This window comes from Physella acuta, unplaced genomic scaffold, assembly GCF_028476545.2.
Source record: "Physella acuta isolate Inbredline_101_S28 unplaced genomic scaffold, ASM2847654v3 ptg000991l, whole genome shotgun sequence".
NCBI classification, from domain to species: Eukaryota; Metazoa; Mollusca; class Gastropoda; family Physidae; genus Physella; species Physella acuta.
Window position 1 is genome coordinate 162715 of NW_026732508.1, and position 72089 is coordinate 234803.

Below are 72089 nucleotides of genomic sequence, written 5' to 3' on the forward strand. Positions count from 1 at the left end.
TATATGTGGGTGTAAGCGTGCCTTCAATATGTATATCTGGGTGTAAGCGTGCCTTCAATATGTATATGTGGGTGTAAGCGTGCCTTCAATATGTATATGTGGGTGTAAGCGTGCCTTCAATATGTATATGTGGGTGTAAGCGTCCCTTCAATATGTATATGCGGGTGTATGCGTCCCTTTAAGACAAGAAAGCACCCAAAAAATACTCAAATATAAAAACCTATAATTTTTTTTCTGCTGTTATGTATTACAATAAAACATCACTTACTATAACACCCGTGACATACTATACACCCCTGACATACCATAAAATCCATGACATTCAAAAAATCCCTGATTTATCATAAAATCTCTATCATACAATAAAAACCCTGACATGCAATAATATCCCTGATTTACCATAAATACCTGACATACCATAAATCTCTGACTTACCATAAATCACTGACTTACCATAAATCACTGCCTTACCATAAAATTACCTGACTTAACATAAATCCCTGACTTAACATAAAATACCTGACTAGCCGTAAACTTACCTTACTTGACGTTTAACACCTCTACTTTAGCACCAAAATATTTTACTTTCTCTCTGTGCAATAGATTACTAACACAAGACCTCAGCAGTTGAAAGTGTAACGAATCTTCCTGTGACGACTGATTATGTTAAACACTGTGTAGGTTTATTTTGAAAAAAAAACGGAAAACACAAGTCAACGTCTGATAAGAAAGTTACTAGAAGTAATAAGCTAACGTCAATAATTAATTAACCGAAAGAATTTTAGTAATTTATTTTAAACCCTTGGATCAATAGTATGTGTTGTTTGTTTTAATATTTCTTTTATTTGTGCGTGTGTGCGTGCGTGTGTTTAGCGTGCGTGTATATGTGTGTGCGAGTGCGGTTTTTAAATACTCCATTATTATGGGTAGGGGAAAGGGGGGAATCGGCTTACACAATTTTAATAAGATATAAATAGAAATTATGTCTGCCAAGATTGGCTGTGTAGCTTCCCATCTCCGACATATGTGTGATACTCCTGTCTCGACTTTGTCATAAGTATTGTTTATGATGCAAAATAGATATATCGACTTAATAAAAGTATAGGCTACATACATACACCTACTAGCGTAGTGAGTGATAGATTGCAAAAAAAAACTATTTAATAACATGTTTTATATAACTATGCACTAATCTGTAATAAAGGTATTTAATAGATAATATCGCGACCTAAGCTTTTCTTCACAGCTATTTAAATAGTGTATTACTATGTTACTTTGTATTTAAAGAAAATCATTTCTTTTCTACAACGTAGTGCATAATCATATTAAAGCTTGTTTTGGTTTTTTTTAAGTTTTCTTTTACTAAATTTTACAAGCTTTTATTTAACTTCCTTCCTCTGTCTGTCGTGATTTTGTGCGTCTTCTTTTCGTCTAAAAATAAAAAGGTATTCAATACATAATATAGCGATCAACGCTTTTCTTTTTAGTTAATTGAATAGTAGTTCATTGTTATATGTAATATTTTAATGAAAATCATTTATTTTCTCTTTTTTAGTGCATAATTATATAAAAGCTTGTTATTAAAACGTTTTTTGTGCATTTTTTCAATACTTTAAAAAAATTTACACAGTAGAATAGCATGGTTAAAAACAATTGTGCACTAATTAAATACACAAACGTGTTTATAATTTTGAGGAAAATATTACGTTTTATTGGGAAATTTAATTAATTCTTAAAAATTAATTAAGAATCCAATGAAGTAAAAGGTATTGTCACATTGCATTGTCATCGGATCTTGCCCCAAGCCCCCAGTTTGAAAGAAATTGGTAGAAGTGGTCGAAATTTCGCTTGCCAGTTTCAGTCTATGACGGACGAAGCAGTAAGCACGCCAGACAGGGAAAGCAATTTAAATAAAAGCTTGTTAAAAATTTCACTGTGGATGCAAATTTCAGCACTAGAAAGTTGTATTTGCACCATTTTGCACTAAAGTAGATCACTATTTTATTCCAAGCAACAACAGATGAAATGTAAGTGTTTACTAGTGAAGTTGGATTATAAAACTGTACTTAGCTCGTTCAGTTATTCAGCTTTAAATTAATTAAATTAAGTCCGTGTCCCTTTCAATATTTAAACTTTTATTTTATTATGTTTGTTTTAATTAAATAAAAAAATATTTAGTTGTGAGCTTACTTAAAAAACCGGAAGAAGATCAAAATGTGAAAAAAAATCTTATTTTCTCTCGCTTAGGCTTCCCGATTAAATATATGAAACAGTGGCGTAGGTAAGGGGGTAGGGGGGGGGGGTTTAACCCCCCCCCCCCCCATGGACACTTCTGTAAAAAAAATTGTACGGTCATAATACCGCTGTTACTTATTTAAATCTATTTTTGAATCAGTATATATGTAAAATTGTATATGTATGTTTAGAACAGTCATCTATAAACTGACGCTATGTTTACTCTGATTTGGTTATCCCCCCCCCCACCTCACCAACTAAAACGGGACAGGCTATTGTGTAGAGCGACATTAATGTCACACCTAGGTATAAGATAGGTAGGATAATTGACCTAAAGTGACCGGACAGTGGTGAAGAAGTTGACCCCCACCCACCCCCAACTGATCTGTTAGGTACATTTGGGGAACCGCGTAATGATGTACCAAAGTACCATGCTGCCAGAATCATAGCTTTTGAAACATAAAACTCTTTGAACATTGTTTTTGCAATTACCAGTAAAAAGGTGTGTGAGCAATACAGGGATCTAACCCATACCTTACCATTATGTTAAAAATGATCTTTAAAGAACACAAATAGCAGTAGCTAATTAAAAAATGTATGATCTTAACTGCAAGACTAATATTTTAGTTATGTTCCAAATGTTTTTCTTTTGTATTGAAAAGCATGGTTTTATACCAGATCTGATTTCTAAAACTTTCATTATGCTATAATACTTTATAATGACAGTATATTTTGATTTTAAACAACGATAATGACACCGTTCAATAAAAATGTTGAGACGATACTCAAATGCTTCGCTTTTACGAAAATTGTTAGTAATATATATGCTAGTAATATAATTATATATATATATATATATATATATATATATATATATATATATATATATATATATATATATATATGTATATATATATATATATATATATATATATATATATATATATATATGTATATATATATATATATATATATATATATACATTGTTTTCTATGTAGGGTGTGTATATAGTGTATTTCTTTTGTATCAGCAGCTGTCTCCCGTGTAAGACCAGACTTAAAACCTCTCTAAGATGGGCGCCAGAAACGTCCACGATCTGACGCTCTGGTGCGTGTATTTCGTCGCCTTCCTCCTCGTCTGCCTCTCCATCAGCATCGACGGCTGGTTCCGCTACCCCAGCCCCTTCGGCGCCTCCCTGGACGTGCTGAAGCGGAACCGAGGCAGCCTCCACACCATCATCTGGATCTTCCTCCTCCTGTCTCTCGTGCTCTCCGTCTTGTGCTTCGTCATCCAGGGCGTGGTCTTCTTCCTGGACTACACCGGGAAAACCGTGAAGGCGCAGAAGTACCTGCCGTTTGTGACGATGGGTCTTGCCATCACCGGAGGGATCCTGGCCGTCTTCGTGGGGATCTTGTTCCTCGTGGACGTGCACGCGCTGCAGAGCCTGAACCCCACGGTCGACACCCTGAGCCCCGGGTGTTCGTTGTTTCTCGTCATCTTCGGTGGTATCTTGTTGATGGTGTCCGCCTGTCTACACTTTCAAGTCAACAAACTGAACGCCGTAGGACCCTAGTTCGACTAAACTCAACTCTGTAGGACCCTAGTTCGACTAAACTCAACTCTGTAGGACCCTAGTTTAACTAAACTCAACTCTGTAGGACCCTAGTTTAACTAAACTCAACTCTGTAGGACCCTAGTTCAACTAAATTCACCTCTGTAGGATACTAGTTCAACCAAACTCAGCTCTGTAGGACCCTAGTTCAAACAAACGCAGCTCCGTAGGACCCTCGTTCAACAAATAAAATTACGTAGGACCTTAGTTCAACAAATATACATACGTTGGGCCCTAGTTCAAACAAACTCAACACCATAGGACTCCAGTTCAACAAACGTATCTCCATACGACCCCAGTTCAACCCAGTTCAACTTCATAGGAACGTAGTTTAACCTTACTCAACTCCATAAGACCCTAATTCTACTCCGTACGACTCTACTTCATCCAAGGTCAACTTCATAGGACCCTAGTTCAACAAACTTATCTCCTTAGTGCAAGTCCTTAGGACCCTAGTTCAACCAAACTTGACTTCATAGAAGCCTAATTCAAGCAAGTTCAACTCCTTAGGACTGTAGTACCAACCACACACCCAACACGGACTAGACTTCATTACTTACATATTCTCCAACAGAGTTTCAAACTTTCTGTTACCGAAACCCCGACCTAAACTATAACCCAAATACACTGCCCCTCACTAAAAATCTAGAGTTGACACTAATCTTGTTTTATCCATAACACTAACCTATCAACCATACAGGCAAAAAAACGACACAAATCCAATATAACATTACCCTATCAGCTATTATAGAAGTACCCACAACTGTGATGTATCCTCGTTAAAACATCTACATTTTTTGTGACTATAATTCATCATCATAATTATATACCTATCATTTTATTCATCTTTGGTTAAATCGCACATCTTTTATTAACTATAAAGATATTGTATACTAGAATATGTTGTTGCATAAACATGTGCAAATGTGTAAAAATGAATCAGAAATGTTACTGTTGTATGCAAGATAAGAACTATGTGTTTCATCGATAAGAACGATTAAGGTTTAAGCTTCTATCATTTGCACTATTTTAATAAACATCACAACAACAACAAAACAAGTGATGGCTTACTGCTTCATTTTCTGTTTATAATTTATTACATCGATAATTTTTGAACACTTAATTTAATCTTGTGATTTCTTTCAATTTAATTTAATTCTTTGCTGTTTTTTCTTTTGTTTTATGGAGTTATGGAGGTTTATTTGGGGTGGTTATTTTTATTTTATTTTTGTTGAGTAAAACGTCGTCATTTTGTGTGATGTGTAGCTAAATCACAAGCATTCTGATGTTTTGAGTAGGAACAATGAACAAAACAGACTGAGACAAAATCAGGCGCAATATTCAGTAGCTTTCCTAGGCGTCGCCCCCCCCCCCCTTCCCCCCCCCCCCCCCCCCCCCCCCCATACACATACAAACACTCAATATCTCCAACTCCTCATAATTTTTGCAACATTTTTTACCAGCACTCTACCATACACAACATTACATGACATTCCCATTTACTACCGCCTTTTTTGTACCCCCCCCCCCCCCCACACACACACTGACACACACGTACATAAACATACACACTAAACACAACGTTGGTATTTCAAAACTAATTTTTTTTGTTAAATATTAATGAGAATCACCATGCAATAAATTATTTTAAAATGATAAAACACCCCTACCCCTTCAATGTGCATAATATGTGAACACCCACATTGTTGGAAGGGTAACAAATTAATTAAATAAAAATACAATCAATATTCATCACTTTATACAGGTATACAACTCGTGTTTAACAAATACATTTTTGTACCCTGAATTACCTCCCTGGAAACTCTAAAAAAAAGCTGTAGGCCTATTTGATTAAGTGAACTATAAATTTTAAAAAATACAACTAATAGCTAGTTGTAAAGTGTATAAATTTACTTAAAGTACATAAATGTATTTATACACTTTACTTTGACTTAAAAAGTGTGTGTAGTATAAAATAACAGTGTAGAAATAAAATTTAGTTCAGCTTTAAAACACCCTCCTGAACCAGGCGAGATAACTCTAATGCCACGGCTTTCTTAGCAACAGTCCTACACGTCTCGTTCCGTGGCGTCTTTAGCAACCTATCGCGGCTAAGTGTGTAGCGATATGTGCTCGTTGACGACACGCGAAGTTTTGTTGTGAGAAAAGTTGTGCCGTCTGTCGGAGGGGGTGCTTCGGTTGATTTCAGTGCTGTTGTTAATTAAAAGTGTATTTTTTTCATTTACCGTAAGACTTTATGAAATACTGGTAGGTTTAATTTTTTTTTAATGAATGATTGTGGGTTTGTTATGTAATTATTAAATGCTAGGTACTTTTTCAAGATATAGGCCATATTACATATATTATATGATAAAAATATAAGTCAACTATATACATTACTTTACTATATGATCTATGCCTAGTGAATTTCTAATGTAGCCTATAGCGATATCTGTGTTTCTTTCGGACTTTTTTTCTCCAGGTGGGGGGGGGGGGGCGACTTGATATTTTTGCAAGAGGGGAGGGCGGACTAAATTTTCTGGGGGGGGGGGAGTCAGACACTGGTAAAAGTATATATTTACTATATAAATTCCATTTCGTTCGGTAGGCGGTAGACTTTCTTCACCCCCCCCCCCCCCCGCCCCCTGGAATAAACTCTGTTCCCTATATCCCTAGCTTAACACTACAACACTAGCAGCATATCCTAACCCAGTGCATTAAAGTATCAAAGTATTGTTGAGATTAGTGGGGCTGTTCTATGCGAAGTTTAGTGTATGGCTAATCTTTCTAACTCCCCTTTGCTTAACCTATAAAGTCAGAGTTTTTTTAACCAAAGCTGTCTACTTGCCAATATACCTGACAGGGATAAAAAAAAATGCATATGTGGTAATAGACTTGATAAGGTTTCTGCAGCATTTATAATGTGATAAGTCATGTCTGCTCTCCAACAAAACGAATGGATATAAACGTACAGGCTTCTACTTACTGTTGCATATTCTTTAATGCTTGACTTGGGTGGAGGGTAGGAATGGATATAAAGGGGGGGGGCACATTGTTGAAACGTATTGATGGTGGGAGTGGTTACAGATTGGGGGGGGGGGGGGGGGGGGGAAGTGAAATAAGGAAATGAGGAATTAGATGGAGAATGTGGTCAGCACTATGCACAAACCACCTTTACTTTCCCTAACGTGAGTTGTGTAACCTACACATCAGAGCTGGGTGAACTTAGAAAGATACACGAACTTGATTCCGGATTCGAACTCGAGACTTTCGGTTTGCATTCGTATGTTTACCATTTGACCATACCGTCCCTTCTGTGTGTGAATGTGCCTGTGTTAATGAATTTTATTATTCACACACACACGCACACACACACAGACACACACACATATATATATATATATATATATATATATATATATATATATATATATATATATATATATATATATATATATATATATATATATATATATATATGTTTATATATATATATATATATATATATATATATATATATATATATATATATATATATATATATATATATATATATATATATATATATATATATCTGTTATTCCTTTATATATATACACACACTCATATATATATATATATATATATATATATATATATATATATATATATATATATATATATATATATATATATATATATATATATATATATATATATATATATATATATATATATATATATACCTGTTATTCCTGAACTGTGATAGACAAGCCATGGCTGACCAGGATCAAAAAAAGAAAGACACTACACCCGCAGACCAGGAAGAAGACCAACAAAAAGAAGAAACTTCCAAAGAACCGAAAGACGAAGACGGCAAAAAACAAAACAAAAAATCTCAGAACTCGAAAAAAAGTCAAGACAAAAAGAAAAAATCCCAGTCGGCCGTGATCCGGGGTCGGGAAAACAAAATCTACCGCACCCCTGTGACCCCTGAACCCCCAGAACTGCTCCTGAAGGAGAAGTCCTTCGTGTTGGACTGTAAGGCGACCAGCAGCATCTCGCAGGACTACAGCCGGGTCAACCCCAAGCTGGGCCCCGTCATCCCGCCCTACAACTCGCAGAGGGACAAGCACGTGGGAAACTACTTCCGGTTTTACGGCATTAACAAAGTCCTTAACAAAACTGGCCAGGTAATTTTGTCATTGTTACAACTAAACTTTTTACTTTTTTCAAGTTAGAAATTCAACACCGTCTTAAATTTGCTATTCATTTTTGGTCCATTGATATATTAGGGGTCTGTCATAAAATCACGCAACCTACTTTTTTTTTACCTCTAATTCTTATCACATAATTTGACAGAAAATAGGCAGCCCCCACCCCCTCCACACATACGCACACATACACATCTAAAATGACGTCATAAAGCCACCCCAACCCTTCTCCCTAATCTTTTAGACAAACGTCTTATGAAACTGATGTTTATTCGTCAAGTTTGCTCTTAAACAAATCAAAACATGTGCTATGTCACAAAAGTCCTTATTTGATCCCCCTCTACCCACTACCAACCCCAACTCCACCCCCACCCCCCAAAGAATATCCACTTAGTAGCTTTCGTTTAGGAAAGTAAAATTAGTACTCGAAGGTCCTTTAAGACATAAATACTTAACAAAGTGGTTTAAAGACACTTGCTTCATCCTCCACTCTCTCTCTCCTCTTCTTCTCTATCTTTACTCCCCTCCCTCCCTCCCTCTCTCTCTCTCTCTCTCTCCCTCTTCCTCCCCCAACCCCCCTCTCCCTCGTCCTCTCTCGAATACATTCATTACCGACTTAAACAATGCTCATTATCCAGGATAACAATAACGAGCACTTTTAACATGCATGTCGCCGGCCGTTAGACCCGTGGCTTACAGCAAGGCCATTCCTCCCCCTCCCCCACCCAGTGCATGGCACCACCTGGTTTAGCCACGAGGGGCGGTGGCAACATTCTTTTCTTTCTCAACGGATTCTCTGTGTTCTGTTTTTCTTATTTTGTTTTTCCTGGGCATTTTTGTTCTGCTCTTCGCCCGCTTACATGCTTGTTGATATGATTGTGTGGTTTACCCAGACTAGGTGATAATTCACAACAATTTTTATATATATATATATATATATATATATATATATATATATATATATATATATATATATATATATATATATATATATATATATATATATATATATATATGTTCAACTAAATAGAAATGATATAGACAAAAGCATACTCAAAGTTCTCTAAAAACTAAGTTAGAAATGCAATCAATAAAAGGAAATAACTAAAAATTAATTCATCAGTGACGGATGGGATATCAATAATTATTTGCATTCATGACGCTGCAGTTATGTAATAGGTCTAATGGCAACTTTTAAAGAAATAAACAATGCTGAATATTGATTCTGATTGGGTTAGGGTTAGAGCTTAAATACTTTGGATTAAATGTGGATTAAATGGGAAATCTTTGATATATCTGAAATGAGTACACAGTGATATATATATATATATATATATATATATATATATATATATATATATATATATATATATATATATATATATATATATATAATGTACAAATGTCTGACTACTGTGAAAAAAAAAAGTCTATTTCTCATTGCCTATCCCTAAAACTCTGAACACAATAGATCAGATACCTGACAGGGAATAGATCGAACCTCAATCATGTGATCACAAACAATCAAATCATGTATGGGCTGTTCGATACAATGTTTAGCCGTGTATTCGGGCTAGTGACGCCATTGTTGTCGTCTGACAATTAAGTGACGTCATGGTATCGTCTGGTTCCCTGGCTGCTAGCGTGCAGTAGGATCAGGCATGAATAAACGTTTAAACATTTAAAACATTTTTTTTTTAATCGATCCGCGTACTTGCCGGCTTAGCTCGTATTTCAGTGCCGGCATAAGCGGTATTGTGGGACACCGCGGAGCTCTTAAAAACGCAATCAAAAGGCAATCTTTGCGGAGGCAGTGGGATAAAAGAAACTTGAGAAATAAGACTTTATAGAGAGCTGAGAAACAAGACTTTATAGAGACCTAAGAAACAAGACCTTATAGAAACCTAAGAAACAAGACCTTATAGAGACCTAAGAAACAAGACCTTATAGAGACCTAAGAAACCAGACCTTATAGAGACGTGAGAAATAAGACCTTATAGAGACTTAAGAAACAAGACTTTATAGAGACCTGAGAAACAAGACTTTATAGAGACCTAAGAAACAAGACTTTATAGAGACCTGAGAAACAAGACCTTAAAGAGAACTGAAAAACAAGCCCTTATAGAGAACTGAGAAACAAGACTTTATAGAGACCTAAGAAACAAGACCTTATAGAGACGTGAGAAACAAGACCTTTTAGAGACCTAAGAAACAAGACCTTATAGAGACGTGAGAAACAAGACTTTATAGAGACCTAAGAAACAAGACCTTATAGAGACCTGAGAAACAAGACTTTATAGAGACGTGAGAAACAAGACCTAATAGAGACCTGAGAAACAAGACCTTATAGAGCCCTAAGAAACAAGACTTTATAGAGACCTGAGAAACAAGACCTTAAAGAGAACTGAAAAACAAGCCCTTATAGAGAACTGAGAAACAAGACTTTATAGAGACCTAAGAAACAAGACCTTATAGAGACGTGAGAAACAAGACCTTTTAGAGACCTAAGAAACAAGACCTTATAGAGACGTGAGAAACAAGACTTTATAGAGACCTAAGAAACAAGACCTTATAGAGACCTGAGAAACAAGACTTTATAAAGACGTGAGAAACAAGACCTAATAGAGACCTGAGAAACAAGACCTTATAGAGACCTAAGAAACAAGACTTTATAGAGACCTAAGAAACAAGACTTTATAGAGACCTGAGAAACAAGCCCTTATAGAGAACTGAGAAACAAGACTTTATAGAGACCTGAGAAACAAGACCTTATAGAGACGTGAGAAACAAGACCTTTTAGAGACCTAAGAAACAAGACCTTATAGAGACGTGAGAAACAAGACTTTATAGAGACCTAAGAAACAAGACCTTATAGAGACCTGAGAAACAAGACTTTATAGAGACGTGAGAAACAAGACCTAATAGAGACCTGAGAAACAAGACCTTATAGAGACCTAAGAAACAAGACTTTATAGAGACCTAAGAAACAAGACTTTATAGAGACCTGAGAAACAAGACTTTATAGAGACCTGAGAAACAAGCCCTTATAGAGACGTGAGAAACAAGACCTAATAGAGACCTGAGAAACAAGCCCTTATAGAGACCTAAGAAACAAGACCTTATAGAGACCTAAGAAACAAGACCTTATAGAGACCTGAGAAACAAGACTTTATAGAGACGTAAGAAACAAGACCTAATAGAGACCTGAGAAACAAGACCTTATAGAGCCCTAAGAAACAAGACTTTATAGAGACCTGAGAAACAAGACCTTAAAGAGAACTGAAAAACAAGCCCTTATAGAGAACTGAGAAACAAGACTTTATAGAGACCTAAGAAACAAGACCTTATAGAGACGTGAGAAACAAGACCTTTTAGAGACCTAAGAAACAAGACCTTATAGAGACGTGAGAAACAAGACTTTATAGAGACCTAAGAAACAAGACCTTATAGAGACCTGAGAAACAAGACTTTATAAAGACGTGAGAAACAAGACCTAATAGAGACCTGAGAAACAAGACTTTATAGAGACCTAAGAAACAAGACTTTATAGAGACCTGAGAAACAAGCCCTTATAGAGAACTGAGAAACAAGACTTTATAGAGACCTGAGAAACAAGACCTTATAGAGACGTGAGAAACAAGACCTTTTAGAGACCTAAGAAACAAGACCTTATAGAGACGTGAGAAACAAGACTTTATAGAGACCTAAGAAACAAGACCTTATAGAGACCTGAGAAACAAGACTTTATAGAGACGTGAGAAACAAGACCTAATAGAGACCTGAGAAACAAGACCTTATAGAGACCTAAGAAACAAGACTTTATAGAGACCTAAGAAACAAGACTTTATAGAGACCTGAGAAACAAGACTTTATAGAGACCTGAGAAACAAGACTTTATAGAGACCTAAGAAACAAGACTTTACAGAGACCTAAGAAACAAGACTTTATAGAGACCTAAGAAACAAGACCTTATAGAGACGTGAGAAACAAGACCTTTTAGAGACCTAAGAAACAAGACCTTATAGAGACGTGAGAAACAAGACCTTATAGAGACCTAAGAAACAAGACTTTATAGAGACCTGAGAAACAAGACCTTATAAAGACCTGAGTAACAAGACCTTATACCCGAGACATCAAGCGAAATCAGGGACCTTAAGTATAACAGTTAAGATCTCTTATCAAAAGCTACAGACCCTAGACGTCTAGCCTAAGACTAATCTAGTGTCTCTATCTAATTGCCTCTACCCTAATACCTCTTGTCCAAGGTCTACAAGCAAAGACATCCTATCCAAGACATAGATCATATCTTTTACCCAAGATATTAAATCCAAGACCTAGCCCAATTTACTAATTTCCTTTGGGAAGGGAGGGGGTGGCTTTGACTTTTTTAAAAATATACTTGATACATCTTTATAAACTGTATATTTTTTCTATTTCGTCGCGGGGGAGGGGGGGGGGTCTGGAGCGTACAATACTGTCCTACTTTAACACCAACGCCCGACAAAACATTAGTATCCTACATTTAAGTCATACATGTCATTAAGCTCAGCAGATCACGAGCATGAAGATTTCCTACAGAACCTAACACGTCAGAAAAATACTTTTTTTTTACCTTGACGTCCAAGACAAACTCACTTTACAAAACAAAAATTTTATTTTTCTTACTTTTATTTTTCTTACTTTTATTTTTCTTACTTTTTTTAAAGCAACTCAAAACAATGATTACCCCCTCTCCACCAAACTCCAGCAGTCTAAAATCTAAGCCTTACATTTTCTTTAACTGCCTGAACTAGGACATAAAACAGGATCAATACATCGATTGTCTGAGTTCTGATATCATTTGTATATGCACATAGCCAGCCATATCTTTCATAACCCAGTGGCCTTTGTCCAACACCCTCATCACGTGACTCAGTCGTCGTATTGATTTGTCGAGTTCCAGACGTCTATACCCGACTTTCCCGCGCGCCAATAAACTGTTGAATAAAGACGTTCTATACACCTGGTCTCAGTATATTTACCTGTGACTAAACACTTTTCTTACCATGTTTTTCTTGCCGTGGAATCAGGTTGCATAATCCTTGGGTTACAAGTGGATTAAGTTTCTTTAGAAATTAATTCACTTTTCTTAATCCAGTGTAAAGCCGCTTATTAAAGTTAAAGGGTTTCTTTTTTAACTGTGGGAATTATATTGAGTTTTTTAATTGTTTTTTAAAACAACACCATTTGAAAGATTTCGTTTCATCGGCTAATATATTCAAAACTATGAAAATAAACGATTTTTTTTTTTTAAATATAGGATATTTTAAATAATGAATAAAGAAGACTTTTCAAGGTTGCATCTGCAATTAGGAGCAGGCCTCAATTAGGACTGTCCTCAATTTCTCTAATTTTTTAACTGACTTAATTAAATAATGAATATAAATACGAGTGGGTCAAAACTCTTGCAATGGAAGAACGGAATTCGCTGCTTTTCTGTAGAGCCCTATATGGCACATGTAGGAGAAAAATGGCAAGAGAAGTAGAGTTCGCCTGTTTCAGTGACATCGACATATGAACTGATAGTGGAATAAGCAATATGCCAGCCGCCGCGACGTAACGTGAGTCAGGTCCTCTTTAGCGCTGTAAGGATTCGATGACGTTCTATTGACAATACGCGGGATTCGAACTCAAGACTTTCGGGTTAGTAGTCATATTTTCCAACATTCGACCACGCCGTCCCATAGCAGATGTGTGAGGTAAAGAAAACGGTTTGAATTGCGAATTGTTTGTGTGTTGCTGTTTTAACCCAAAAAAATTGGTAGTTTTTAAACGCGTTAGTAGGGCATTAGCAGGTGTTTTAACGTCAAGGAGTAGCGTTTTCAAACTAGTAGGCGCAGACTAAATGTTGACACCTTCAAAAAATGTTTTTAAATATACAACATACAGATGTAAATATTTATATAACATGCAACTAATTGTTATTAAAGTCTGTTATATAATAGAACATTATTGAGTATAGACAGTGGTTCTAAACAGTGTTAAGATATATTTGTTACTTCCCATTTAGAAACCAGAAGACAAACCAAGGGACATTATCAAAAACTTTGTTACCAAAAGCTGTTAAAATAAAAAAGAATTCAAAGCATTTTATAACGTTATATGTTATTTTTCAAAATACATACATAAATTCTTTCAATTATTTTAAATTCAAAGTTTTTTTTTTAAATAAACGTTTAATTTTATAAAATACTTAACTTGTATACAGTAAACATTTAGTTTTCTTGATATTTATTTTCTTATTACTCTGTTCTTAACGCAATGTAATTTGATCAGCCACTCTCGTTCAATTTGGTAACTACTTTGTATCAGGAAATTTCACTCATCATACCCTCCCCGCCCCCCGCCCCTAAACCTCATGATCCCAATATCAAATTTCCCCTCAAAACTGCATCCCCTCGTCCCCATGACCCCCACCCCTGTGATGAAATACTATGTTTAATATTGAAAATGATGTATTATCCAAATACATCTCTAACAACATTAATGTAACTCCCACCCCTCAACCCCCATGTCCCCACTTTGTGTCGCATCATTTATCATTTGCCATTCATTTTCCTATTGCTGCTTTTTGTGTATTGTTTTATTTATAAGGCTTACAAACATTGTAAAGCCATCATTTGTTACTATATTACTATTATCATATATGTAAGGTACTTTGGTCCACAACGAACAAAATGACCCCAATGACCCGTTCTCCTTTTGTATTCATTTTATTATCACCACATTAACACTTACAGTTGTTTTGTCAACTTTACTAACTCTTTTATGTGAACACCAATTTTTTTACCTATAAAACTGAACTGTATCCCCAAACCTCGTGATAGCAACACGCCTACACACCCCTAACCTGTCGGTACTAAACATCCAAACAAACATAAACACCGACTTGAACATACCAACCTTTCACCCTCCCACTAAATCGCTCACACAGCAATCTGTTCGTCAAACCTTCCCCCCCCCCCCCCCCACCCACACACACTATAAATGGTAACACCTCAGCAGTCAGATAACACAGCACATAATTTGACGCTTGGCTTGCCTTTAAAACACACCCTCTCCACGCCTCGTCAGACACATCTACCCACTCCCCCCTCTCCCCCTCTATCCACTTACCCTCAGACATGAAAACCCCACTTTCCCTTTAGCTGTTCCAACGACCCCACCACCCACCCAACATCAATTTCGAATATCTATTCATCTACTTATTTAAAGTTCTAAATCTTGTTTCTTTCCCCTCATTTTTCACACAGCAACCTTTTGAAAACTCAATGCGACCAGTACATAAATAAACACTCTTTTAACTAGTCAACTTAATTTGTTTCCCTACATAGAAAATGCTCCACTGTCCCATTGACATTCTCTGAACAATATCCTTTCCACTCCCCACCTAGACTTCTGACACTTTTATTTGACCTTCACCCCTTTTATTGTCATCCTTGGTATTTTTTAGCGCAATTTCCATTCTGGAGAATTGCGTTTATTAACCCGTCATTTCTGGATGTATGAATGAATGGATGGATGGATGGATGGATGGATGTGTGTCCGCAGCTTTAAGTCGTATCTCCTCCTCAACGAAGCAATATCGATGACTAGTTCCAAAAGCAATTATGTTATGCAAGTTACGAGGATGAACATAGGCCATAAAAATTCCGGGTTTCTTTCATGGATTTCCCGGAAAAGCCAAAAAACCTCGAAAAAAAGCAGTTTTTGGCCCATATCTCGGCAACCAGACCACTTAGCGACTTGAAACATGTACCAATCGATTCCTGCCATAATTTAGAACAATATTGCCGAAGAAAGTTTTCAAAAATATCCTTTCGTTCGGTCACAATTTTTTTTTTTGAATTAATTAAAATTTGGACCGAATTAGTAGGCATTTTATGCAACCACACCACACGCGTCATCACGTTCAATAGCTGCGCCATCACGTTCAATGGCTGCGACGTCAAGTTCGGTAGCTGGGCGCGCAATGGTTTTTAGTCATGTTACTCTATTGTAAATAAAACATGTAAAATACTGAAAAAAAAAATTAATAAAAAACGTTTTAATAACTAACCAATGGTTTTACTAACCCTGCTCTTGATTTACGCTACGACAGAGCTATTTTTAGATAACACAAGGAAATTGCGCTAAAATTGTCACTAGACTTTTTTTAATTACTTGTTTTTATATCATATACATGACATCATGTAAATATTCATTATGTAGATGTTCAAAACCTTTCGTTTTCATTTGAAACTATGTAAAAAAAATGTGATGTTGATGTACTTGTTTTAATTGCAAATAAAAGTATTATTATTTTAAAAAAAAAAAAAAAAAAACTTCACTCTTCAACGTCATTTCGTCCACCTCAATTACTCGACCACGACACAACTTCACTCTTTTCGAAAACCAGAATGAACAATAATTCAAAGCAACCCACTTCAAACGATATCTCAACACAAGGATCCCCAACTCAACTATTCTCTCCAAGCTCCACTCCATCGAACAACTCTACTATCAACGACAATACACGAGACTCGCCCTTTCACCAACGCACCATACCTCATCGATTCAACTCTATCATCAACGCCACGACACTAAACTCATCCCTTCATCAACGGAACACCCCTCACTGATACTCTCGAACTACATTTACCAACCAAGAATCAACCACAACCTAATCAAGTTAGTTATACGCGCAAGAACAAAGGCCAAGAACTCCGAGAAGCGATCATGTATTGTCCTGTACTCTATATGTAAAGAAACCGGAAATGAAAAACAAGAAATCAGAAGAACATGGGAAAATTAAATCAAGAAACATGGAAAAATGGAACCAAGAAAACAGAAGGAAATTCAAGAAAATTACATTGTACATTTTTCACTTTATGCAATGCTATGTATTGTATCTGTTTTATCATGTTCATGCAACCTATCCACACAGCTAGCTCCTGGCTCTACATGAGTGAACTGTGTGGAAGGAAGACTATTAAACAAAACAAAACAAAAAAAAAACTCACATACTGTACAGACTGTAAACAAATGCTACAAAAAGCCCATTTATTCGTATGGTTCGATTATAAACCCCTTCGCTTTATTCCCGCTGTAATCTTTGTGGTTTTCGAAATGTTTTTGATGTAATTATATTTGTTTCATTATTGAAAATAGAAGTAATTTAAAAAACTAGGACTGACTATATACGAGAGAGAGAGAGAGTGAGAGAGAGACAGTATATACCACTAGACTGTATTTAACGAGTAATAAAGGGCCACAGCTCAGTTTATAACGTTAGTGACCACTACACAGTATATAACGTTACAGTCACCACTACAGAATATAGATAATATATAACATAACGATAGAGCGACCACTACACAGTATTGTGGCCTTAATGGTATTAATAATAACGGGCCGACCCGCACGCCGCTATTTAGTTTTAATCACAATTTTTTTAATGTGTTATAATCGATATTTTAACCATTGTATTTCTGCGTTATGATCGATATTTTAACCACTGTTGTCGTCTGTTGTTATGTCATCTGTTGTTATGATCAATATTTTAATCATTGTTTTCATGCGTTATGATCAATATTTTAATCATTGTTTTCATGCGTTATGATCAATATTTTAATCATTGTTTTCATGCGTTATGATCAATATTTTAATCATTGTTTTCATGCGTTATGATCGATATTTTAACCACTATTTTTATGTGTTATAATCGATATTGTAACCTCTGTTTTCATTTGTTGCTACGATCGATATTTTAACCATTGTATTTATGCGTTATGATCGATATTTTAACCACTATTTTTATGAGTTATAATCGATATTGTAACCTCTGCTTTCATTTGTTGTTATGATCAATATTTTAACCATTATACGTTTTGATAGATATTTTAATCATTGTTTTCTGTGATTCCCCGCTTGCAGATCGGCAAAAACGCCTCGTCTATCGAAGGCCCAGTCGTTGACCGGTTCCACGAGAGAGGGGCGGGCTACTCCTACCTGTCCCTCAGGAACGAGTTTGGTGCAGGTAAGGGAACTTGTTCTTGTGACCCGGGGGTCAATTTGAAGGGAGGGAACTCACGAGTGATAAACAGGTTACAGCCCGTATTGCCGAAAATTGAAATGTCGAAATTAATAGACAGCCCGTATTGCCGAAAATGGAAATGTCGAAATTAATAGACAGCCCGTATTGCCGAAAATTGAAATGTCGAAATTAATAGACAGCCCGTATTGCCGAAAATGGAAATGTCGAAATTAATAGACAGCCCGTATTGCCGAAAATGGAAATGTCGAAATTAATAGACAGCCAGTATTGCCGAAAATAGAAATGTCGAAATTAATAGACAGCCAGTATTGCCGAATTTTTTTTTAATCAATATTAGATAGGCCTATATTTTAAATATTTTATTTAATGTTAGAAACGTATACATAAATATTATTATTATATTACTTAATTTTAAAAATAAGTGTTTAAATTATTTAGGCAGTATGGGTCAGTTTAAAACTTCAGCGATTCTATTTCGGCAGTTTGGGCCTATCCACAAAGTCTTACTTTCATAGAAGACTGGGATGAAGTGTTTCTTTCAGAGTTTTTTTCTTCGGGATGCAGTTGAAACCTTCGAAGGAGGAAGCGGACAAAAAAAATTGTGTGTTTGGGGGGGGGGGGGGACACAAGTAACCCATATTATATAGATTTTCTATATAAATTCTAATTTAGTTCGGGGTGACCCCCTCCCTCCCCATAAAGAAATGTCTGAAATAAACTCTGCCGGGGTGGAAACGCACTTTTCGTACAAAATAAAGGTGCTTGTTTATACACTGCACAAAAGTGCGTGTGTACTTGTGTAGTGAAAGAAGGACAATTAATTAATTAACATTAATTAACTTTCTTCCCCTACCGTCCTTGTAAAGTCGCAGTCGTCAGCTACTAGGGTCAAGTCTAAATTAATTAAAACGATTAAGAAGGTCAAAGGTGAATACATGAATAAACACAGAAAACGTTACCACGACACGAAGATTTTAACAGTGGGATCTGTTGACCGTTTTAGTCAACAATGTTGCCAGACATACACGGCAGGGGCGTAGCGAGGGGGGGGGGGGGGCGGGGGGTGCGGACCGCACCGGGTGACACCATTTAGGGGGGTGACACCAAGGCAAAAAATAGCAAAATATATAGAGAAAAACTCGAGGGGGGGGGGGGGTGCAAATCGAAAGTTTGAGGGGGGGAGGGGTGCAAATCGAAAGTTTGAGGGAGGCTGCAAATCAAAAGTTTGAAAGTTTGTCCCTGGGAAGGGTCTCTATGCCTCTGGGGGGGGGGGGGGGGGTGACACAATTAAGTGCCGCACCGGGTGACACCCGACCTCGCTACGCCACTGATATGTTACGGTCAAAGCCCGAAGTCGGCCAATGCTAGGATTGGCCGGCCAATCCGCGCATTGGCCAATATCGCCTCCCATAGGTCGGTCAAAGTCCGAAACTTTGCTTGATTTCGGCCTTTGGCCGGCCAATCCGCAGACTGGCCATGGTGGACCAGCCAATGTCTTAATTAGAAGATCATCTGGTTAGGGACGACCGGCCAAAGTCCGGATTAGAAGATCATGAGCAGATTTTGTTTTTTTTTAATGCCGTAAGGATCATGAAATTAAGTCTTTATTGATTATTAATTAAAGTAAATGACAGAAATATTCTTTTTTTTTATTGTACTATAGTCTCAATCTATCAATATTATCATTTGTTACAACAAGTTGAACTTTTATGGCATTTAGAATTACATAGTAGTTTGTTATTTTTACACTTGAAGCGATTTGTTGTGCACTTAGTTGTGCAATTGCAGCGAGTGTAGCCTTGGCCCCCAGTCAATGATTGTGAAGATGCGATGATTCGTAGAGATTTTTCCTCAGTGCCAACTGACGACTTTAAGAGCAGTTTTTCGTGAAGAATTGAAATCTCACTTCTAGAATATATTTGTTTTAGAACACCATGTTCCGTTTCTAGCTTGTAGAAAGCGATGTCGACGCTCATGACAACTGCAATCACGCTTCGGGGATCACCGTGACCTCTGTTAACATCGGGAAAACGGATGCGTACATTGTCACCCACTTCACCATCTTTAAATTTTGTATTTGATGTTTTAAGCATCTTAGCACCTTGAGTTAGCAAGCCAGTATGAGCTGCTGATCTGTGTTCCATGATGTCTTGTTTGTTGTGACACAATCTGCAGGTAATGTTCCCTCCGTACCCTTCGTCTGCTTCATTGGGTATTCCACAAATAGCATGGACATCGTTGCCACAGGATCCACAAGAATGAGCTGCACTACAATATTTTTCACAAACTATATAGAATCTGTTGGCCACATTATTGTCACGCAACTGGTCTGGGCGTTCCGCCACGGCAGTAGATGTGTTAGCTGAGGATGTCGTTGCATTTATGGCAACCTCCATTTCTTGTTCAATGTTTTCAAGATCTTCCTCAGTAACTATTTTATCGAGAGCCCATATATGGAAACTAACATGGATTTACATTTTTTTCTTTTGACAGCCATCTGCTATGTCTGTCTCATGGTCTGACGGCCCTGTTGATCCATGTCGCCTTGCATATAGAATGCTATACAAACAAGAGCTAAACAATACGTTACTCTCAATGAAAACACACCCAGAATAATGAAAATGTGATCACAACTTAGTCTAGATAGAACATTGGCCAGGACACCCCGGCCAGTGTGCGCATTGGCCGGCCAATGTACAAAATACGCTGTCAAGTTTAAGCGCTTCGGACTTTGGCCAGTACGTCCCGGCCAGTGCGCGCATTGGCCGGCCAATGTACGAAATACGATCTTAGTGCTAAGTTCTTCGGACTTTGGCCAAGAGAGCCGGTCAATCCGCGGATTGGCCGGCCAATCCGCGCTTTGGCCGCACTTCGGGCTTTGACCGTAACATAACGCCACTGATACACGGCACGGCCATACGACTAGGTCTAGTTGGATAAAGGACGATCGCAAATAATATTTTAACAACATGGATGACGCTTCACAATTTTACCCCCCCCCCCACACACACACACCAACTATTTCTACTCACACGTGCTGCGTCATCATGTCATCACGTCCCACTAAAATGAAGTCATAAAGCTGTGCACCCAACTGTTTAAAACAAAAATAAATTTTTCAGAATATCTACTTTTTGTCAAGTAAAATATTTACTTTTTAGAAATATGTACCAAGTACACTTCGTTTCTCACCCCACCCTTACACCCCACACCATCTACCCCCAGCCCCCACCCCCTCTCCCCTCCCCGCGAAGAATATCGACAGAAATATCTGACTCCTTTCCTACTTCCCCTCACTAACCCCAGGTGTCATGCGTTATTTATAGACGGATCCAGCTACTTTGTTTTAAAATATGAATCCGTTGGCTTGAGAAATATATAACGGTGGTAATTGTGAAAGTAGATGACTTTGAAATGATGCTTTATTTGTTGCGTTGGCGATTGACTTTGAAACGATGATTTATTTGCTGTGTTGGTGGATGACCTTGAAAGGATGATTTATTTATTGTGCTGGTGGATGACTTTAAATGGATGATTTATTTTATCGGCGGGTGACCTTGAAAGAATGATTTATCTGTTGTGTTGGCGATTGACTGAATTGATTTATTTGCTGTGTTGGTGGATGACCTTGAAAAGATGATTTATTTATTGTGTTTGGAAACTGACTTTGCAAGGTTGCACGTGACACACAGCCTCCAACTTTCTTGTTCTCTCAACAGGTCACTCGCAAGAAACAGTGGACGGCCACGCCCAGTTTATGCAGGACATCCGGTGTGTTTCCGGCTACAACGGAAAGTACGGATTCCGGCGGAACACCCCCTGGTTGAGGCAAAAACCGACGCCATTCGAGCCAGCCATCATCTATCCAACCTTCTAAATGTTTCCATACATATAGCCAACACACTAAATGTTTCCCTACATATAGCCAACACACTAAATGTTTCCCTACATATAGCCAACACACTAAATGTTTCCAAACATATAGCCAACACACTAAATGTTTCCAAACATATAGCCAACACACTAAATGTTTCCCTACATATAGCCAACACACTAAATGTTTCCATACATATAGCCAACACACTAAATGTTTCCAAACATGTATCCAACACACTAAATGTTTCAATTCTTAAACCCCGACTGACTCACTAATTAAATGTTAAAATTTTACCAACAAAATCTATAATTTATGTAACCAACTTAATGTTTGACATACTTTACACCCATCTCGCCAAGTCATTGTTTGAAATGTGACCTACAAATCCCAATCTAAGTGTTAAGTGTGTGACATAGTAAGCCGAATCTGAACCACTACATGTTAAAAAAAAATACCTACTAAAAGACATCTGGAATTTTCAATGTTTAGAATAGTCTCATTCCCCATCTAAATTTGACTCAGATACCACCTGGTTATAGATTAAATAGAAACGGCCTACATAAATCCCTTTTTGTTTCTATTTTTTGTTATGTATTTATTTATTGAACATGTTTTGGGAAATTAATCAACCTATATTAATTTTTGTATATTTTGTTTTTCAATGCTGGGGTCTATAATTAAGTAATTTCGAATGCATGAGATACCTGTAGTTTCGTCATTAAATCACGTGACGCCCGCATGGGGCTTGCACCCCCTACCCGTACAGACGCCATTTAGCTTGTGACAAAAGTTTTTTGTTCCCAATCAATGAATGTTATACTGTATTAGGCGGCTTCAATAAATCATGTCAGGTGGTGGTGTCATTTATGCTGGCAGTGTCATGTCAGCATGACACACTCAGCCCTCCATCTGTCATGTCACAGTGTCACTACGTCACATGACACAGTGACGCTATATGTCAATACTTGTGATTTATATGTCAAAGCACTATAACTGTCAATACTTACAAGGTTTTATGACGTGTTGATACAGCATTAATTGTAGACGATGTACGCAGGCCTATGTTATTTTGCTTGTTTAAGTTGTTAGAGTGTGTGTGGTTGGTTTTTTTGTTGCTGTTGTTGTTGTTTGTTTTTGTTTGTTTTGTTTTGTTTGTTGTTTTGTTTGGGGAGGGGGGTGTTTATTTTGTTTAAGAATTGTTAAAGGTGACAAATATAACCAGTCATGTGGCGGCGTGGCTGGGTAGTAGCGCGCTCGACTGCTAGCCAAAAAGTTTCGAGTTCGGATCTAGGTCCGCAAGTGAGTCTGTAGGATCACCAAGGGTATCTCACTCACGTTAGCGGAAGTGAAGGCGGCTAGGGAAAGCTCTAGCTCCTTAGCCTTATGTATCGATAGATCTGAAAGGGGAAATTGTATCTCTCTAGCCGGGTGTCAAAATCTGCTATAGTCCTGTTGTCACGTTTCTTTACTCCTTCCACATGTTCCCCCCCCCCCCCCACACCCATTCCCCACCCAACTCCCTTTACCCCACACTTAACATTATTTAGAAAACCGCCACAAATTGTCTTGTTAGTTGTTTTTTTTTTAACTTTATTACGTAAAATACATGTTATTTCCTGCTCAGTATTCACCTACCCATACCATGTGATATATAAGTATTTCCTATGAGCCCGTATTGCTGGTACCCCAGTTGCTATACCGCTGTATACTTAAAAACATATTTGGTGGGGAGGGACACATTTTTTTTAAAATTATTTCTCGCCCTCCTCCATGGCCCTTGGTCGCCAGTAACACGTTCACTTTAAGTGTACCAGCTACCGTTACAGTATTGACGATATTCTATGTAAAAACTTTGTTGTATTTTCCATTTTATTTCACTATGTATAACACGTACATGCACTGCTTTTTTTGTCGAAATAAATATTTTTTTCCTTATAATTTTGTTGTTTAATTCCAACAGTTTTTTTTTCTATTTATTTATTTTTCTTTTAAATTCTAATATTTTTTTAATGTTTAACAAATGAAATATGTGCAAGAATTACTGAACTTGATTTTGGACAACCTACTACACCAAATGGTTCTTCGTGAGCCTGAACAAAATAATCAAATCATTACAATTAAATTGCATAATGTTCAAAGCATTTAGCGTTTTCTTTTCAACAGACTGATAAAGCTAATCTTTCTGTATATTTCTCTGTAAATAGGTACGGAGAGTTAAAAACTTCGGGGTAAAATAAAAAATAAAATTATTTATTTCCTTTTTGTTTACCTACATTACTTCCCTTACCTGATGATCTCTAGTTATCCCCCCTTATTTCTCTTTCACATACATTTTTAACTCTTCACTCTCGACTTCTGTTTTTGTTTTTCTTTGATCAAGCTGAGCTGTAGACAAAATATTTCAAGCTCGGCCTACAAATGTATGAATTATTGATATCAACATCGATCTGTGCGTCAGGAGAAAACGTATGGGGGGGGGGGGGGGGGGGGGGGGTTGTTGTGGTGTTTTGTCAAGCCGCATGTACAGTAGGTGTACAGTGGTTCTCAAATGTGTGGCGCATGCGCAACAAAATGGGTTCCACTTCTATGGATGTAAAGTGGGTCTCAAATTAGACCTATGGTAGAATCTACGTGCTTTTAAAAAATGTGTTTTGTTTCGTTGTGTGCACAGTGGATCTCAAATTAGATGTACAGCGCATGCGCAACAAAATGTGTTCCTTTTCGGTAGGTAGGCAGTGAGTCTCAAATTGGATATATTCTATATGCTACAAGACATTAAACACATTTTAAACACAGCTCATTATCACATCCAAAGCATATTTTGTTGGTCATTTTAATAGATTGTGGGCTTGAATTGGAACCGAATAATTCACCTGTTCTTTTATATTGTGCTACAAAAGTCTTAACCATAAACCAAAATCAGTAAACTATTTGTGAAAACAACTTTTCATTTCAGCCTGCAGATCTGCTGTAATACTTAAGCCCTTTTTTTAACAACATGAAAAAATTATCTAGGGTATTGTTTGACCAAGATAAGTAATGCCTACCGTGAACACACAATAATATTTTGAAAAAGGAAAAACAGATTCATTCGGCACCCGTACATCAATAACTTTAAAAAAATAAAAGCAGAAAGAAACCTCAAGTCTATTGGTACAAGTTTAATCAGTGTGAATAAATCTTTACATCAGCCAAGCAACAAAAAATATCAATGAGAAGAGTACTGAAAAAAATTGCTGCAAAATATTGGAGTTGGATCACAATCAGTTTCACGACGTTCTCTACACCAATCAGGTGCCGCGACATTGGTATAAGGCCAAACACAGAGATTAGATAAAAAGTAAGAAACATTGGTACAGACACTAAATGCCACACTCACACACAATGGCATAGGCAGGGGGGAGAGGGGAGGTGGGAGTTGAACCCACGCACCATCAACATGAAAGCTGTGATGGTGCGCGCACAAAAATTACGTTATTATGTTTACTATTCAAAATTATATATAGATATATATGTATACAGACATATATATATATATATATATATATATATATATATATATATATATATATATATATATATATATATATATATATATATATATATATATATATAAATTAAAATCCTTCCCCCTCCTCACACACATAACAAAAATCTGCCTATGACATGGTTCACATACCTCAATTTACAACTAGATTCAACACATCATAACTGGTTATGACATCACATTTAACTTTAGTAAAGATATCTGGATGCCACATGAACCCCATTTACACTGACAAATTACTGACAGTCATGCTCACCCACCACATTATATTTAGACATTGGCTTAAAGTTTAATACCACACAAATTAAACTTCACTAAAAAAAAAAACTCTCACATAGTATGGGATTGTATTGCGTTTTTTAACTCAGTGTGGACATAAATGAGCATTCTTCTGTAATTAGTACTTTTTTGATTAAGTGATTGAACCTTATCTTTTTTTAAAGAATTTTTTTTAAATATATTTTTTTAATATTTAAAACAAAAAGAATCTTTAAGTACATATTTCGTTTCATTAAAATATCATCCTTAAATTTGTTCAAAAATTAACTTTAAAAAATATTGGTATTCTTGCAAGTAAAAAAAAAATGTTGCTTTTGAAATAAAATTAAAACCAGTCGAAAAGATGAGATCTGATAATATAGTGTTCTGTTCAACTGTTCAACATCATCTGACGTACGCAGATACAATTCACGAAGAAGAATTATTTATTCCCTGATTTTTGGCTGCACTATCTGAACTCACAACTGATTGCGAAATGGGACAATTGTTTGCTTAAAGTAGTGATCAGCCATGCTATACTTCTTAATTCTCCTGTACATTAAGGTGCATTTCCAAACAACATGTAATTTTTAAAAATTAACACTGGTCAATATGGTCAGTACCCAATAAGTGTTTGGTTCTCAACAAATAAACAAAGAGCAGGTAACTCTTTTCTCAAAATAAAAAAGGGCACTTATTCTTTACAATATTTTTTTTAATTGATTATGCTTGATTCTTAAAAAAATTCTTCTCTAAGTTGCTTCCATAAAGTGAAAGATTATTAAAAGCCTTCGGTTACTATTAAGTTCCAACAGTTATTTATATAACTTTAATTCTGTATTTTTTTAACTTTATCAAAAAAATTTCTTTAGTAAGATGATTTTTAAACACTTGCATTCTCTTCACACTCCTTTGAAAAAAATGAAACATCAAGAAAACATCACACAATACATCATTCAAAGAGTAATGGTTAAACATCTTACTCACTTAACATAACATGTTTGCTGTACTAGGTAAGAGTTCTAGCAGTTATAGTTAAAGGCAGTGAAATCCTCTAGAGATAAGAGTGTTGAAAAAGTTTTCAAACAGATCTTTTGTTTTCATGTAATTTTTTTTATACAAAATTAATAAATAAAATAGTTGTATTCATTTTGAAAGACAATAAAAATGCAATGTAATGCTCTAAAAAAATTACATATGCAAAACATTTTTTTTTAGTTTTGTTTCTTTTTCTTAAAACAAAATTAATTAAAATCATTACAATAGCAAATTGTAACTTGTCATTCCTGACTACCTTTTTTTACATACTGGTGGTAAATCTTTGCATCACCTGGGTAACTGCTACCACCACTGGTGTCTCAGTGCTACCATCAAGGTAAATCTGTTACCAACAATGGTAACTGTCATTGGTAAATGTGTTTGTTGTTACACTGGTAACGCTGTAACACTGATACTTGCCAACACTTAACTTGAGTTTTATCAGACAAATTTGAGTTGATTTTTTTAAACTAATCTTTCAAGATTCAAGAATTAATTTCTATATCAGCACATCAAATAGCGTTGGTAGATTAAAAAGTTTCTCATGTCTTGGATGTCTCAAGCTTGTAGCTGCCACTACATCAACTAGTAAGTGAAAACAATCTTTAAAGAAAAACTAATATACAAAAAATATTTATCTGGAGATGCTTTAAAACCTAACCTCATCAACTTCCAAATATAGTGCCTGTTACTACCAAAAAAGATGTTTACTAAAAAAGAAGTGGTCAATATTTTTATATGTGTAAAATACAATGTATTTCTAAATCAACTACTATTTTGAAATTATGCTAAACTGAAGTGTAAGAGATATTAACAGGGAAATTATTTAAATCAAACTTTATCTAATAGTTAAATGTAACAATATTTTATTTAATCACTGCTAGTTCAAGCTATTAATAAATAAAGTGGTTAATATTTATTAGGAATAAAAAAACACAACATTCAAATTGCTGAGATTTAACATATTTGAATTAATAAGAGCAATCTTCCCTAGTAAAATCCAAACAATCATACTACCTTGAATCAAATCAATAGCATTTTTTTTTTCAAAGCATGTAGAGTTGAGAATAACAATAATAAAGAATGAATGTACAGATTATTTTCAAACAGCAAAAAGAAAAGCATTGTAGAGTATCATGTATACATTTTAATTAGGCCACCGTGTGGCCAGGCGCTCTCAGGCTACTGATACTAAAACACACGACCAAAACTTCTAAACTTCTCAGCATGCTTCGCTCAAATCCTAAATGATCAAGTTAACATCTAGTCTTCTAGGGTTCAAAAAACTTCTCGTTGCTAACACACAGCATTCAGGAAGAAATTTCTTAGACTAATAAAAAATATATAAAAAAATAAACATCTGTACAGTGCTATCATTTCATTTACATTATACAAACTGTACAAAAAGCTTATAAACAAAATTACAAATAGCAAACAACAATATTTTTAACAAATGTTGTTTTTTTTTACAAGTTTCACACAAATTTTAAATAAGATCACACTTGGTCAAAAATTAAAAACAAGAGACATCACTCTAGTTAATAAGTGCTGATAATCTCAAGAGTCTACTGACAATGTGTTCAGCATAGAAGAATGTATCATTTACTTTGTACTAGCATAAACAAGTTGTTTTTATTTACCTGTTCCAAAGTAAACTTTTTTAGGTTTATATTTTCATAAATGTAACCAGTGAACTTTTTTTGTTAACATTTTTATTCAAATTATTTTAACAAATATTAAATGCTTTAATATATATCAAGGGAAAATTTGTGAACAAAAAGAAACAACCCTCTAGCAGAATTCAATAAAGGAGAGATAAATATCACCTATGCATGAACACAGCAAATTACAACAATTTTGTATACTTTCAAGTTTTAGAAAGTTTAAAACTGGCCAAACTCTACAAGATTTGTGTAGTCCATAGAGTATTATAACAAAAGCACTTAAATAAAAACAAATTAGCCATGATATTTTTCAACATTCTTTAGATCACTTCATACACCAGTTTAACTTCCTTTCCATCAACATTCATAAACATAATATTAGTTAATAAACCAAATACTTTTTAGATTGTGAAATGATTGTTATCTTAAAGTATCTTCTAACCAATTTGTGACAAAAATGGCTTCCAGGCATAAACAGATTAAAATAATACATTTTGTTAAATTGTGAGAAAAAGATCTGTTGAATATGCTCAAAAAGAAATGTCAAAATGTCGGCAATGAGAAAAACTTGTAACACCTCGCTAGTGAAAAGTTGAACAGGGAATACTAGTGATTTGTTGTGTAACCTGATATGTTGACATTAACAATCAATACATTTGTTGGTGAAATTTATTGATGCTCATTAACCAGTTGCATTTTTTTTTATTATTCCACTAGTAATCTCACCCAGTTATTTTTTTAACAAAAATAAATTTTCTTAAATATTTTTTATAAATTAAGTATACACCAAGATTTTAGTTATGAAACTTTTTAAAATGTTGAATGTACAATACAGTTTTAAAATAAAATAAATACATTAGGAAATAGTCAGGAAAGTATTAAAGATTTCTGGAGATCAACAATTTTTATGTACTAATCTATAAAAAAAATCTTTTAGATTACAAAGAAAAACAACTACCAGCTATTTTACTCAAACAAATAGAAACATTTTTCAGTTAATTTTGATGTTTACTTAATTCTGAAGATCACTATCAGCTAGAAAAAAAAAATTTATAACTATTAGTTGAGATTTTTGTTATTATGAAATAATGCCCAACACAGTTAAAGCCTCTCAAAGCTGACAATAAGAGCAGTTAAATAAAAATTCCTGAATGTATAAAGCCAGACTAACAAGCCTTTGATTCGTGTGATGTTAATGTCCAGATGAAAAAGTAGTTATAACCTCTGTAGTGTTTTGGTAAGTGGATGAACCTACCCTAAACTGTTCCCATGGCAACAAAATGTTTTAGCCTTCCTGTAAAAACCATAAGGTACAGCTTATTAAAAATTAAAAGTTGTTTTTTTTTTTTTTATTAAACTAAAAAGATAGAATTTCTACAAAAAAAAAATTCCATCCTGATGGTTTAAAAGGTTGAAAACAGCTTTTTACAGCCGTGGCCAAATGATCCTTTAGTATTGTACCATGAGAGCCACAATAACATACTTATTGGTAACATTAAATCAGTACTTGTCAGCAATGGCATGACAAATGTGACATGAGGGCTGTGACATGACAGATGCGACATGACATACAAAATACTAATAGCATGACAGGTCAGAATCATAAGCTGACCCTAGCATCAGCTGTTATCATTCAAACGATGAACACTTATAAAGGCACCAAGCAATATTTAAACCAATATTTCTAACAGTTGGTTGTTTGTTTGTACAACTATGAACATTCCAAGCCTTTTATTTTAAACCAACCAATTAAATTTTGGAGGGTTTTTATTTTCGTTAATGCACTAAATTCTAGAGGCCTAATTTTTATTAACCAACCAATTAAATTTGGAATTTCTTTTTTTTCCTTTGTAATGTTTTTACCAACCCACATATTAAATTTTAGAGGCAATTTTTAACTAAATGACCAATTAAATTTGGAAGACTTAGCAGGTGTTTGATTTCTGTTCTTTATTTTCTTGTTTTTAAATTCAATTAAATTTTATCAAATAGAATAACTGTTTTTTTAATCACAACAACATTTGACCTTAATAATATAATTTTTTGTGTGTGTGAGCTAATTAAGAAAAAAAATAATTAACCTACCTGAACACAGGTGACATGAAATGTTATTGGTCAAAGAATAATACAACATTTGCAGTAGCGCTGCCTGCCCCCTCCAACTGAGGGAGGGGGAGTTACAGGTGCAAAGTAGGCGTGTACCAAAATATCAGGCAAGTGGTTCTAGGGAAAGGGAACAAATATTACATTACATTTGCTTTCTTTGAAACAAGAAGAAATTGCTAAATTGTACCTTGGGTGAAAATCTTATTATATCTGATTCTTAAAAAGGCAATCTTTTTATCAACAGTTAATTTTCAACTTATTTTTAGTCTACTCATACACAAATACACAATATTCATAGGATAATTTGTAATATAATCAGTACATTTGCTTTCTTTGAATTGTACCTTGGGTGAAAATCTTATTATATCTGTATCTTAAACAAACAATCCTTTTATCAACAGTAAATTTTCAACTTATTTTTATTCTACTCATACACAAATACACAATATTGATACGATGATTTGTAATAAAATGTAAGATTAGGTAATCGCCTGACACTTCTCAACTTAATCATGGCTAAAATCTACCAACAATAATCTTCATTTATCTATAGCCCACTTTTACCAGCACTCCCAACCAAGACAAAAGCCATCAATCTAAACTTCCTAAACTTTACCACCACTTGTAACTAGCTCAACAGTCAGCTTCAACTCACCCGTAGCCGACGTATACCAGCCCTCGTAATCAACTGACAGTCATAAATCTCAATACGCTGCAGGGACTGACACCCCTGCAAATGTTCCAGAGCCGCATCCGTGATGAGAGGACAGTTATCCAGCTCAAGGATGCGGAGATTCTCCGTGGCGCAGGGGCTAGAGCCAATCTGACGAATCCCCTCGTCCGTAATCAGTTCACAGTGGGATAAAGACTGGGACAAACAAAGAAATCTTTAGTAAAATTAGCGCAAAGAAGTATAAGACAAGTACTGGAACCAACAAAGGTAGGTTTGGTAAGAGAACTGCAAAGAAGTTCAAGAGTGACTTTAAGACAAGTACTGTTACCAAAAAAAGACAAGTTTGATAAAAGAAATGCAAATAAGTCCAAGACTGACTTTAAGACAAGTACTGGTACCAACAAAGGTAGGCTTGGTAAGAGAACTGCAAAGAAGTCTAAGACTGACTAAAAGACAAGTACTGTTACCAAAAAAGACATGTTTGATAAAAGAAGTGCAATAAGTCCAAGACTGACTTTAAGACAAGTACTGGTACCAACAAAGGTAGGCTTGGTAAGAGAAGTGCAATGAAGCCCAAGGCCTAAAAGCTCTAGGAAAATAGTTCACAAAACCATAGGAAATTATCCAGATAAAACATTTTAACTATCTATTTTTTTATCTCATTGTGTTTACATACATGACTCAAATAGGAATTAGTTATAATTTTAACAGGGTGATGAACTAGGTTTAGTAGTTTGGACTGTTATAGCCATATAAAAGGCGCATTTAATGAATAAGATAATTCAGAAAGAACAAGTCATATCTAACAAAGTTTAAGAGGATAGTAAGAACGAAACGTGTAACTACCAAAAGTAAGTAAAATATGTACATAAGTAAAGAAAAAGTAAAGAATCATCTTTGGACATAGAGATCCATTAGGCAGATGAAGAAGCCCTCAGCATATGAAGGGAATCTGTGGTCAGCACTTTGCCCAGCTGTCTTTACTTTCCCTAACATGAGTTAGGTAACCATCATAGCTTGGTAGACTCAGGGACGTTCTACTGACATGGACCCTATTTCAAACTCGAGACCTTCACTTAGGCCACGCCGTCCGATAAATTGTGTACATAAAGCATGAAAATGTGAACTCACCAAGGCATTAAGTTGGTGGCAGTGGCTAGCTATATGACCCAGTGTGGCATCTGTTATCTAAAAAAAACATAAAATTCAGAATAGAAGGCATATGGGTGTAGGTTTTTTTTTAAAATTAAGATTAGAAGGCATATGGGTGTAGGTATATAAAAATTCAGAATAGAAGGCATATGGGTGTAGGTTTTTTTTTTAAATTAAGATTAGAAGGCATATGGGTGTAGGTATATAAAAATTCAGAATAGAAGGCATATGGGTGTAGGTTTTTTTTTTAAATTAAGATTAGAAGGCATATGGGTGTAGGTATATAAAAATTCAGAATAGAAGGCATATGGGTGTAGGTTTTTTTTTTAAATTAAGATTAGAAGGCATATGGGTGTAGGTATATAAAAATTCAGAATAGAAGGCATATGGGTGTAGGTTTTTTTTTAAAATTAAGATTAGAAGACATATGGGTGTAGGTATATAAAAATTCAGAATAGAAGGCATATGGGTGTAGGTTTTTCAAAATTCAGAATAGAAGGCATATGGGTGTAGGTATTTTAAAATTCAGAATAGAAGGCATATGGGTGTAGGTATTTTAAAATTCAGAATAGAAGGCATATGGGTGTAGGTATTTTAAAATTCAGAATAGAAGGCATATGGGTGTAGGTATTTTAAAATTCAGAATAGAAGGCATATGGGTGTAGGTATTTTAAAATTCAGAATAGAAGGCATATGGGTGTAGGTATTTTAAAATTCAGAATAGAAGACATATGGGTGTAGGTATTTTAAAATTCAGAATAGAGAGCATGAGCATGTAGGATTTGAATAGTGCACTTAATGAATGATCCTTTTTGTTTACCTGAATACAATCTTCAAGATCCATTTTTTCCAGCTTATGGCAATTCTGAAACAACAAAAATACTGTATCATGTACAAGTAAGAAAAATACAATGTCATATTTAAACAATAAAAGTACCACATGTGTACAAACAACAAAGTATCATGTCATATACAAACAATGAAAGTACCGTTATATACAAGCTATAAAATTACTACGTTATGAATAAATAATAAAAAACCCTAAGTTTCGCACTAACAACAAAAGTACTGTAGTGTGCAAGTAATAAAATTACTTTATTATGTACAATCAACAAAAGTACCATACCATATAGCCTACATATAACAAAAGTGCTGTCATATACAACAAGACAAATGCCATGTCATACCATTTCCCATATTGAAGCATACTGCCTCACATGAATTAATAACAAAATTAAAACATTATCTCTTTTTTTCAAACTATCAAAAGCTATTGGATAAATGTAGTTATGTATTTTCTCAGTAAAAATAAAATGATCTAAATGACAAAAATGATATTTTTCCACATGTATCTTACACTTGTCAACCCCTAAATATTTACTGTCTCTCTAAACTAATTAAAAAATTGTCTTACCCTCGTTAGCTCCTGAAATCCACTGTCTGTCAGATTGTTACAGCCAGAGACCTCTAAAGTTCTAAAAAAAAAATTTAAACTAATCAAATATTAAAAGGATTAACAAACTTTGGTTAAATTCTATTTATTTTTCACATTTTTATTCTTAAAAAAAATTGTTACAATGTTAAAGCTTTCATAAGCCTCGAGGTTGCATGGCTGAGCAGTAGTTTTGAACCTGCTGCAGTCATTTATGAAATACATATTTCGTTTTTCAACTTTTTTTAATACTGCATACACAAAATACACGTTACGCACTAGCTTTTACCACTTAAACATTGTTCAAACTTTTTTGTTCATCAATTTTTATTAACAATGTTTAACTTTAATTGTTTGTTTTTATTCAAACATCGCAAAATTGTACAGTTTATATCAAACAAATTTTGTAAGTATCAGTAAGAGGTAAGTGCATAATTAGCATTAAAGTCAGGGTTAGAGTTAAGTAACAATCTAAGCCTTGATTGCAACTGTTCAACAAATATAAAATATTTTCAACCATTTTAATCGGTAAATAGTTGTGAAAGTACCTGAGCTCCAAACATCCTTTCCCCAGCGCCACAAGACTAGCATCAGTAAGGCGGGTGCACATTGATGCACACAGGAGAGTGAGCCCAGGACACTCATTACCAATTTTTGTGATGGCCTCGTCTGTGATATTCTAAACAGAATAAAAGAGATTTTTTTTTTAAATTCTGATCGCTTCATCTTAAAATTAAATAATAGTATCAGAATAAAAATGCCATTACAAAATATGCTGGAGTTTCTTATTTTCAATAGCTTAACTTAAGAAGAAAAGAATATATTATGCGATTTTTTTTTAAATAGCATACAAAAAATTTAACCCTAAAATTGGGAACTTACATTAACTTGTTGAATATTCAACTTCATCAAATTTTCAGAACATGTGGCCAGTCTTTCAATACCCTCATTGCCAATCTGGTAATGAAAGCATCATTAGTTAATCTAGCTAGATGTAAATATGGATTACGTAACACTACCTAAAACTAGTGTAGCTTTCCCCAGCAAAATACATAAAAACCAAAAACAGAATTCTAAACACAATCTATGATATCCTCATTAGATAAAACAAGTTCACAAAGATAATAAGAAGTCACAAAAAACTATTCAGAAAATGTCAGGATACAAAAATAATAACATTCATAAGTACAGCCAGTGCAGAAAAAAATGGGTTAATTTTTGGACATAAAAAACAAGAATTTAGAAAATGTCATGAAACAAATAACAAACCTGTGTGCAGCCTCGACATAAAAAGGTGTTAATTTTTGGACAGCCTTCAGCCAGCGCTATCACACCTTCATTGGTTATATTCTGGCACCAAGAAATGTCTAGATAGGTCAGCAATGGGCAGCCACGACCACTGTTACTGGAATTAGCATTACTGAAACAAGATTTTAATTGCTAAGGTCATTTACGTAATAGTTAACACAAATATTCAGTTTATATCAAAGCCAAAATGAGGCAAAATAACTAGTGTCAGTTTCAACGTCTCATTAGCGATATATATCTATATGAAAACAAAAATTTACTGGCCTCTAGTTCTTATTTCTAAGGTAAGAGGTGCAAAGCTATGTTAATCGTTTGCAATATTGTCATGGTCAAATACAATCACAAAGTCACTTTTCAGAAGTTTTTTGAAGTATTTCAAACAATTAGTTCACACATTATTCCTGTACTATAGCACAAATGTGTAAAATCCTGAAATGCCTAAATTAAAAACCAATTAACAATATTATAATTAAACTTTTTTCCCTTCTAACATAACAGAAATAAAACAAATTTTACTGCGTTAAGCAAATGACCATGACAATATTTTAGCCTATGAAGACATGAAAGATCACAAGTGTTGTGTCTGACAAAAATTAACCTTCTAGATAAGTTGTATACCTCAAATACTTGAGTGAAGCATCTGTAATATCTGGGCAGGAGGTGAGGTCTAACTTACGTAACTTTGAACTGTATTTACCTAAACTTTCACAAGTTCTGTAATAAAATAAATCTTCATTACTTTCTAGAATTCACCAGTATAGCAATGCAAAGTAACAACATGCTTCATTCCTGAAATTTCCCAGTTTTTTTCTAAGTATGCAGTTAATGTAAAATTAAATTTTTAAAACATTTAAACTCCTTTGTTATAGTAAAATTATTAGAGTATTTTTAGATCTATGAAATAAAAAATATTTACCTCTTATTAAAAGTGATTATATTATTTTGGAATAGTGAAGACAACATAAAAATTTTTCAAAGGTTTTAAAAATAAGTTTTTAAAACCATAATCAAATTAATAACACAATATTAACTTTTATTATTATAAACTATATATGAATGATACGTTGAACAACAAAGTTTATCATGACTGCATGTTTAACACAAGTTGAACGACAGAGTGGATACTCACAAATCTGTGATACTTTTACATTTGTTCAATATTAAGGTTTCAATATGTCGACACTGCTGTGCAAAATTTCTAAAATATAAAGTGAGTTCATTATTAAATAGTTTTATAAATATATAATAATAATTATGGTAATTAAAATATAAGTATATACATATTCCTAGTATGGTGTCCTTTTTAATTTACTGTGAATAATATTAACTTTATTTATATTTAGTAATACATGCTTATATATTCCCCCCTCCCTCCATATTAACAAGTATTTAAAAAAATTAAATGTCACTACAGTGGGAAGTAGATTCAAGTTTGGCACAGTTTCAGAACAGAGATGTATATTAGATAAGCTGACTTACATCTGGTAACATTAGATCACCAAAATTAGTAAACATTACACAGAACAACTACAGTAAAACCCCTAAAGTGCAAGCCAGACTATGAGCAAAGGTTTACCATTAGCTGAGAAAACTCAAGTGTTAAAAATAGACTTACTGTAAAGCCCCATCTGTGACATTATGGCAGCCCTTTAAACTCAATGATTTCAAGAAGCCACCACATCTCTGGGACATGTACTCCACCACTCGTCCCTGTAACACAGCAGTATAAAATTAACTTTAGTCTATGTAATACAACAGTTATTTAAAGCACCAGTATAAAAAAGCTTTTGTCTATGTAATACAACAGTTGCTTAAACCATCAGTAAAAATAAACTTTAGTCTATGTAATACAACAGTTGTTTAAACCACCAGTACAAAACTATTACTCTGCAAGGAACCAAATTGCTTGGAATCACACTCATTTTATAACAAAATGTTCATTTAATAACATTTCTAGAAAATAGTTGTTATTGATGCAATTTTTTGCAAACAATTACTTCTGGGCTGCATAGTTCCAAATATCTATTATATTAAGTCAACATTATTAGCCCCTGGGTAAACCCCTCACTTTAAATTAAAGTTTAATTCATACGTTCAAGGCTAGTATGACAGTTCCAGCTTCTGATATGTGTGTGCAAGGACATGTGGATAAAACTAAGTGAACAAACTTACCTCTATATCTGTTTGGAAATCAAAAAGATCAATTTTCTGCCAATTACTTCCATCTAATGCTAGCATATTCCAATACTAAAAAAAATATTACAAACATTGATTTGTTATGGATTTAATGATTACACTTTTATAACCAAGGAGGGGAAATGCTTAATCAATAATTATTTAATTTGAATAAATTTGAATTTTAAAATTCCGATAAAAAAATTTAGATCTTCATATTGTGCAAAAACAGGCACCAACCTTTTTAAATCAACAAGGGCAAATTTAAATCAAAAATTCATTAGTTCATATGAATAATCAAATTTGATTTTTAAAGATCACCTAAAGAAAAGTGAAATTATCTTAAATATGCTGGGAAAACCAACTGGCACCAACCTTTGAAACTTGGGCGCATCGACATAATGACACAACATCTAAGTAGGAGAAGATTCTGAAATAAATGTTATACACTAGTCAGAAAACTATTATAAGGCACTTCCGCACAAATGTATGTGTAGTGAGGCGGCATTATTATCTAGTTTCATACGTAACGCTATCTCTTCATTAAAATATAGGCAACTTATGTTAGAAGTAATAAAAACTAATTTCTTCATTACCAATTTTAATGCATTTAAAGTTGATATATGTTACTAAGAAATTAGTGATTCAAATTAGAGACACAAATTAGTGACTCAAATTAGTGATTCAAATTACCGTAATAACAACTCCTTAGGTAGTTTCTTATTAATCAATGCATCGTCTTCATAAGCTGTTTGCGATATCTGAGATCAAAACCATTTTTAAACATTAACACATCTTTCAATTATACTTTCAATTTATTAGTGAATTATGAAAACAAAAGTAATGAGACAAAATATCCAATAAAAACCTGTAACGAAACAAAACAACAGCCTATGGACAGGGACATAAAATCCAGCAAAGTGGAGGGTGTAACATGGCAAGGAAAGCATTTGACTTTGACTGGAATTCCATAGAAGAGGAAAGTAGGTAGGATAAGGAAATCCTGGAGAAGGACAGTAGAAGATGAGGCAAGGGCTGCTGGGTGAAAATAAAGAGAGCCGCTCAAAACCAAGTCCGATGTAGAGTTTGGCTGCAGCCCTTTGCTCCTCATGGGGTACAATAAGTCAATGAAATAGCACAAATACATTTCAGCTAGAGACAGTTTTAGAGAGGATAGAATCCATTTTATTTTTAAATTTCTCATGCTCATATTTTAACTATGGTGTGGGGGAGGGGGGAAACTCAATTATTTAACATCCTGATTTGTAGCAATGCCTTGTTTTAATAAAGTTTTACCACAATGAAATAAATAAAAACCAATGCATAGCAATTTATAGTTTCAACAACATTTTAAACTTTGAACCTCACACTAACCCTAGCCCTTAAACTAACCCAGCCCTAACCCTAAGAATTAAAGTATTTTGTAAGCATCATAGCCTTACGTCTGCCAACCCAAAGGTCTCGAGTTCGGATCCCGGGCTTGAGTCGGTAGAACGCCCCTGGGTACACCCAGCTCTGATGGGTACCTAACTGGCATAAGATAAACAAAGGTGGCTGGGCATAGTTGCTAACCACACTATCCCATTGTATGCTGAGGTCACTGAAACTCTACTTCATCTGCCCCATGTGTTTGGGCACAAATGGGAATAGATGATTACGATAGGCTAATCAATTATAACAATTTTTTAAAATCTTCAGCATAATGTTTACGATTTTTATTAAATGTTTAAGAATTAGAAGACCTTTGTATGACAAATGAAATTATGAAATGGTGCAAATCTTAATCAGACAAAATGAAAAAAATTAGTTTTGATTGTAAACAGTTTTTACTAACACTAGTCCAGTCAAAGTTTCCAGGTGGTGCTCCATTTTTTGAATTGCTTCGTCTCTTCCTTCTTTTTTCCTAACAAAAACATCGCTCATTAAATTAAACAAAAATCATTCTTTAAATTGAAAGTTTAGTTTAAAGAATGAAAAGTAGCAATAAAAAAGTATAATTTTTATTTTAATTAATTTAACAAATTAGCAGCAACACTTGATAATAATGTGAGCATGAGTTTGATTGCTCAAATGTTAATTATAATGCATATTTTTTACAGTAACAAAATGTGTATAACTAGGGAATGTGTTGTCAGAGTCCTTCCAGCTTTGTTGGGTACCTGACTCAATTTAATGATAGTAAAGGTGGCTGGGTATAGTGCTGACCACATCATGCTTCATATGAAGAGGTAAAGAAACATAAACTTGACTTCATCTGCCCTATAAATTGCTAGGTCTTAAGGGGGAACTTCATTTTTTTTTTTTTACAAAATATGTGTGATGTGCAACTAAAGGTCTAACCAGAGGGTGGCATAAATTTTCAACCATTTTAATTAGCTCTACCCACATCATTGTACCAAGGCAACCAATCATAACCTTACCAAAACTTGATTTGTACAACCTGTCACTCAATTTTAATCAGTGGGGTGCATTGTAGCTGATCAGCGTAGCACATGCTTACAAACCAAAGAAACTCTAGTTTGAATCATGATAATACTGTGCTCAACTCAGCTTTCATTAGTACCCAGCATAAGATAAATGTAAGGCAACTGGAAATTACAATTGTCACACACACCTATTTCCTGCTTTAGCCACAAGACTAACTAGCCTAAAACCATACTCCAGAATTTAGGCTTATATACACATTTGCTACACTCATAGAACTTGTCAGATCAAACAGCAGGGCACTCTTTTAACATATAAAACTTGCCAAGACGACTACTTTTCTATAAGAAAACTTGATTATCATGTCTATGATGGGTCTTACTTTTTATGAACTGTTTTTTTTATACTAAATTATACTATATATTTAAATATACATTTATGTATTATATAGTGTATAACACAACCTAGGGGTACTGCTTTCTGCAATACAAGTCCTTCTCATACAGTATGATACAGCAAATGAATACAAATCAACAACATAACTCAAAAAAATTAAAATGAGGTAGTTCACAAATGACTAATACAAAATCAATAAATTATTACTCAACTATGTGATGCAATATATATGGAGTTTAAAGTTCAACTTCCATCAAGGAATGTGCATAGTTTCCAAACCTTGTGCCAATCATTATTATGCTAATAAATAATATGGAAAAGTCCTCCAACATTATTATTAACCATAGCATTGTATTCAAATCTAATTATTATTAAACACTAACTAAACCCAATGGGTTGAGGAACCTTAAGCTGCTAACCTGAAGTTTTAATTTCTATATGTAGTATTATGAATTATGTAGGGTAGGTAGAGTATAAAATTATTATACAAGAAGTTGTCAATAAATTATGACATGAGGAAGGGACTGTGTAATGATGTGTGAAAAAGGTGGGTGTACATTTCAGAATGTGTCTTGGTGATGTCGCACAAAGTAATTTTTTTTCTGTTGTTCACAAAACGAATCAATAATGGTTTGAGTTAGGGACTGCTAATGTGAAAATTAGGTTAGGTTTAGTATTGTTTAAGCAATCATATGTTAAGAGTTAAATGATAAAATGTTAATTGTCTTCACTTTAACCTATTGTCTTCAGTAGGCAATACTGTAGATTGTAGATTCTACACATTTTTAATGCTAAGGCTAAAGAAAGTGACATTGATTATTATTATTATTCATCACTTATTCATCACTTCTTGATGCCTTGTGTAGGTCTACTTGATAGAGACAAAAGTAAAAAATGCTAGTTCGGTCATTAATTTTTTGTATGAAAATCACTTAAAATTACCTTCATACCTCATAATTTAATAATATATCTATTTTGTTTAAAGTAAGACTTAATTTATTACTAGTTTTATCCAGCAGGCCCTAAGTTATCACTTTGATCCGATTTAATATTTTTAAAAGTAGGCCCTATAAAAGGAATTGGTTCAGTCCTTTTCCCAACCTGCAAAAAATTGAACAAGCTGCCTATAGTGATTAGTGGCTTTAGATAGGGCTTAGGCTGGAGCTAGGCTTTACTTAACTTTTACTACACTTGTTACTTGTTAGTGACTAACCATCCTAAACTAACTACTAAAGTTTGAGTGCAAAGCCTAGCCTAGACTGAGGCCTTTTTTGCACTAAAAAATATACTAATATACTAGATTCTAGATCTAGATTTAGATTAAATATAGGCCAACCTAAGCTAAATTGCTTTATTATTTATTATCTAACATGTATGAGTTTAAAGAGAGGTTAAAAAAAATTTAACGACTTAAAAGTTAAAGCTAAGCTATGAATAGTAAATTAAAATGTATTAGAGATTAGAGAGATTTCCTCTCTTTCTAATAGTTTACTTTCTTTTTGTTCTCTTCTCTTCGTTTGTCTGTTTTAAATAATAAGAAGTGGATGAACCGTCATTTGGTTTAAAAATTTCTTACCTCTGATTTATTTTTTGAATGATTGCTGTAATGATTATTATGGTTGTGGTTACTCATGTCTTTACGCCATGAAAACGTTAATTTACTCCGAATATTTATTAGTCCAGTGGTGCTGCTACTATCACTGCTAAACAAAAAGAAAATAATAACATAAAATACACAACCGAAGGGTCTTAGCAAGATAAATTTCCATTGGGTGATAATGCGTGACGTAATTGCACATTTTAGTTAATTTTAAAGGTTGCTTTGACAGAAAATATAATATTAAGTGTGCAAAATACTTCCTATTTTATTTTATTTGCATTTATTGTAAAATTTACTTTATTGCGTTAAAAAATGTGTAAAGTAAACTAATAGTTTACGAATATTTTGGTCCGGAAATAGATTTCGACAACCAATCAAATATATCGTTAGTTTCTATATAGCGACAGCTGATGGCCACTTGCCTTCAATGTTTTGATTCTAGAAATGATGTCACAGTCTTTTTTTGTAGTTAGACCAATGAGAATTAATTATTGCGATTGGTTTAACAATGCGTGTTAGTTTGGTTTAAACATACACTTGACATAATTTGTTAAACTAAGTTTAATTGCTTGATTTTACAAAATTAGATTTTTTAAATATAAATGTGCGTTAACCATAAATTGTATAAAATAGTAATAGGCCCTAAATACAAATATGCTAATTAGCCACAAAACCTTCAATGAGACAATTAGGCCTAGATCTATTTTTAATTAAAACAAATTAGATCTACACTCTGGACGCATTCTACTAGTTTGAATACATTTTAATAGACTTATACTTTAGTAATATCTAAACTACACTAACTTAACTTACATGCCAACCCTTGCTATGTTGTATAATAGGGGGGGGAGTCATCCATAAATGAAGTCACGCTTTTTTTGGGATAGAGTTTCTTCCAGGCATCTCTTCGAGGGGGTGGGGGGGGGGGTTCACGCACAGTGAGTAAGAGCCCAGATGTAAGGATTGTCATAGCTTAGGACTCTCGTAGGAGCCACATGTCGAGCTACCGCCACCCTGTTTCGGTTTAGTAATATTGTAGTCAGAGGCGTAGCGAGGGAGGCGGGGGGTGCGGACCGCACCAGGTGACACCATTTAGGGGGGTGACACCAAAGCATAGTAAAATATATAGAGAAAAGTTTGAGGGGGGTGCAAACGAAAGTTTGAGGGGGGTGCAAATCGAAAATTGAAAGTTTGTCCCCGGGAAGAGTCGCTACGCCCCTGGGGGTGGTGACACCATTAAGTGCCGCACCGGGTGACATCCGACCTCGCTACGCCACTGATTGTAGTGTCCCATCGAATTCCTAGTGTAGGGCGGTCTTTAAAACAAATATAGATGCCAAAGTGTTAAGGGTGGCCACAGGGTGCTCCCGGTCACATGCCCGCGTGGGCGGCGGAGGACACCGTGTTACAGTTTGCACCCCTGCCTCCTGTGCTGGACGCCCAATCAATTGACCCCAGCCGGAGGGAAATTCGTGTATATCCCGGATGTTTTAAGACCCCCTCCCCCCAGAACCCATCCCACGTTTAGTTTATCTTATACCAGAAATGTGTTATGGACAAAGGAAACCAACCAATTATCTAAGCTCCTTATCTTTAAAAACAAATGTGGGCGCCTGAGGGCGAATATATGTTAAGTTTATTTATTACAGAAACCTTCCCAACGTTTTATGGCGATTGGATAAAAGGTGTGGTAATGCATAAAAGACACACAGACACACATACTTTTATTTATATAGAGATATATGTTTACTTCAACCGGTGTCCGCATACTCCCCCTCCTAGAGGCTTCAAATGCCGTCCCCTCCCCGAGAAAAATGTCTGAAAGAAGCCTAGGGTGAAACTATACAGGATGAGTTAATAACTTGACGTAGGTCCCTATTTATGAACTTCAGAAAAAATTAACCACTAGTTTTTCTTCCAGACTTTTTTCTCCGGGAGGGGGGGCTTGAAGACACTGTTAACCACAGTGCAAGTTTCAAATGACACCTTTTCATTATCGACTGTGACGTTTGTGTCCAACGTTCAAAGAGCATCAGAGAATACGTTAATTTTTTTTTTTTAAATTACCATGCTTTATCTTTCAAAGTCATTTTAATGAGCTAATTAGCTTTTATCAGATTTGCAACTAGATTGTTAGTTATAGAGGTAGTTTTATAATACAAGGCGTTAATTTACACTATTTGCGGAAATTATTTACCTAACCCCCCCCCCCCCCCCCCCCCTCACTTTTCCCAGATCATGCCTACTCCACTGAGCATAACTGCTGGTTAACCCTTTATCTACTGACGGTACTTATAAGTACCACTTTAATTAAGAGCCTGTATAATTTTTAATTTAATACGAATGTTAAAAATTATTGATGTAATTAATAGTATTATCTCCCCTGAGTAGCCGGTAGTTGTAGGGATTGATGTACTTTGAAAATTTTTGGTATGGCGCCAATTTCAATGTCTTTCTGTATCGGTAGTTTACAATTGTTCTGTAACGTTCTCACACACGTTCCTGATTTCCTTTTGTTTTACCTTATTCTTGAAGTTTTCATCCCCAAATATTTTTTATTGGCATCTCCAATAGTCAGGCAAACGTGTTTAACTTCTAGTTATACAATTTTAATCAAATTGTCTTTGTATTAGATCGACGTTTACAAGTGGACTTATAAGTACCGTCAGGGCACGCGGACATTTTTTTAAGATTTTTAGGAAATGGCAGATTTTCGATGTGGAGTGACATAAATATTATTTTGATAATTAATTATCGAAATGTACTCAAAAAATGATATTTACACATTTATAAGAAGGTTAGCATATGGTTTACCTAAGAAATATTATAATTACATGTTAATTTCTAGTAGTAAAACAGTAACAAGAATAAAGGTAGCAGTTGAAGGCTCGTTTACTAGGTTTAGTATACTTCATTTGTATACCAAAGCCTAGTTCTAGTAGTAAGATTTAATTTGTTAGTTATATTTACTGCAATAAACTATCTTGCCTACAATAACTAGTATTTACGTAATGTATATCTGTAGACTAGTAATAGTCGACACTTCTGCATATAGTATAGATCTCTATGGTAAATTGTAATCCGTAACCAGGAAACAGTAGGCCACTTCGGCTATCCTAAACACATTGAGCTCACTTCTATTTATGAACTTTGCACTGTAGTGTAGACTTGTCATAACATTCTAGTAGGCTACAATTATACTAGTATTACTAGTAGTTGTGTACTGAATGACTAGGCTTTTGTTTGTTTATGCGGCTCATTGTAAGTAATAGCTATTGGAAGCTTCCAGCAAAAGCATGTTCAGTGCGGCAACCGTTGCTACACCAGAATGACCACAGACAAGAGAGGGAGCATGACATGTCGGCAACTTTTGCTGTGTTTGAGGTCTAAGATGTGTTCCGATAGAAAATCCAATAAAAATCGTACTCAAAATATACTTTTGTGCTGTATTTATATGTGAAAATTACAAAAAATGACGGTTATAATGATTGCCATGTTATTAGTTAATAAGTTGTATCGTTTGTTCCTGTTTCGTAAAAAAAATTTTTTTTGGAAAAAATGTCCTACATTCCTGACGGTACTTATAAGTACCACTATCTGTTTGGGCCATTAAAAATTTATTAAACGAAATTTCCTTTGACATATGCTTTAAATGTGCCATAAGCAATATGATAACACGTTGTTTAAGAAAAAATTTCATTCAGAACATAATTCCGTAAATAAAGGGTTAAAGCTCTAAGTTAGGACACGTTACACGGTCTGTAAGAAATTCCTGCTTCAAATAGTGCAAGCAAGTACAAATAGTCTCTCGGTTACTTTAAGGCAATCACGTGACTCACACAAATCGCAGTAAGTGGGATATTTTTTTATAGCGTCGTAAATGTGTTGTTAATATGTCTAAAGTATGTGTATGTGCGGATGGTGGGTAGACCTGCACGCAAAGCAAAATTATATGAGCTATTACTGCGTATCGATAAGCCGTACAATCAGTGGCGTCTCTAGGTCGGGTGCAAAGCTTCCCTAAAATCTTGTCTAAACTCTGTCTATATAGAGAATTTTAATCAATTCCTATTACAATTTATTAAAACAGTTGTCTAAAACGCGAAATAGCGTCTAAAATTAGTTTTCTAACATGGCTTTTTTATAATGCAAAAGTGTGACGTCGCACCATCTGACCCCCCCTCCCCCTCATCACACACCGTCACAAAATTACGGACCCCCCTCCCCCCTACGAGCGTGACGTCATTTATGGACGACCCCTTTTTTTTTATCTTGGTGTCACCCCCTAAATGGTGTCACCCGGTGCGGTCCGCCCCCCCCCTCGCTATGCCTCTTCGTACCATCAGTTGTTATTAATGCGTTGAGTTGAGTAGACTATCACATGGGGGGGGTCACCTTCCTCGAACAAAATAGAAACAAAAAAAAAGAAAAAAAAATATTTTAAAGAGCATAATCTAAATAGAAATTATACAATTTAAACCAGGGTCCCTTTCAGTAGGTAAATAATTGTTGACCATGTTGTTTTTTTTTCGATTTTTCTTATGTGACAACGTCAGCCACTTCATAAGAGGGGGGGGGGGGGTGTCCTCTTTTTAAAGTTTGACGCCATTTAGGGACGACCCCCTGGGGTCTAAACAGAATTGAAATTATCGATTGCTTTATACTTTACCGGAAGTGTGTTAATATTCCCTGTGAGTAACTAAAATACATGAATGAGTGGCCTAGATTCACTAGATTGTAATGTGATTGGCATCAGTGATCATTACAAGTTTTTAAATCTATTCTACATTTTATATTCTAGATCTACCTAGACCTATTTACGCTATATAATTTGGTTTGCAAAATATAATTCAGAAAATTTTAGTAGATCTCTAATACTTCGTCTGTCATTTTTAATAAACAGTCACAAACTGAGTCACAAAGGTAAGAAAGAGTGAAGTCACAGTGAAGTGAAAGTTCTGAAGAGTGACGAGTTTACTAAACTAAATAAATAAAGTAGTAAAGTAAAAGACAAAGTTTACTAGATCTACAAGTTTGGTTCAGTTTACTTACTCAGACTTACTGTTAGAATCTAGATCTAGATACTGTTTAGTTCACTAGTTCAGAAAGTTTAGTTAGTATATACTAAAACACACACAAATGTTAGGAGATGGGTAAAGTACACACACATGATACTATACTTTTGTTACGTATGCTGATAATTATAGTCAATGTGAACTCATGGTGAACCCGCGCGCATGCAGGGATTTTTCTCCCGCTGATGAACTGTATATGCTGATAGTTACATTTAGAATGTTTTTTAATTTTTACCTTTTCAAATTAAGACACATATCTAGATCTAATCCTAATGTTTTCTTAAAGTTTTTGTGTTTCGGTTGTGTTTGTAATAAAAAACGCTCAACCGGAGGTAAAGTCAAGCTGCGAATATAATATGCTAAAATGGAGTAATACCCATTGAATCATTGAATGGCTTATAAATAATAGAGCAAGACATATATAAAAATCTAAGTAGTTAGTAGAGTAAAGTAAATAGACTTGTTTACTAAATTACTTGATCAAGATCTATTCTTGGGCCTATTCAGAAGTCAGTAGCATAGTTTTAAAATTCAGTACATTGACCCAAGTGTGTGAACTGTGAGTGTACTGGCATAAAAATACTAGAATAAATCTACACTACATGACTACACTGATGTAACACTACACTTACTAAAACATGTGCACTGTACACTCACTGTGACTCAGCCAGTCACTGGTCGGGTAGAACAGTTTGTTATCATTAAGCCACCTACTAATAATTAATTGGCTAATTCGTTAGTTACTAATTAAAGTATTTCATGAGTGACCTAAACATTTTATTTTAAAAAAACATCCACACCAATAACTATTTGAAATAATCCTTGTTGTGTATAAAGTCATATGTTTAGCAGCTAAACTTTACCTTGTTAATTTTACACTTCACTTAAAATTTTAAGTCTAGTAAGGACAATTGAAGTTATGTGTTGGTTATCAGTTCATCTTAACTAAATCTTCATGTCATACACTTCATTCTCTGTAACTGTAAGACTAATAATCCAAGGGTTAATTGCCTAGCCTAGCTTTATCATTACATGAGTCCCGAACTCTAGTAATTGACTTAACCTAGCCCTAAGAAAATCTTTTTTTCTCTATATATTTCTATAAAGGCCCCTATATATTAACAAGAATCTTAATAATTGCCTTTGTTTAAAGTAAGCTAGTACACTAATTCATTGATCCTCACTCAGTGCTTATGAATATTTTTATTACACTTACTAGTAAGTTTTTAATGATACTGGTAACTTCTTACAAAACAGATCTTTTATCTGTTTTTTTGTGGGTATGTTTTGTGTTTGGAGTGAGTACTGCATCTTTTTCTGGTTTCTTGCTGATGTTCAAATTGTTTAAAAAGAATACAAGCATAATGTGTTATGTGAGAAGTACAAAGTTTCGATTGTCTTATCATTCCTTTTTTAAATTTAATATTGTCAATTTTTTGTAACAGCCTTTTTAAGTGATGTTACATTTCTTTGGATGTTACAAATTTATATTGCTAGTGATATACAAATGTGAAATTATGGTAAAATAATTAAAATATATTTAATTTGTTCGTTTATTTATATGAAAATTATAATCCAGTTACGTTTAGCTTGTGTTAGGGAGAAAATCATAAATGGACAGTATTATACACTTTTGACATGCATAATAATAATTTAGTGATCAACAGTAAGGAGCAAGTGATGGGCGTATGTGGAAGACTGTTTTCCCTGTCCCGGCTTTCGCTCCAGGTAAAAGGACGAATCATTTTGCAAGTCTTGTCAGAGGAACTTTAGTGAAAGTAAGTGACGAGAGAGAGAGTTGCTCTGGTAGATGAGTTACCTCTTTCATGAGTGGTGTAGTAGTGCATGGCAGTCTAATTCAAATTTCATACACAGTATGTGGCAGTCTCTTGCTATTTATAGTTAGCTTTTTTTTTTGTCCTTCACAGCTACTTAAAAAAAATATGGTTAACGAATGCTTCTTGTACATATGTATTAACAAACTGATAAGTCAAATAGATGCAGGTATATTTGTGCTGAGTATGTATTAAATTGTTGAGCTTCATTGTTTAAACTCTGAGCTCACACTAGCTATAATAATTATAATTATTTACTGTGTACATTTTGACCTACTAGAATTAATAGTGTTGATTGAAATAGAAATCTCATATTGTTAGTTTGACGCAACTTAACAAAAAGTAGATCAGTTAGAGCTATTTTGTTTTTTTCAAAAATCATATTGTAAAAGAAATTAAATAGCATGATACATAATTTTAATTGACTTAAAATTGTATTTCTTTTGCTGAAATTGTTAAAAAAATTGTTTATTTGATGATAACATTTGCATGATTGATAATATCCGCTTTTCCTTTGCACAACTAGAGTTGTATGATATAATATATATTTATGTCAAGACTAGTGTTAAAGTTGATGTTAAGACATGAAATGTTTTATATCTTTTTTATAGCACATTTTGTCCATTAATATTTATCAGCGGTATTTACTCTGGCTATAGTGGGTTAAGAAAGATTTTAAAAATGACTCATTTTTTAATGCCTGTACTGTTCGACCAAGAGTTAATTTTTTTAAACTTTTTTTTTTTTGGAAAATTTGTGTTGTGTTTGTTATTCAGTATTTTTTTTTATCTTACACAGGTATGGCCACAACACATCTTGTTTTCTCATATGGAACTTTGAAATCTGGTGAACCCAATTTTGAAGTAATGAACAACCCATCAAAAGGTAGATCAACATTTGTTGGCGTAGGAGAAACAGTTAAACGTTATCCATTAGTAGTTGCATCCCAGTACGCTGTACCTTTCCTACTGTTGGTTGAAGGGAAAGGAGAGGTAACTAAAACTGACAATTTTTTTATTTTTATTAATTCATGTTTTATTACCTTATTTTTTGTTTGTTTATAAGTTGCTATGCACTTGGGATATGCTACAGGGCAGTAGGTTCACAGTGTGTTCACATTATATCAACCATCAATCTACACTCCCCTGCTGTGATGTAATGTAGTGATTTGAAGATAAATCCAGACCAAAAACTACAGGACAGTGAAGCTAATAGTTTAATTAAATGACAGTAGGCCACTAAATTACAATTTACAGACCTGGTTTTTAACTCCATCTCATTAGGTACCCACTAAGATATGTACCTAGGGTTTATGTGATAATCATTTCTTGAAACCGGAGTTCAGGTAACAATTACATATTTGAAACAGGGTTCAGGTACCCATTAAGATATGTAACTAGGGTTTATGTGACAATCATTTCTTGGAACTAGAGTTCAGGTAACAATTATATATTTGAAACTGAGTTCAGGTACTCATTATGACTTTTACTTGGGATAAGGTACCCATTTTGGCTTTTAACAAGTATTGAATCCATATTACTGTAATCTTAAACTTCATTAACTGAAGTTTTATACGAGATCTTTTGTTTTAAAGATTTATTCTTTTACTTTGCTAATAAACCATTTTTAAGTGCTGCTCAGAATTATCATAGGACATCTTATAATTTTAAATTTATTTTGCTCTACAGAATGTACAAGGTGAAATATATGAAGTTGACGAGCCTAAGTTAGCCTCCCTTGATGAACTAGAATGTCATCCAGACTTTTACCACAGAAAAAAGACAGAAATCCTCATGTACGAGGACAGCCAGGGCAACAGCATCGAGCCACCAGAGATCAAGGAATGCTGGGTGTACTTCCTCCCTCGCTACAAGCCAGAGATGATTGACCTCCCCTATTTAAAAAAGTACAACTCCATCTCATCAGATCACCCGCCATATGTAGCCAGGTACAAACGAGCTGGACCCTTACAGGAATTAATTTTACCTAGTTGATGTTAGCGTGTGCTTATGTTTCATGCCATAAGGTCTAAAGTCATATATATATATATATATATATATATATATATATATATATATATATATATATATATATACATTTAAAATGACTTAATTTAAAGTTGATAGAAATAGCTGTATTAACGCAGACAAACTGAACAGGTTTTAAAGCAGAAAAAAAGTTATGAATCGTTACATTTCCTTAACTGGCATTTTAGGTAAATGTTTGAAATTGTAATTAAAAATTTTGTTGTGAGACATTCCAGTGGTATTGCGTGTGCTTGTAGTGTTCCATGCAAAGCTCTGAATAAAGGACATGGCTCTACGATAGCTTTGTTGGTTTCCAAATGTGAACATATATTGTTTTGAAAATATTTAAGTTGCCCGATCCCACATTTTATGGTGTCTCTACTAAATTATAAGACTAGAACTCTTTTGCAAAGAAGGTTTAGATACCTTCACAGCTGCAGCAAGCCTAATCATTAGAATTTAAATTCCCTAATGCCCTAATAAAGGACAGCTTTTTTAAAGATTTATAGTAGTCTGCTTGATCCATGTAACCCGTATGTTTTGTTCAATAATACTTGGACTGCAGCCAAATATAACAGCATGATATATTCTACTCCCAGAATGTTATTTTGTCAAATAAAAGATTAATACAATTTTAATAATCTATTTTTTTTGGAGAATTAGTTTTCATTATTAGCTGATTCAATTATTTTTATTTGTGAGAACCACTTATGTTAAAAATTAATTTAAAGTTAACTCGTTCTTAAGTTGTTGTTTTTTTTTAAATTATTTTTAATAGCTCAATTCTCCTTATATCTGTTTTTTTTTTTAAGTTCCATTTTTTTTTTAAATTTAAAATTCATTTAAAGTTTATATTCAATAAAAAGAAAATTATTAATTCAATCTAAATAAACTGCAAGGTGAATTTTAAAATTTTTAAAATTACTTCTGCATTAAGTTAAACAACCAGTTTCTCTACCTTTAAAAAAAATTTGACTGAACTTTTTCGTGTTGCCTATTGCTTACACCACCACAGATATTTTGTTTGGTAGAATATTTACTTAACAGCGTTTTTGTTTAGTAGAATATTTACTTAACAGCGTTTTTGTTTAGTAGAATATTTACTTAACAGTGTTTTTGTTTATTGGAATATTTACTTAACAGTGATACCTTACACAGCATGAGGATATATTATTGATATTACTAATTTTAATACACTCAGGAATATTGAACCTATTTCACTGTTTGTTGTGATAATTAGACAATGCATTATTTACACCAGTAATTTATTCTTTTAACATCTATTTCAGTGAGACACTAAGTTGTGTGGACGATATATGATGTAGTTTTAGTGGCATGGAACTCAAGAACATACCCCCTGCATCTGTGTTAAATTTTTATATTTTAACCTAAACCAAAACTAAACCTTTATGCATTGTGCATTTTCATCTAATTTGGCTACTTTGTATTTTTGTTTTTGAAATTTAGTTGAGGGTATAAGCATTAAAACAAAACAAAAAACCTAATCTAGCTTCAATGTCAAAGTGTGAACAAATACTATGCATTTTCTTTGTGAAACTTTTAGAAGAAAAATAGATCTATTTATTACAATAGTTTTAAATATTTTGATTTCCATTACAAAATAAAAAATTCTGCCTCATAAAATGTAAACTAAGTAACCAATGTTAATCTGCATGAAAATGTTTGATCCCATGGTACAAGTTAATTCAAACTCTTTGTTAATTTGACTTTAAAATTTAAAAAAAACTCATCAGAATAGCCAATTTACTACCTCTTATATATTATATTCAAGAAATACATGTATAATTTAAATGTGAAAAGTGCTCAAGTATTTAAAACCTTTTTTTGTTGTAATTTGTGATTTTTTTAAAATAGTAATTTGACTAATTTGCATTTATACTATTTACTTAGCAACTTTTTAAAATGTTATTCCAATTTACAAATATTTTTGTTTATCAGAAAAGACATAATTGAGTTTAGGTTGTGATGCATGTAAACTTAGGTTAAAAACTAACTTTTAAAAATGCATGTCACTTGTCATATTAATTAACTATTATTTGATGGAATGATGTTATACAGTATTTCATTAACAAATGATTATTTACTTATTCATTTTTATCCTGTCTGTTTGTGTATCAAACTAATCACATGTTAAAAGCAGACTTTTTATTTTTAGTCTATACTTATGATTCTTTACATTATAGTGCTTTTACTTAATTTAGTCAATTCTATCCCGTGACTTTCAGTATGTTAGAAAACTGTTAGGTTATTGCATAAGATTATCATACAAATGTTTGTGACTTGTGGGCGTAATAGTCACATCTTATTGACATGCTGGTTATGGTTTTAGATACTGAACATTGCTCTGTCAGTAATGATGTTGAAGAAAAAAAAATTAATTTTCAACTTTACTGGCAGGAGAAGACAATCTGTCAACTGTCCTCATGGTGTGAGTAGTGTACCCTGACTAAAAATGATTAATTCTATTATACACTGTTGTTTTATTTTATTTTTTAAAACATTCTTCTGTACAATTGTTTTCATAAAGCTCTAATTTTTAAAAAATGTTTACTATTTTAAAGTTGTAAACATTCTAAAAAATGTATTATTCAAATGTCGATAATCTGTTGCAATAATATTCTTATATTTAAAAATATATTTACAAAATTTGAAATTTTTAGAAATTCTATTATTTGAATTTGTTTTTCTAGTTATATTTATTTCACAATTTTCTTTTTATACAACTGAATTTAATCTGCAAGTTGCTAGTTTATTTGTTGTAGCCAAATCCATAAAAACTACGTTACTAAAAGTTTGTTGTTCTTCTTTTTCCCCACTATTTAACAACTATCAACACAGCAGCAATGAGGAGACAGACTTGTGCCTCATCATGGAACTCCTTCACTCGCCAAGAGAAGACGGCACCGACAAGATAAAGAGGACGGAGAAGCCATGACACGCCAGGCTTTGAAACACCCAGATGAAAGTTAACATGCATTGGTTCTTCCATGGTTCCAATCTTACCCAGTTGTGGCTCCTCTCTTGAGACAAACAAAAAGAAGTAAAGAAGTCAATAAATGTTTAGCTTTATAATTTTTAAGTTAAATCTAGTGGATCTCTGGGCGGGGGAATGTTACATTTTAGCTGTTTATTTTTTTTTAAATTATGACATAAATTTAAACTTATGTTTTTAATAAAAAATTATTTTGAAAATGTATTTTTACCTAAAAATTTCTAGAACAAATATTATGGCAACTATCTGTCTATTACTATAGTAACTTACCAGCCATGCTAAGAACCTATGATATTATTAGTAAGGTTTCAGATTCATATGACACCCCATTATTCATGGTTGGTAGTTGCAGATTGAATGAATTGTTAGGTAGAAGTAGAAGCTTTATACTATTATAAATTGAATTTTAGAGAAAAAATTAATTCTTTGTGCATTAATTTGTTTTTCCTTTTTTTTTTGTCTTGAAAAAAAAATGAAGTTACATCCTAAGTTAAATTATTTTCGGTTAATATCTTTTTTTTTAAAAATTTGTTTTAAAAGATAAACTCAAATTTTTATAACTCAATCTAGTTCGATTTTAATAAGAAGTTACAATTTATATTAAGTTTGATTATTAAAATTAACTCAATGACAATGAATGTATTAAGTTAGTTAATCTATTTTAGAAATAAAATATTAAACTTTTACTTGGATATGCTTTATGTAAAAATTTGAAACTTAAAGAGGTTTTAGTCAATTAATTTTTTTTCATGGTTATTTATTTATCTAACAATCTTCAGCATTTTTCCATTAGTACAGTCTGCAGCCTACGTTTAAAACATTGTTTTTTAACTGTAAACAAAGTAGGTCACATGATTGCATGACTGTACTGGAATTGTCCTCAGCCTCAATGTTGGAATATCCTGTACATAATTCAGATGGATTGTATTTCTTTTAACGGACTGATGAACAAACAAAATAACAAATGTATGAACGTTTACTTTGCAAAATCGCCAACAAAATTTTCATATACATTAACATAAAATGAGTTGTTGCTTTTTTAACTTTGTGTTGTGTTACATGTTTGTTGATGTTTTGTTTTGTTTTTTTTATTTTGCTTATGTTGGTTGGTTAAAAATGTGTTCACTACTGTTGAGTGTTATAGTTTACATATTTATTTGATGGGGTGTTACCTGAGAAAAAAATCAACATTAACAATTGTAAATGCGACGACCTTTTTTTTCTAATTTTTAATATAAAAAGTAGCTTAATTTCTGTTAAATAGGTTTAATTAATCACTTCAATTGCAAGGAATAGTCTTACCTCTGCCCATCCACCCCCACATAGAACCCCAAAATTACAGATATTTCATAACAATTGTAAACATAAATACATACAGTCTGTGTTAATGATGTTATAAATATGCGGAAACAATGATTAACCACACCCCACCTTGCCCTCATCCTGTTAATCCTGCCCATGCCACCACTACCGATAACATTGCATACTCTCCCAATACTTCAATTCTGTTTTCCAGATAACCAGCCATAGTCAGCTATTTTTTCAACATTTGTATTTTGAAATTAGCAACCTGGTTCATAACTCCTGTTTTACATCAGTATTTATTTCTAAACCATTACAACTATTTTCACTAAAACTAAAACAACTATAGAAAGCATAAAGAAATGGTACTGTTGTTTAAACTGAACCTCCATGGCATTATTTAATTTGATTTTAAACAATTTAAAGGGCAGCGCTAAACAAACTCATGACAGTGCATATGTTTTAATTTTAGGCCTATATCTGTGTATATAATTATAATACAAAAATGTAGGCCCATTAAAAAATAGTTAAAAAGTATTTTGAATATTTATAACATGAATATGTTGTATACAAATTTTCTGTTCTTAATGCTGCTAACCTGTGGCTTAAATACAAGCCAATAAATACAGCCCATAAATGAAGATCAAATTTAAAACTCAAAATATGTATGGTTGTAAAATAAATAACTAATATTAATTGAAGTTTATCCATACAAAATGGTCATCTATAAATTACGTCATACTCCTATGGTGGAAGGGGGAGGTGCGATTTTTTTTGTGATGAACCGAAGCGAGGGTGGTTGTTCAGAAAGTGTGACATACTGTTTCATTTATAAAAAAGTATTGTTTAAAACTTCATGTTAGCTGTTATGCTGCATTTTCGATAGCTGCAATTTAGGGGGGGGGAGGTGGTGTAGGCTGATGTCTGGCTTTTTATGACGATGCGGGGAAGGTAAAATCGCAGGGGTCGGCGTGGTCGAGTCGGTAAAGCTCATGGTTGCTAAACCGAAAATTCTCGAGTTCGAACCCTCGGGCAGATGAGGACAGCCACTCTTCTAGGAGAGACAACTCCAAAATTAAACAACTGCTGCCTTGTAGTTTGTTCTTAGTTGGACAAAAGCTATGGAAGCAAATCCAAAACGAAAAGCAGGCTGAAATCGGAGTCAACGACCTCAATGGCTCAAAACCAGTTGACACGTACCGCTTAATTGTGTTGGAGGCGTGGTCGAGTCGGCAAAAAGCTCATGGTTGATAAATTCGAACAAAGTCTCGAGTTCAAACCCACTGGCAGATAAATCTCGATCCCCTTCAACACTAATAATTAAGAACGAAGAAGAAGAAGTCCAAAAAAGCGTGAAGTCATTTAAGAACCAAACATTTGGTGTCGCGTGCATTGGTAGGTTCGAATCCCGTTGGGGTTAAGACTGCTCTTTCTCTACTTGGACTATATTCTGTACCTTTGTCTACCCTTGGCGTTGAAATATCACTTTCTGTTTACTTTGCTGTCATTATGGTCATTCTGTTACTCGTCATATTGTATCTTAAAAATTAAAAAATTGTATTTATTTTTTTTTTGGTTAAAAAAAATTATTTCTTGAAAGAGAAGTGGACAAATGTTAAAATCGATATTATCTTTGTCAGTTTTCCAGACTTTTAGCTACAGACAACTGCTGGAGGGGGGGGGGCACCGCGTGAGACTGAGCCTCCGTTTACTTTAAGACAATTCAGTGAGTCGCGATAGAAACCCAAGAACAGATAACTCCATTTCTTTCAGCAAAAGCTTCGAGCGATGCCAGTGCATACTTTTTATTTAATACATCCAATCACCGGCGATGAAAGGATTGCCTTCGAAACACGCCTTTTCTCTGTTGGGTCCCTAAGCCGTTTCATATTGACCCTCGCTGTTGTTCCCCTTTTCTCAATCAACCCTAGAGTAGTTTCCCCTTTTAGTCTGGGGCCTGCCAATTCAATTTTAAGACGCCCTTTCTCAATCGAAAGACTAGGGGGTAAAAACTAGAACCGGGAAATACCGCTGCGTGAATGATGTCGAAGGCTTTCTCCTAATCAGAAAATGGGGAGGTTGACAAACCGGGCCATTAACATACATGAAAAAAAGGGGAAAAAATTAAGGGGAGATAAACTGTCTATTCGTGGCAAGGGAAGTGACCCCTTAAGTTTTAGAACTTTAAAAAAAGCGGCATCAATTTTTAAAAACTCAAAATTTATGTTGAACGAGTTTTTTTTTTAAATCTAGAATATGCTAGACCTACGTTTAATGTTTCGTATTTTGTTTCGTAATGCTGTTTTTCTTTTATAATGCAGCATTTCAATTGCTATTTGTAGAAAATATTTTTAAAGAAGGTTAATTATTTTGAGTCAGCTATGGTGAAGTGCGCCTTTGTTATGAAATACCAAAAGTGTCAAGTCCCCTACTCCAGAAGTTAAATTAATTTTTAAACGGAGAAAAATGAAAGAAACCCCGGTCAAAATGTCATCGTGACATAACAGCTAAAGAAATATTTAGTTTAAATACCTAAGATTGTAAAATTACACATTACTATTACAATTGTCTTGGAAACTAAACATAGGAAACATTTATTTGATAGAATATTGTTGAATACTAAATTAAATTAGCCCTAAGTCATGTTTATGGATATTTCGTGACACTACTTAATTGCCTGTTAATCCTACTCAAGTAATTATTTTTCTGATTCTTAATTAAATTCTGAATCAAGGTCACGAGCCATGTACTGGATACGAATCAAAAAGACTTCATAGAACTACACAACTTTTCAGGTAGTTTAAAATTTAAGCATACAGCAAAATTCGTTTATTTTTAAAATATCCTTTTTTAACTCTAAAAGTAAAATCCACACCCATATCGCAAGTTGTTCCTCTTAAATTAAAGAGTCTTAATTGCAGATTTTTTTACACCAAAGTTTTAAAGCAAATAAATGGATTTGGAATGAGTTTTGAACCGGAGTGGCTATAGTGGCATAATGAGAGGGTGTCACCTCGGGTCTCCCGGTTCTAATCAATGCTGGACAACACCCAGCCACGCATTAATCATCCAGCAATTTGTCCCACGTTTTGTCTTCGATCAGGGCTAATCCAATCAGAAAATATCAGACGCGTATTAATTAGCACCCTGCGGCGATAGGACGAATCTAAAAAAAAAATAATTCTTCATATAGATATTTTAAAAAATGAAATTGAAACAAACAGCAACGATCTCTGAAACGACAAACAGTTTTTTTTAGGCATTTTAGGGGTGGGGGGCATTACCATTCTGAGTACATCTACCATACCATACCACCTTCCCCCCCCCCCCCCCCCCCAGGAGAGAAATGGAAAATAATTATATAGAAAATATATATTGTAGTTAGCGTCCGCCCCAGCCTCCCCTTCGAAGAAAAATACCTAAAAGAAACCCCACGACTGATTAATGGCGGTGTTTTCTGGACTTTTTTGAGCTATGCAATTTTCAGTAGTGCCAGCGAATCGGTGTGTCGGAATACCGTATTCATCTTCTTTTTATGTTCCTGGTTTTAAATTGTGCGTTGAGTTTTTATACTTTTAAAAAGCACGTCTACCATTTCCGCCCCCCACCTCCTCCGATCATTGTAACTGTTCTGTACTAATCTACTCTGCCCAAAACAGATTACTTTTTTTCTCTGGGATTATGCTTAATGCCAGGGCATAACAGTAGAGGTTAGGTTTGGGATATGCATGTATAGTTGTAGGGGCTACCAAATATTCAAAACATCAAATTAAAATTGTCATTCATCTGTATTAAGCTTAGGATTAAATTTCTATGACTTTCGGCAGAGCAATACAATTTTATAATGAGGTGGAGGGGGAGGAAATTAATCTGTACCGCTGCTATAGAATTAGGACCAGAATTTACTCCGATACAGTGTGTAATCACAGAATTCTAAACTTTTTTTTTTTTTGGAATTCTTTAGTTCGCCGATGCGCCAAGCGACGACGCCTATCGTCATCTGGCTCAAATTAAAGACAACAGCCCCAGCGCGGAGAGGCGGGTTGGTGAGGGGAGATCACTCCAGCGATTGGCTAATGACTCGCCTCTACAAAACACTGCGCGTCAGTGTCGAATTCACCGGTTGGTTCATTAAAGAAAACAAATCGCCGCCATTGTGGACGCCCGGATTGACTTGCAAATGTTTTAACGAATTAACTTTTCAAGATTGATTGAGGCGAGTTAAGGAGCATTTTATTAATGTTTCCCATGGGGCCTTTTATTTTTTGTGGAGTAGTTTTCTTCAAGCTAAAAGAAATGGTCCACACATTAGCAGGCGACACTTTACTACGGCCAAAAAGCATAACTAAGAAGCTACTGACATTATTTATTTAATGATTATTTTGTTAAAATAACTGTAGCCTCTGTCTGCCTACTAGAAATTAGATGGTAGACCAAACAACTCATTTTAATCATTTCTTAATTTATTAATATCACAAAGCGTTAAAGTATTGCATTCTGTTAATCCAATGTTGAGATGATATTCATTAAAATAATTAATTTTAGTTTTTAAAATTAATTTGCACCTTTAGAAATTTTAAATTTAAACTAAAAATAAACTTTAATCTCTTAACTACGAAAATTTTTTATTGAATAAAATCTTTTTTCTCTCTTAAGAATGAATGAACATTTTTAATGTCCTAAGCGTTTAAATAGCCTGCTACATTTTATCGATAAAGCCTTTTTATGTCTTTTCTTTGGCTTATATTTAAAGTATCCATAATTTTGCCATTAGCGTGGGAGAAATAAATGTGTGGTATCTTACGACACATTATCCTATTTAGTTTTTGGCGTTGTCTTCATTTCTCGAAATAAAAAATGTCTTTTCATGGCAAACAAATTAGAGACGGCTAAGTTTGACGTGTTACAAATAAAAACAGGTTGCTAATAACTTTAGAATTGTTTTCCCATTGCATATTTGCCTCCGAAATTTGCCTCTTCTACTAATCACATTTTCCCCCTTCCAATCCACCCACAGCAGTGTCAATCAGCAGACGTTCAGCAGTTGTCGGAAATTAGGAAATTCGGCTCTCCCATACCCCCCACCCCCTGAAAGGTCCTCCACAATCAACAAACCAAACAATTAACCGCGGCTAGAAGGGGGAGTAACCCGCGGTGCCCTCCCCTTGGCGACGATCCAAAAACCGCGCGACTCATCACGTGCCTGCGTGATCTACCCGGGCAACGGGAATCCCCGAAACCCGGCGTCCGAGTTTTCAGAAAGCGAAGCCAAAATCAACACTGTCGCATCAACTTTTGAGACACTCGTCATTAGGGCCGCTTGACTGTGAAACTGATCAGGTTGATAGCGGCCGTAAAGCCGGCTCGGGCGCGCGACTACACACACCGGCTGTAATTGGTTGCAACTAAACGTTTCACACGTCTTCTCCCCCGCTACGGCGCTGACCCCCCCTCCCTCCACCCAAGGTTGGCACTAGAGCTATCTAATGGCGTCTCTAACCAGCCGTTAGATCGGTTAATCCTGGAGGATAGGTGATTAGCAGCGAGAACTACAAGTCTTTAATGGAGCTTCTAATAAGAACGGGGACTCTATTTCTTAAAGAAGCCATTTCACAAACCACCATTTTATCTCGCTTCGCCGATTTAAAAAAAAAATGTGTTCAAAATGCACCTTTGAACATAAAAACTTCTTTTTGTTAGGACTAGGGCATCAATTAAATAAATAAAAGAAATGGGTTAGTCTATTCTTAACTCAGTTTCAATGTGCAGGTTCAATACTTTGATAGTTAGGAGTAAAATATGTAGCGAACTGAAGTGGGGTTACAAAAGGGGGTGCCGAAGTGAGGAGGGGGCATTTTCCCCTGTATAAATATGGTTAGGTTAGCCTGTCGCCACTCCTGGGACAAAGGCCGAAAACAAGAGCTTTCAAGACCTCTACTCTAGACTAGTCTCTCCAAATGTCGCTATATCCAACATTCATGGTGTCCTCTGGAGAATATTAGCCTGTAAATAAATAAGTAAAAAGTGTAATAAAGAGTCTATTACTGCCTCTACTCTAGACTAGTCTCTCCAAATGTCGCCATAATGTATCTAACATTCTTGGTGTCCTCTGGAGAATACGAGCCTACTGTAAATAAATAAGTAAAATCAGTTATAAAAGGAGTCTATTACTGCTACTGCTAGTGAACAAAGACAGGCCTACATTTTTCAGACCACACGGTACATATAGTAGATGAAATAGATTCCGTCTGATCTTCAGCATACGTCGTTAATGGGTGTTCGGTTTTAATTAATTAAACCAGACACTACTGTCTTAATCGTATAGTCCCAGATAACAAATATAAGCTGGTTGGACTCTAGTACTGATCTCAAGACATTCCGGATGGTGTTCATGTATCCTACCACCTCGACCATGTCTAGACGTTAACACCATAGGTGTATAGCTGGCTTTGAAAAACTATGGGTCCTAGACCATAGTTATTTGTGGATTTGAAAAATTAGACGTTTTAAACATAACGATATCAGAAAAACAGATGATCTCTACTTCACCTACACGCAGTGTTTCTTCCAGACTTTTTTTCTCCGGGGGGGGGGGGGGGGGGGACGGGACGGACACTGTTAAAATTAAAAGTATATATTACCTATATAAATTCCATTTCTTTGGTGGGGGGAGGGGGTAGTAGACTTTCTTCGGGGTTTGGGGAGGGGGTCATGTCACATTGTCTAGCAGCATTAAGACCTTGTGGCAATAGTTGAAACATATCAACAAACAACTCAGTTCATTTCAACAGGACGGGGCACGTGCCCAGTGTTTCTTCCAGACTTTGTTCTACGGGGGGGGGGGGGGGGGGGAGCGGACAACATTTTCCGCGGCGGACACTGTTAAATGTATGTTTTCTATATAAATTTCATTTCGTTCGAAGAGATGCCTTTGAAGAAACTCTGCGCGTGCCTACCACGTGACGAATGAACACGTGTCACAACAAAACGACCTCGACTTTAAACACATTGTCCTCTATTTAAGTTATATAATATAATATCAATATCATGTCCGCGGTCCCTAAGATATTACGTTACAGCCTTCAAACAGCTTTTCTCTGTTGGATACTCCCAAACCGAAGTTCGTATATTTTCTGTTCCATTCAAGCGAAACAAAATTTCAAACCCTTTAATCTTTTAATCTTTATGCTAATTTTAATTCGTCCAGCATCCGATTTAAACGTATTTATATTAAAATAAAATCGCAAAGAAAACAAAAATATCGGTGATATTCTAAACTCAGAAACAGATTTTAAATTTTTTATACCGGTTTAAAAAAAAAAAAAAAAAAAAAAATGTTGAGTGATGCATTCACGTCTATATACATCAGATCAGCTTTGAGCTAGTGATCGAAAAGGACTAGGTCGGATCAGGTAAATCTGTTACGTAGATGATCCAGGTTAAATCCTTTTACTTGGGTTAACTAACCGTATCGTGTCGATCCTATTTCACATGGTGTGGTAATACGACTTTAAGCGACCATCCCTGGTTCTCTCCCCTAGCGGATTTACAAATCCTTTGCTTGTCTGATCAGCAACAATAAGTCAATCTTTTTCGTCGATTTTTTTTTTCCGGTGAATAATTTTAATAAGATTATTCTAGATATTATTTCACACACGTTCGTTCTTTGGCATGCATACGCGTGCTCTTTTTTTTTTTTTTTTTTTTTTTTTTTTTTTTTTTTTTTTTTTTAAGGTTGGGGTTGAAAGAGAATTTCATTGAATTAAGGTTTAGATCTTAGAAAAATTTAAAATCTATAATTTATTTTCTAAATTGAAGGTTTATGTCTGCATCATTTGAGGTGGTGAGCAGCTTAGCACGTGCGATAGTGGCGTTAGGTCAAGATCTGTTTATATAGGGGGAGGCATGGCTTACCTGTACTGATGGGAGGGGCTTGGCTTACCTGTGTTGATGTGAGAGGTTTGGCTTACCTGTGTTGATGTGAGAGGTTTGGCTTACCTGTGTTGATGTGAGAGGTTTGGCTTACCTGTGTTGATGTGAGAGGTTTGGCTTACCTGTGTTGATGTGAGAGGTTTGGCTTACCTGTGCTGATGTGAGAGGTTCGGCTTACCTGTGTTGATGTGAGCATTTGAAATGTGAGACTTGTCAATAAGACAGCTATTTTACTAAATTACTTCTACACTAATCCTTATCTCTAGGTATAAGGTTAGCCCAAACCTTAACACTATGTATATATATATATATATATATATATATATATATATATATATATATATATATATATATATATATATATATATATATATATATATATATATATATATATATATATATATATATATATATATATATATATATATCGACAACAGCATTTTTACATGCTAGTATGGATAATCGATGACACACTGAAAACTTAATTTGGCCAATTTTATCCATTGGTGGGGGGGGGGGGGGGGGGTTGGAATGTCGATGTAAAGCCTGAAAGTTACCCGACCTCACGATTCAAGGCTTAAGTTTTAATGTGGTAAAAAAAATAATCTGAAAATTGGTCTGCTATTCTATTATTTCGAACCGAATAAATGAGCTACGCTCCTGAGTATACGTGCTGGGGTGTAATGTGTAACATTCCACCCCGGCGTCCGGGACCTGTTATTACTTTTTTGCCCCATCTCATTTATATGTTACACTACAATTATCAATTTTGATGAAAAAGCATACCCTCCCCAATTTAGTACCATCTTACTCTTTAACGTGAGCACATAAACAAATATGTAAAAAGCGTCTCACCCTCTATCGAAAATTCAATAAAAACCCAGAGCTCACTTATCACTTTGTAGACAACACGCACACTACACAGTCAAGCCAAATACCAATTGATCCACACAGTCAACCCACACACCAAGCCAACCACACTATCAACACACACACACAGTGATCAACACTATCAACACACACACACAGTGATCAACACTATCAACACACACACACCAAGTCAACCACACTATCAACACACACTCCAAGTCAACCACACTATCAACCTACACATTAAATCAACCACACTATCAATACACACACCAAGTCAACCACACTATCAACCCACACACCAAGTCAACCACAGTATCAACCCACACACTAAGTCAACCACACTATCCACACACACACCAGGACCGACAATATCAACCCACAAACTTAACCACAATATCAATCCAAAAACCAGGTCCAACACTATGAACCCACACACCAAGTCAACCACACTATCAACCCACACATCAAGTGATCGACACTATCAACCCACACACCAAGTCAACCACAGTATCAACCCACACACCAGGTCCAACACTATCAACCCACACTATCAACCCTCACACCAAATAAACCTTAGTATCCACCAGCTCACTAAGTCACTAAGTCAGCCATACTATCAACCCGCACATTAAGTCAACCGCAGTATCATCTTACCCTCTATCATACACATCAAAAAACATCAAAAAACTTACCGGTCGAAATTTTCAAAATTCCATATTGAGTCAACTCCATGCAGGGGGTGTGGGGGGGGGGGTGTTACCCACAGAAAAGCCCTCTCTTAGAACTGCATTGATGCATCGTTCACCCGGGCACGCAGGAGGCGGCACCATGCGTGACGGCGGTCCTGGCGCCAAAATTACGAGGGGCGGGTCGCATTACATAGGCGCGAGCCCTGTGAAATAGGACGCGCAAGAAAGCAAAGATTTCGCCGCGTTTCTTAATAAAAATGTTTTAAAAATTCTACCGTTTGTAGCGTGTTTGCTTCTCTGTTTGCAAACAGCACCCAGCAACGCGTCTGAATAGGCAGACGTGACGCAAGCAATTAGAGAAATAACCAAACGTACCGTCATTGTCTCATTATGCTAATTTATGCTTTAAAAAAAATTAATCCCCCATTCAGACTCGACGCGATGTCCTGATATTATTGCAATTTTGAAAAGAATATTTTTTTAAATAAAATTATTTTATGTCCCCTCCCCTCCACCTTTAGTTAATTGCTTTTTTTCCCCCTCATTACCCACAGTCATATGACTGCTGTGCTCGTGGGGTTAGATTTAAATGACTTAACAAACGTCAATGGAGTTTGAAGGGCTCCTCGCCTGGTCCCTGCTAGACCACTGCAAGAAAGGTACCGCAAGTTTTAACATGGGACGGCGTGGTCGAACCTCGGGTTCTTGCGCGAAGAACTATCCCTGAGTCCACCCAGCTCTGGATGGGTACCTGACTCACGTTGTTTCCTCTAAGTTGCGCGGCCGCGCAGTAGTTTTGCGCTGCCGCGCAGTGATTTTGTAAAATAAATATATCCTTGTATAAGACTTTTAGAACAGCGCGCAAAGAAAATAGATTTTGCACACTAATTTTTCCCTATTAGAGGGAACATTGCTCACGTTAGGGAAAAATAAAGGCGCTGACCACATTATTATTGACATTATCCCTTCATATGCCGAGGTCACAGAAACAAGTGGACTCTACTTCACCTGCACTACGAACCGTCAAGTTCGAAAGTGTTCTTTACTTTTTAATAATTTTTTTTTACAGCTATCCTACTTTGATATTCAAACTCTCACCACCTAACCCTAATTGTATCTACCACCTACTCAGACTAAAAAAAAATGTGGGTATGTCTGATCCATACGATCCGGTTACCATCCGAAACAAACCGGACTCCACATACACCGGATCCGGTTTCCCCAATCAATAGAGGTAATGATTACGTGGATTTAGCAGGCCCACTGCGGTGATCGGGTTTATCATCATACGTTTAACAGTTTAACGGATTATGATAAAGGGTCAGGATAAACATCATTAATTTAACAGCTTAACGGATTATGCCAAATAACACAAAATATTACCCCCGACCGCAACTTAGTAATTAAAACTATTAGACGAATCATATCTGTCTCTCTATTTAAACGCCGATTAGACGATTCAGATCTATCTAAACGCCGATTAGACGATTCATATGTCTCTCTATTTAAACGCCGATTAGACGATTCAGATCTATCTAAACGCCGATTAGACGATTCAGATCTATCTAAACGCCGATTAGACTATTCTGATCTGTCTCTCCATTTAAACGCCGATTAGACGATTCATATCTGTATTTTTGAAACTTTGATGGTCCCTACACTTCACGGCACATCAAGTCTATAGAGGTCTAACATTTTTTTTTCACTTGATGCAATTGAGCAAGTCCAAAGAATGAAATGTCGTCTTGGTTACGTCCCTTTCTTCCCCTTTCTTCCCCCCTTCCCCACACACATCTAAGCCTTAGAGCAGATTTATTTTATTATTAAATTGGGGTTTAAAATTTGATTTTTTATTTAAATATTATAGCTATACGGTTTTTTAAAATTCTCTCAAATCATCTTTTTAAAACCAGTTTTAATTATAATTTTTTTTGCGCTATTAAACACTTTACGGTAGTTTAAACACCATTTAAGCCTAAGCAAACAATTAAAAAATGAACGTGAAATATTGGCAAAGCCGCAGAACATTTATCTGGCATAAAACCTATCAAGCGTAAGGCTTTACTGTACATAAAATTTTAAATGGCCGATTAGCCATTCTGTTTATTAAGCCACAGACGATAGAGGTTGGTTCTTTATCTATGGGGTTAGTGTTATATATATGACTTGGGTTAAAGGTCATTACCGGCGTACGGCACATTTGGCAGGTAAAGTAGAGTTCACCTGGTTTAGTGACCTAGGCTTATGAAGGGATAGCGTGGTTAGCACTAGGCCCAACTGCCTTTATTTCTCAAACATAAGTCCAGAGTTTCTTCCAGGCATCTCTTCGGGGGGGGGGGGGGCGAAGCCCCCCCCCCCCCCCCGAAATTTTTTTTACCGCACCCCCCAAAACGAAATGAAATTTATATAATTTATATAGAAAATATATACTTTTAACAGTGTCAGCCCCCCCCCCCCCCGAAGAAAGTTTACCGCCCCCCCCCCCGAAGATTTCAATTGCCCCCCGGAGAAAAAAGTCTGGAAGAAACACTGCATAAGTCAGGTACTCATCAGAGCCTGGATGGACTCATAGGTTGTTCCACGAGCCAGGAATTCGAACTCGAGACTTTCGGGCTAGCAGTCGTAAGCTCTACCACCCGACCGTGTCTTCGGTTGAACATCATGTATATCACAGTCGGTAAAGCTCATGGTTGCTAAACCGAGAACTCTCGAGTTCGAACCCTCGGGAAGATGAGGCTCGTTACCTGGGACAACCACTCTTCTAGGAGAAACAACTCCAAAATCAAACAACTGCTGCCTTGTAGTTTGTTCTTGGTTGGACAAAGGCTATGGAAGCAAATCCAAAAAGAAAAGCAGGCTGAAATTGGAGTCAACGGCCTCATTGGCGTATAACCAGTTGACACGTATACTTAATTGTGTTGGAGGGGATCCCTTCCAACCCTACTAAAATTAAGAACGAAGAAGAAGACAGTAGATGGATAAAGGTTTTGGTTCATACCAAGACGATAAAACAGAACTAAAAGGAGAGACGCTAATCCCAATCATGACTAATATCATAGAAATGCCTGGGAGAGACTAACTTTGACAACGATGGGGTTATTTCGATATTTACTGCTAGTCTGTAAAGTGTGCTTATGGGTGAGAAGGTTGGTTTCCAGAGAATGTTCTTGAGAAAAATGACCGGTGCATTATAGAGACTAGTTTCTCTTCTTCTTCTTCGTTCTTAATTCAAGTGTTGGGAGGGATTCCAACCAAGAATAAACTACAAGTCAGCAGTTGTTTGATTTTGAAGCTCCTCTACTAGATGGGTTGATGTCCCCAGCTGCCGGGGTTTCTTGTATATATACAAAATATATCTATATATCTCTAGGGGTGCGCTTGAAATTTTCGTGGGGGTGGGGGAGGGTGTGGCGGTGGAGCGGATACTGTTTAATTAAAGTATATATTTTCTATATACAATAGACAGATGACTGAAAGAAACCTTGTGTATTCCCATTATGCCGTCACAAAAGCCATGTGTTACGTACGTTCAGTGATTGTAAAATGCTAATGGTTGTTAGTTCGTCTATGTAAAAGTAAAGTTTCCTTCTCGAACCTGACGGTCCATGGGGCAAATGAAGTAGAGTTCACCTGTTTCTGTGACCTCGGCATATGAAGAGATAGTGTGCTCAGCACTATGCCCAGCCGCCTTAGTTAGGTTCCCATCAGAACGGGGTGGACTAAAGAAGGTTCAACTGACTTCAGGGGTAGGTAAGGTTCCTTTTTCAAACCTGACGGTTTATAGGGCAAGTGACGTAGAGTTTACTTGTTTCTGTGACCTCGGCATATGAAGAGATAGTGTGGTCAGCAATATGCCCAGCCGCCTTTACTTTCCCTAACGTGAGTTAGATACCCATCAGAGTTGGGTGGACTCAGGGACGGTCTACTGATTTGAACCCGTATTCTAACTCGAGACTTTCGGGTTAGCAGTCTAGCGCTCTACCGCTTATTTAAACATGGAATACTGTCTGAAATGTTTTATCTTCCTCTCTACTCGCGTCTGACTAAACTATGGACCATAAATTTGGCCTATTATTGTAACGCCAAAAAGTGGTCTCCTTAAGGCTGCTATACGAGCATGTCGCTAACAGGTAAGGGCCGAAGCAACAACAACAAAGAACAATTATTTTTGTTACTAATCTGCCTCATTCACACATCTTCCGTCACACTTCAGTGTAAGGCTATTTTTTTTGTGTATTACCAACACAACGAAATGAGGGTGTTTAAAATGGAATGATCTAGAGGCGGAAAAGGACGTGTTGGTCTGAATAATAAATAAACTAGGAAGGGGGTTCTCTTCTATACGGGTAACAGAACCCCCCGCCCCGTCCTCCACCCCCCCCCCCCCCCACCCACCCGGACCAAGCGATACCTTTTCAACAACAACCACCACCGTACGCCCACACAATTTCAACCGCGGCATCTGATACTTTTATTAATTTAATTTCATCTCCAGTTTCCCGCTGATTGTAGCGATTATGTCCCCCTATCAACACAACTGACTCCCCCCCCCCTCCCCCCACATTCAACGCCAAACGAATGTTTATCGTTGACGGTCCAGTGCGTTTCCTGACCAGGGGAAGCTATTACCGTGTTCTATACAGTTATTGTCAAGGGGAGACTATTAGCGTGTACTGTATGGTTTATCGTTTACAAATTCTCCTTGACGCCAGGAGTCAAACATGTACTGCATACCGGGAGGGGGATTCTGAAACCTGTAATCAGGACCGGGTCCTTTTCGTAGTCCAATTTTTAAACTAGTTTTGAATACATTTAGCTGCCCGGGGGGGGGGGGGGGGTAAAGGGGGAGGGGGTGTTGGAGTACCTGTCACTCAAGCACACGGCTCGCTTGAACGATCTCCCGTTCTAACCAATCAGATCACCGGGTGCGGGCCCCGTCGCTCTAAAAATGGCCGCCCCCGTATCGCTAGCGACCGCCTGCTGTGATCGGCAACGAGCAAGGGGAGATCAATGGCACGAAGGATAACTCCTCTCAATTTAGCCGGCAGCCGACGACAGTGCAAAAGACTCGCCAATCAGTTTCAGCGCAATTTCAGCAAATTGGTTTGCGATAATTTTGATGGAAAGCTAAATGATAACTTCGGCAGAGGAGGAAAAAAACACAGTGGAGTAGCTTAGCTGTGACAGTGTTCGAAGGGTCATTTGTGAATCGCGCCAATATGTTGTTTACACAATGATTGTTTAATTGCCGGGAACTAGAGAAATAACAGAAAAACAAACAAATTAACTCATTTGTTTAGAAATCCTACTTTCTTAAAATTGTAAGTAATTTTATTGTTCAATGTTTATTAAACTTTTAAATTACATTTTATTAATATTTTAAGAGGAAAAGATCTGCTATGTTGCTCAAGTAAATGTAATTTAGTAATTTGGTGTTAAATTAAAACAAAATAACAATTTAGGCCTTACTACTTTCAATTAATACTTTTAGAACAATAGAACGATTCATTAAAAATCTGCCCGCTAATTGCCTGAGAGTATTAATTTATGTATTCTTTAAATTTTAACACCAAAATGGAAATTTAACTTTATTCTATACATTTTGTAAATATTAAATTTATAATTTAACATCTTCACACTAACAGATAACTTGTTAGTGTTAACTCTAACCTTTGTAGCCTCCACACTTTAGCATTAATTCAACACAAATGATTTAAAGTTTATGAAGAAAAGAAAACAATATCACATTAAATTAACTTGATTCGGAATTTTAGAAAATTTCCAGTTACTTTCAAGAACAGAGCAATAAAATTCAATTAACTAACGCAACTCTAAAATTTTAATCGGTCTCAACATTCATAAAATTTGACTTAAACCAAAACTTAATCTATTTACTTTGAACCCATTCCTGTTTCGGAGTAAACTAAAAAGTATGTAAGTTAATTATAAAAGTATGGTTTAAATGTATGGCAATGCTCTGTAAATTTAATTTAAATACGAGCGTACCTTTAAAACAAATTTTGTTTTAAAGAATTTAAAGAACAAAAGCGAATAATCTTAAGTAAGACAAATGGCAATAACGGGGAAAACTCTAGAGAGAACTTGTATCTAATATGTTAAAAATTGTGTGTTGTGTTTTAAAACAGATGTGCTTATAAATACTTGATTATGTGGTTTGCGTATGACTTTTCTAAAGATGGGATGTATTCCATGTTTTTAGTATATTTAGATATTTAACAAAATTTGAAATAAAAAATGTTGGTTTTTCACAATGAAAATGTAAACAATCATAGAATAACAGGGTCCACCTGACTTCCAGAATATAAGCTGATTAAAAATATTATATAATATAAAAAATAAGTTGATATAAATAAACAGAAATCAAGCCTTAAACTGAACATTTGCGACTTTTACAATACTGATTCTTAAAATATTAAATTTCTGAATTTTTCCAGCTTTAAGTTTTTTTTTAATCACATTTTTTTTTTTTTGCATCTACTATAAATTAAAAAGCCAAAATTAACACAATACGCTTTGTTGTGTATGTTCCTTCATAAACATCGGAGATTTATTACAGTATAAATTCATAGTAACATAGTCTAAAAGACTACATTTAGTGAAAATTAAAAGTGAGTCCAAATTAAATATCAAAGCGCAGTGTATGATTTATCTCATCATTTGATTTTGTCGACAGATAAGACATTTTTTAACCGTGCGCATCATTGATCTCTGTTGACGGCACACAATAATCTTGTGTCTCCTAGTTTTAAAAAAATCCCACATTTTTGTATCGTCTTTTTATTCTTTCCTTTCAATACAATAAAGCTTGTTATGCGCTTCTTTATTTAATCAGATTTTATTTCGCCTAACTTGTCAATATTGTCATGTTATTTAAACTGTTAAATGCCTTATTTTAACATTTTCTAATCTTTTTCCAACCATATTGAACGTCGTATAGCGAACAGTTTTTTAATTATTTTACACTGTATTTTAACATTGTGTAACTTTTTATTTTATCGTCATTTTTCCCCACTTTTATTCTTTGAAATTGTATTTTAGGACGCAGTCCTAAGCTTAAAATGTGTAGAACGAGACCTTTTGCTGTCTTTTTTTTAAGACTTCCACGGGATTGCCGTATCTACTCAATTCGGTTTGGTACTTATCATAAGTAAAGTTACTATAAGTTAGCAAAGTCGGATCGAAACTGTAGACAACAAATCCTTAACATAGCCTATAGAAAAAATTACTTCTTCTACTCTAAAAAAAAATTGTTTGCTATAAAAAAAAAAAGCTGTATTTGAAACAACCAACGTTTTTACTTGAATGACAGTCGTATCGTGATGGAGGCTTATGTACGGAACACATAATGTTTAGAAATATTAGGAATAGGGACCTGTTTTTTATGACCGCTAATTTACAGTGTATTATAATCGTGGTTGCGAGATTTAGAAATATTTGAATAGCGTGGTCAATCTGTGTCTTTTGTCCAGTTGTGTTCAGCTGGTCTTGATGTTGTATTCTAGAGGTTTTAGTACCGACTAGAAGATCCAAGTCACAGTGCTGATTGTGGGCTTTAG

General features: G+C 35.0%; 6 protein-coding genes across 13 annotated transcripts in view; 4 read left to right on the forward strand and 2 right to left on the reverse strand.

The window, feature by feature from the left end:
- LOC131954357 (endoglucanase E-4-like) overlaps positions 1 to 663 on the reverse strand; it is a 5812-nt gene extending 5149 nt beyond the window's left edge. The window contains exon 1 of one of the 2 annotated variants that reach the window (XM_059317977.1): positions 540 to 663. The gene's annotated coding sequence lies outside the window, so the exon portion shown is untranslated. The remainder of the gene's footprint in view (positions 1 to 539) is intronic. The other variant, XM_059317978.1, reaches the window with a different exon arrangement.
- Positions 664 to 1964: 1301 nt separating this feature from the next.
- Positions 1965 to 3816, forward strand: LOC131954360 (uncharacterized). Its single transcript, XM_059317980.1, has 2 exons — positions 1965 to 2027; positions 3270 to 3816. Exon 2 carries the CDS (start codon positions 3309 to 3311, stop codon positions 3807 to 3809), a length of 501 nt encoding a protein of 166 aa, XP_059173963.1. The 5' UTR covers positions 1965 to 2027; positions 3270 to 3308; the 3' UTR covers positions 3810 to 3816.
- A 2121-nt stretch (positions 3817 to 5937) lies between these two features.
- LOC131954359 (uncharacterized protein C17orf98) lies at positions 5938 to 23922 on the forward strand. The gene is made up of 4 exons (XM_059317979.1): positions 5938 to 6116; positions 7597 to 8020; positions 17996 to 18098; positions 21836 to 23922. Exons 2-4 carry the CDS (start codon positions 7604 to 7606, stop codon positions 21991 to 21993), a joined length of 678 nt encoding a protein of 225 aa, XP_059173962.1. The 5' UTR covers positions 5938 to 6116; positions 7597 to 7603; the 3' UTR covers positions 21994 to 23922.
- A 1701-nt stretch (positions 23923 to 25623) lies between these two features.
- Positions 25624 to 41897, reverse strand: LOC131954361 (F-box/LRR-repeat protein 20). The gene is made up of 17 exons (XM_059317981.1): positions 41743 to 41897; positions 39181 to 39249; positions 38040 to 38107; positions 37722 to 37776; positions 37344 to 37418; positions 36787 to 36881; positions 36301 to 36369; positions 35790 to 35885; positions 35133 to 35283; positions 34746 to 34820; positions 34412 to 34542; positions 33846 to 33906; positions 33252 to 33296; positions 32411 to 32467; positions 31262 to 31474; positions 30586 to 30723; positions 25624 to 29794 (listed from the first exon to the last, which is right to left on the reverse strand). The coding sequence occupies exons 1-16, from the start codon at positions 41797 to 41799 to the stop codon at positions 30616 to 30618; spliced, it is 1425 nt and encodes a 474-aa protein (XP_059173964.1). The 5' UTR covers positions 41800 to 41897; the 3' UTR covers positions 25624 to 29794; positions 30586 to 30615.
- A 4534-nt stretch (positions 41898 to 46431) lies between these two features.
- Positions 46432 to 54734, forward strand: LOC131954351 (putative gamma-glutamylcyclotransferase CG2811). Of its 7 annotated transcripts, XM_059317964.1 has the most exons (5): positions 46469 to 46689; positions 48499 to 48619; positions 49475 to 49668; positions 50365 to 50624; positions 53563 to 54734. In XM_059317964.1, the coding sequence occupies exons 3-5, from the start codon at positions 49477 to 49479 to the stop codon at positions 53657 to 53659; spliced, it is 549 nt and encodes a 182-aa protein (XP_059173947.1). In that variant the 5' UTR covers positions 46469 to 46689; positions 48499 to 48619; positions 49475 to 49476; the 3' UTR covers positions 53660 to 54734. The 7 variants fall into 7 exon arrangements, with proteins under 7 accessions (XP_059173950.1, XP_059173947.1, XP_059173952.1 ...); XM_059317967.1 differs by lacking the exons at positions 46469 to 46689; positions 48499 to 48619 and adding an exon at positions 46432 to 46457; XM_059317969.1 differs by lacking the exon at positions 48499 to 48619 and having other exon boundaries at positions 46469 to 46675; positions 49473 to 49668; positions 51993 to 54734.
- Positions 54735 to 69560: 14826 nt separating this feature from the next.
- Positions 69561 to 72089, forward strand: part of LOC131954350 (uncharacterized) — an 18578-nt gene continuing 16049 nt past the window's right edge. Inside the window, exon 1 of the mRNA XM_059317962.1 lies at positions 69561 to 69833. The gene's annotated coding sequence lies outside the window, so the exon portion shown is untranslated. The remainder of the gene's footprint in view (positions 69834 to 72089) is intronic.

Coding starts and splice junctions, on each gene's coding strand:
- LOC131954360 (XM_059317980.1), top strand. CDS start 3,309: ATGGGCGCCAGAAACGTCCACGATCTGACGCTCTGGTGCGTGTATTTC.
- LOC131954359 (XM_059317979.1), top strand. CDS start 7,604: ATGGCTGACCAGGATCAAAAAAAGAAAGACACTACACCCGCAGACCAG. Junction 8,021..17,995: donor TCCTTAACAAAACTGGCCAG/GTAATTTTGTCA, acceptor CCCCGCTTGCAG/ATCGGCAAAAACGCCTCGTC. Junction 18,099..21,835: donor CAGGAACGAGTTTGGTGCAG/GTAAGGGAACTT, acceptor TTCTCTCAACAG/GTCACTCGCAAGAAACAGTG.
- LOC131954361 (XM_059317981.1), bottom strand. CDS start 41,799: ATGAGTAACCACAACCATAATAATCATTACAGCAATCATTCAAAAAAT. Junction 35,284..35,789: donor GCTTCACTCAAGTATTTGAG/GTATACAACTTA, acceptor ATCTTGTTTCAG/TAATGCTAATTCCAGTAACA. Junction 32,468..33,251: donor ATCTTGAAGATTGTATTCAG/GTAAACAAAAAG, acceptor TGTTTTTTTTAG/ATAACAGATGCCACACTGGG.
- LOC131954351 (XM_059317967.1), top strand. CDS start 49,477: ATGGCCACAACACATCTTGTTTTCTCATATGGAACTTTGAAATCTGGT. Junction 49,669..50,364: donor TGGTTGAAGGGAAAGGAGAG/GTAACTAAAACT, acceptor TTTGCTCTACAG/AATGTACAAGGTGAAATATA. Junction 50,625..53,562: donor CACCCGCCATATGTAGCCAG/GTACAAACGAGC, acceptor CTATCAACACAG/CAGCAATGAGGAGACAGACT.